The 70,179-nt window shown below is 36.0% G+C and overlaps 7 non-coding genes across 7 annotated transcripts; all 7 read right to left on the bottom strand.

Moving 5' to 3' along the window:
- Window positions 1–240: 240 nt before the first annotated feature.
- On the bottom strand, window positions 241–312 carry Trnag-ucc (transfer RNA glycine (anticodon UCC)). Its single transcript has one exon. It is a non-coding gene; the product is annotated as a tRNA-Gly (tRNA).
- Window positions 313–1,460: 1,148 nt separating this feature from the next.
- On the bottom strand, window positions 1,461–1,532 carry Trnag-ucc (transfer RNA glycine (anticodon UCC)). Its single transcript has one exon. It is a non-coding gene; the product is annotated as a tRNA-Gly (tRNA).
- A 17,727-nt stretch (window positions 1,533–19,259) lies between these two features.
- Trnag-ucc (transfer RNA glycine (anticodon UCC)) lies at window positions 19,260–19,331 on the bottom strand. Its single transcript has one exon. It is a non-coding gene; the product is annotated as a tRNA-Gly (tRNA).
- A 1,158-nt stretch (window positions 19,332–20,489) lies between these two features.
- Trnag-ucc (transfer RNA glycine (anticodon UCC)) lies at window positions 20,490–20,561 on the bottom strand. The gene has a single exon. It is a non-coding gene; the product is annotated as a tRNA-Gly (tRNA).
- A 3,265-nt stretch (window positions 20,562–23,826) lies between these two features.
- On the bottom strand, window positions 23,827–23,898 carry Trnag-ucc (transfer RNA glycine (anticodon UCC)). Its single transcript has one exon. It is a non-coding gene; the product is annotated as a tRNA-Gly (tRNA).
- Window positions 23,899–66,153: 42,255 nt separating this feature from the next.
- On the bottom strand, window positions 66,154–66,225 carry Trnag-ucc (transfer RNA glycine (anticodon UCC)). Its single transcript has one exon. It is a non-coding gene; the product is annotated as a tRNA-Gly (tRNA).
- A 1,158-nt stretch (window positions 66,226–67,383) lies between these two features.
- Window positions 67,384–67,455, bottom strand: Trnag-ucc (transfer RNA glycine (anticodon UCC)). The gene has a single exon. It is a non-coding gene; the product is annotated as a tRNA-Gly (tRNA).
- Between the last annotated feature and the right edge of the window lie 2,724 nt (window positions 67,456–70,179).

Genomic DNA, 70,179 nt, shown 5'->3' with positions numbered 1-70,179 from the left:
CTGAGTGAATATCGAACCGGTCACCCTTGGATAACGAATCGGATACTCTACCAACTAAGCTATCGTGCCTGTCTTCGGAATTAGTGCAATGCTTATGGCCGTCCTACATATGAAATCAAAATCATGCACAGTGAAGAGAAGTATTGAAACTTGTGACCGAGGGTTGCTAAATATCCGAAAGAGAAATAAAACAAAGACGCTGATATGTTCTCTTTTATGCTCGTTATTAACAAAATGACATGCGTCAGCCGGGAATCGAACCCGGATCGGCTGCTTGGAAGGCAACCATGCTAACCTTTACACCACCGACGCGCTGGTTATACTCTATTCTCGTCACTTAGGTGACAGGTCATGTATAATGTTTGTCATTACCGTGACTAATTCAACGTGGCATAGTTTGGATTGATCCATTTATCTTTCCCTTGCAAAATATTCTCAAAGAGAACAGTCAAATAAAAATATTCGCAAAAATATTTGATGTTATTTGTGTCAGTTTTAATATATAGATGTTAGAGTGTCTTCATTGTGTGATCCGTCTGGATTATTTTATTTCTTTATTCATAGTGCTGTTTTGTTTGCTAGAAGAAATTGTATACCATACCAATCGGGAGATCTGAACTAGGAAGACATAGAGAAAAAGAAAGATACAAACAATCGCTTTGAAAAGAGATGGAAAAGTGAGGACATTACTAGCAACAGGAGAACCTCAAGCAAGAAATATAAACATGTATCGTTTGGATCCTATAAGGTTAATGGTTAATGGCAGGTTGACAGTGCATTTTGTATTAAATGTTTAATAAATTCATTGAAAGGTTATGGTCCAGGCATCCATAATTCATTATAAAATTTGACAGCTCAAGAGACAAAATCTTAAATTTTGTAAAATCTTTTGATAATTATTTTTGATAATTATTTGAAAGTAGATGAAAACATGTGGGATTATATGGCTGCTTCTGATAATATTTAAGTAGATATTTGCGTCAATATTTCATTTAACATTGACATTCTAATGCCCCAAAAAATTATACTAGACTCCATAACATTATAACAAAATTTTGGTTTTGTGTGTGATATGATGTTTTTTGCGTAACCCATCTACCTGGATCAACACGAAATGTCTTAAAATGATGCTCGCTATTGTCGTAATGCGTGTCTAATCACAGTACTAAAATAATAATTCTTTTAATACGGAGAAAGGAAATGAAGAGATGAGATACATCCATTTCTTTTTATCTCCATTTGTATTAAATAACACGCTTTGATACCGAATCAGAAACTCTATCAACTAAGTTATCGTGGCTGTCTTCGGAATTAGTGGAATGTTTATGAACGTCCTACATACGAAAACAAAATCATGCACAGTGAAGAGAAGTATTGAAACTTGTGATTGAGGGTTGCTAAATATCCGAAAGAGAAGAAAAACAAAGTTCGCTTTTAAACTCGGTATTGACAAAATGACATGCGTCAGCCGGGAATCGAACCCGGATCGGCTGCTTGGAAGGCAACCATGCTAACCTTTACACCACCGACGCGCTGATGATACTCTATTCTCGTCACTTAGGTAATAGGTCATGCATAACGTTAATCATTCCTGTGTGAGAGATCAGTGAAGTAACAATATTCGCAAATTATCTGGTGTTATTTGTTTCAGTTTGAATTTATAGATGTTAGAATGTCTTCAGTGTGTGACACATCTGGATTATTTTATTCCTTTATTCATAGTGTTGTTTGTTTTGCTAGAAGAAATTGTATACAATACCAATCGGGAGAACTGAAACAGAAAAAATATAGAAAAAAAGAAAGATACAAACCATCGCTTTGAAAAGAGATGGAAAAGCGAGGACATTACCATTAACAGAGGGACCTCAGGCAAGATACGTAAACATGTATAATTAGGATCCAATACGGTTGTTGGTTCATGGCAGTTGGACAGTGCAGTGTGTATTAAATGTTTAGTAAATTCAATGAAAGATTATGGTCCATTCATCCAGAATTCATTATCAAATCGACAGCTCAAGAGACAAAATCTTCAATTTCGTATAATCTTTTGATAATTCTTTTTGATAATTATTTGAAAATAGATGAATAGATGTGGGATTATATGGCTGCTTCTGAGAATATTTAAGTAGGTGTTTGTGTCAATATTCCATTTAACACTGACATTCTTATGACAAAAAATTATACTTGATCTCCATCGCATGATAACAAATTTTTTTGTTGTTGTGTCATTTGATAATGCTTGTTGCGTAGCCCATCTACCTGGACCAACAAGATATCTCTTAAAATGATGGTCGCTATTCTCATAATGCGTGTCTAAACATAGTAATAAATTAATGACTCTTTTAATACGGAGAAACGAAATGAAGACATGAGATACATCCATTTCTTTTCGTCTCCATTTGTATTAAATAACTCCATCTCATTACAAGCAGTCTTAAAAACATCGTGTAGTCATCGCTATAGGTCTATTGATATGTAAAATACATTTTAGTCGTCTTGTGCATATCTGTACTGGATTCAGAGTAAAATACTTCAATGACATGAATATGGGTATTATTTTCTTTTTTCTATCTGCAAACGTAGCATCAACAAACCATATATATAGCAGCAGAGGGGGCGAATCCGACATTTTGTCCAAACGTCATTTGGCTTAATTAGTACTTTCTGCACTCAGCGGATCCGGTGTCGTCAGCGCCTGGTAAAAAAAAAAACGACGTCGTCGTCGAGGGGATCGTCCGGACGTCATTTGGTTTAATTAACACCTTCTGCGCGTCGATCCCCAGCGTCGTCAGCGTCCGGTAAGTACATCGACGACCGCGTCGATGTCATCGCCCCCCCTGCTGCTAAGTGGTTATTTACAATGAAAATTAGTTACAATTTAACCGAATATTTGGTCAAGTCCGATACGATATCGTGTCCGAGGATCATGTAAATTTATCGTTACAAATCCATGTGGGGTCGACTGAGCATGACTAAAAAAGTTTCGAAAAACATTAAAGTCCATGTCACCGCCGCACCATGTCTGCCAAATATTTCGTAGCGTGTGTGTATCAACGCCGTTGAATACAGCAAGAATATTACAGTTGTCTCTGATTACTTTTGGAATCTGAGTGTATCGTTGAGTGACATATATCACGTCAGTGTTTTTATGCCTGCCTCTGGAAAATATCCTAGCTGGGTTTTTTTGATTGTCTAACATAACATCATCGTACACGACTAGATTGTTAACGTCGCCATCAATATCATCAATGCCTGGTGCATCATTGATATCTGTAATAAACTCAATAACATTTTTTTTAGCGATCGCTGATGCATTCTCGTTGAAATCTTTCAACACCTCGTAGCATCGTTGATCATCCACGCTAGGAGCAACCAAATACAACTTATCCCACTTCATCCATCTCATTATTAAATTGAGTAACAATTGCGTCTTGCCGGATCCAGATGGTCCGATGATAATCATCCGGATCGAGTTTGGTAACGCTGCAACATGCTTAACTCGTTCTCTTGTTTTAGTCGCCGAAAAATCAATTATATTCATGTCTCTATACATAAATTATGGATCTATATTGTGTAAAGTGTAGAGTGCGTACTGGCACAAATGATATGACAACCGTTACAACAAGAAATAACAGATCGGCCCTTACTGGCAAGTGTGCACAATGCGGTACAAAGAAATTTAGATTTATTTCTGCTAGACCCGGGGATGTTTTAAAAAAAAGCGAGGAGGTGACATCGCAGCCAAATTGGCAAAACTCCCCGGAACCCCGTGGGCAAAGTATCCAGGAGAAAAACACCTCCCAGGATATAGCTACTGTGGCCCCGGAACGCGATTAGATATTAGACTCGATGATCAAAATCAGCCGCGACCCGGTGAGTATCCAATAAACGCTATCGACGAAGCATGTCGGATACATGATATAGCTTATCGTAGCGGTGATCTGCAACAGCGTCATATCGCGGATGTAAAATTAATTCACGCGTTAAATGCCATTCCTGATAAATCCCTCAAAGAAAAGTTGGCTTCATGGTTGGTAAAATCGGCTATGAAAGGTAAATTAATGATTGGAAGCGGAGCTTCTCGCGCTGGTAATTGAAAACGCTAGCGTTTATAATAACAACATGGAATCCATCTATTATTCTCCGAGAGGATACTGGAAAGGAAAGGCCGCAATTGATAAACTCGCAAGCGCTGCAAAGGTAACAAAGACCACTGCGGCTAATTGGTTATCCAAACAGGCTATATGGCAAATCTATCTACCGCCACCTAAACAAATCAACTTCTCGCGCTTTGATGTTACCGTACCCAATGAAGTTCATCAAGCTGACATATTATTTCTGCCGCATGACAACGGTTACAAATACTCGCTAACTGTAGTTGATGTTGCGAGTCGATACAAACAAGCGGAGCCCTTGAAAACAAAGTCAGCAACTGAAGTAGCCGGTGCGTTTAAGCGGATTTATCGAAGAGGTCCTCTGCGCTGGCCAAATCTATTACAAGTTGATCCTGGCAATGAATTTCGCGGTGCTGTTTTATCAGCGTTGAAACATCATAACGTCGCGGTACGACGAGGTCATACTGCGCTACATCGTGATCAGGCAATTGTTGAACGATTCAATCGGACTCTTGCTGAACGGTTATTTGGGTATCAATACGCGAAGGAATTCATCCAGGAAAAACGATCTCGTGAATGGGTTAAAAGGTTGCCAGGCGTAATTGCAGCGTTAAATAACGAGATTACCCGAGCAATCAACATGAAGCCCAGCGACGCGATTAAATACGAGTACATACCCGGAAGATCAAAAATAGATAGCGTTTCCAAGCCGATTCTCGGCGATGTCACTGTTAGATATCTATATGAACCAGGAGAGCTTGAAGGCGGTAAAAAAAGAGCTACTGATCCTATTTGGAGTGTTACCACGCATAACATATCAACGATAACACGATCAACTGGTAGACCACCGATCTATAGACTGGATTCAACTGCCCCACAGCGGGGGTTTACACGCGAGCAACTACAAGTGATACCTGACGATACTCAATTGCCCCCGCGTGGTCTTAACTAGCGCCGTTGCGTCTATTGCACTCAAGACAGGTCAACCTCACATTGTTTTTGACATGACCGAGACTGTTATCGATCCTATCCACGGTAAATTGGCGAGTGTCTTTATCCGAATAACGCCAACTCATTATACAATTGCAACTCGCGCAGTGATTATTCTGTTGTTGTCGTAGCGAGATTATTAATTCGGCATCAATGTCAAAACGCCGCTGTTTTTTTTTATCCTGTTGGCGGTAACCCGAGAGTTTTCTATTAATGACGCTTGCATCGATGGTGACTTTGTCGCCGGCTTCGTCAGTGACTCCGTCACCGGCTTCGTCAACAACAATTCTTCGAAGCTGATTTATCCTCCGTACTCGGGACACTGCAAGATAGACTAGATTTGACCATTCGATGCGATTATCAACTATCCAAACAATTGTGTCCGTGATGGTTAATCCCTGCGAGGAATGTATTGTTGTTGCGTATCCTAGCGTCCACGGGGATTTATCAGCACGTAGCGCGTCCTCGACGACGCTGATATCAACGAGCACAATATCATTCAGCACGAGAATTTGTTTTTCTGTCCGGCCCGGGATTTCAACTTCAATGTTCTGCCGCCGTGTATCCGCGGGTCTATAACATAACGGCACTGGACGCGTTGGAAACTTTTCCTTATGCAACGCAAACAACTTCCGCTGAAGTGTGTCTCTGACTATCTTTCTACTCGCTACAATCAAATCGTTTGGTCTCCATGTTTCCCAGAATTCATTTAACGGCGTTTCCGGAATCACCTCGCGGATTATTTCACATTGAACTCTATCCGGCTGTAATCTGATTAATTTTTTAACCCCGCGCAGTTGTTCATCAAGTGCCCGGTAATCAGTATCGGTTTCTTCGTAATAGTCCACAAACCCCTTTAACCAATCATGTGGACCCTCGCCGACAAATGGTGGTGGTTGACCATGGTCGCCACACATGATCACCGCTGTATTCGCGAGCAGCAACCAATCAAGAAACATTTGTAAAGTATCTAACGAAACAGTACATATCTCATCCCAAATGATAACCCCAGGAATAAATTTGTCACCCATTCGATCAGGAGTCCACTCACCGCCGCTGTATCGAAAAAAGCTGTGATAAGTAACGGCGTCAACATTTCGTTGTTTTATCTCTCGCGCTAGTCTATGGGTCGGTGTAAGCACGATTATACTTGCCCGCGTTCGAAATAATTCAATTGCCCGAGTCGTCTTTCCCGACCCGCCACAGCCGCTTAAATAAACCGTCTTGTGTCTACAAATTGGATCAGAACACGATGGTGCATTAGACCATTCTGACAATTTATCACCGCGTAAGTAGTTGTTCTCAACGGTGACATCTGCTGACGGGGAATAATCGCGTCGTATTTCTTTTTTAATTCTCCATGTACCCCAACTCTCGTCTGGACTAGTAAACTCGGTTACGTTTTTCTTATACTTCGCGTCTATATAAAACGAATCAACGGCTACTCTAACCGCGGTATCGGGGAATCTATTTATCATCGAGAATAAATTAATAGCGGCGTAACCCAGCATAGACGCCCTCAAATGTGGATACGCCGGGCTGTCTCCGTCGCTGTAGGTAACAACTGTACCCAACCTCGTTCCATTGGACAAGAAAGCTGTTTTGCAGTTCACGTATCTATTTTTTGCCACTGCGTCCTTGATTACGAAATCATATTCTGCGTCATCTATAATCAGCCGTGAGCAATATCGTTTGTAATCGCAGTTTTTTCCACCTTGTGTGAACTTACCAATTATTCTTCTACCGAGATCTTTTGCCTCTCTGTTTCGTTGGTTAAATATCCTCCTGGACCATTCGATGATATATTCCTCGTCGGCATCAATGTTTTTTCTGGACTCGTCAATTATGCTATCTAGACGCTCCGGTTCTGGTAACCAGACTCCAGTCTGCGCCCGGTATGATATAATCGCGTCACTGACAATCAACGAAACTAGCATGCTACAATCAATCATATACCGTAGCAGCGCTATTGGCAACCACTTCTTTTCAGCCATGTGTCTACCGATCCAAATATAGCAACAGCGATGAAGTCCTGCCGCGAATTCAAATGATACTATGCGAGCGAATCCCGTTAAATCAAAATCAGGCAGTGGTCCATTAATAGCAACACGAGTCATTTCATGTCTGGGGTGTCCAAATCGTTTGAAATACTCAGCGGCGGATCCATACCCGAGAAAACTCGCTGGATAACAGGCAACCATATCAACGGAAATCATAGCGTCGCGGTTGTATTCAGTGTTCCATAGTCCACCGTGATAGTATTCCAAACAACTGGATTGTACATCCGGTAGAAATTCCTTGCGCGTTGGTCTCCACGCATTTTTCCTTGCTGCAACATGAGCTACAACCGATGGAATCGTAAAACAATTTGTTAGCAGTTGTTCATCATGCTCCTCAAATTCCATGGCGGTTTTTTTCATCTTGTTGTGAAACGCTTCAGTGCGGTATAATTCACCGTTTGGTCTTACAAACTGATCAAAGGTATCCATGTCGTTTTCAGCGCTGCGAAGTAACCACACTGATACAGGGTCGTTTTTACACAAGTAGGCAATAGCATCAAATAGTTTCCTCTCCGCGAGAAAACCATCCCGGGAGAATTCTTCTCCTAAAAATTCTTCGGGTATATACTTTACTGTTCTATCCCGTGGAAATATTGTGATCGCGGGCGTCCATGCGTGTTCGTTATGATCAATAATTTTGATTGGGGCCCCATTTGATTTGTACTTTGATTCGTATAATACTTCACCGGTTATCGTTGTAACGGTTATTGGAAATCTCAGCGACGTTTCTAATCTCGCTATGTCGCTGATGGTTGCTCCACGCTCTTTTACGGTTAGTTCCCACTGGTTGATTTTGCTACGTCGTAAATCAGTCAATTTGTTTCCTCGACATGCATTTGTAAAATGCTCTATTATTCGTTCTGCTACACAATTTATCCCCGTTGACTGTTTCATCGGTTTCAGTTTTCCGATATCAGGTTTCTTATTTAACGGGTATATTCCATAAACAACTGCTGTTTCAGGATACGCTCGTTCATAGTATGGTCTGTCAATTCCGGTTAACAACCCCGGCTTGGAGTCGCGGCTGACAGTGACTGTTTTCATGTCGCTGAGAACTGGTTCAAATTTATCACGTATGATCCAATCGCCTGATTCCACCCGGACAATGAATTTTACTCTGAAGAAATATCTTTTACCGTCAAGTTGTGATATTATCATTGCTGCGCGGTTGTCGTTCATGGTAGCATCAACAACACCATCAATTCGAAATGTTGACCAACTATGAGATGCGCCATCACGCTTGAATTCATCGATACAATCGCGTATTTTATTCAACAGGGTTCTATCGTTTATTAACGCTTTTGGTGTGTCCTTGAGGACTCTATCGAAATTGAACTTAATATTTTTCCGGGGCTTAATTGCTGCTAATCTCTCGAACTCATCCATATAATTAAAACAAGTATTTAAATGAAAGAATATAGTATAATGAATCACTGCAAATGGTTGATGATTGGGTCGACAACCCCGTGCAATAAATCATGTAGAGGTGAATTCTGCGGGTACCATTTACAAAGCGTTCGTAATGGTTCTCTTGGCCCCCTCCCGTGCTTGGTTTGTCACGTCGGTGTAAGAGGAAAATCGCAGTTGTGTATTAATTGTGGCGGAAAGCGATACAGGGAACTAAAACGCTATTATGACAAGCGAATTAAAAACGCCGTCATTGACCCCACCGCCGATTTCGTCATTAAAACCCCCCAAGACTACGTTGAAAGATTTATAATTAAACCAAACAATAAATTAGACAAATAGTATTATTATACAAATGGACCAAGGATTTCAGCCGCATCCTGTGCTCGTCAATTACGAGGCATCCCGCAACGGCGTTGTTAGAAATTGTAGACTGAAGAAGCCGATTGGTACCGTAAATAATCAGGGGTATTTGCAATTTGGTGCTGGAAAGAAGACGTATTTTGTTCACAGGGTGGTATATGAAGCGTTTAACGGATTGATCAAAGATGGCCTCGTTATTGATCACATTAATTCTAATTGTCAAGATAACAGACTGTGTAATCTGCAAGCTATCTCTCAGAGCGAAATATTAAAAAAGGCCAAACTGGTAAGTGTTCAAAGCAAGCAAGAGGTGTCAAATCGTTTAATACATCAACGCACGAGGAAAAAACATTTCACTCCATGCATGCGGCAGGAAAATATTTCGACATTTGTAGGGCCTCAGTACGATTTGTTGCAGAACGAGTATATCAATCAGCGATCTCAAAAAGGACCGGACACAGAATTCGATTTTCATATGTAAATATCAGCGAGTGACGAAGTCACCGGCGCCTATGGCGCTGACAAGGCCACCGGCGCTGACAATAAATTGTCCGTTCCGGAAGAAAACAAAGTATGAACACCTCGGGATTGATACACGGGTTTTCATTTTTTTTTAATTTAAAAACAAGATGTTCTATAAGAATAATGAATATCGAAGACATCAATAATATATTAGCCGAGATTTCAAAATTAAAAAATCAAGGAATTGAATTATCTGATGGTCTCGACAGTGAAAAAATATTATCCGATTATGAGATTATTAACGAACAATCAAAACGGGGGCGTTTTACCCTGGCCCGCGAGTACTTTTTTATAAAACGATTGCAACATACGATCAATGAAAACTTGTACCACAATGACGCAAATGCATTCATTGGACTATTCACTGCCGTTGAAATAATACGAAAAAAACTCGGACGTGTTTATGAACGACGCCGGGAGATTTCTAGCAAGATCAAAAACATTAGAAGGATTATAGACGAAAACTCCGGCGAGAAATTAGAAATTGCTTCGCAATTGCAATAATGGTAGGCGAATCACTTACTACTCGGCTAACCAGAGAGCGGCTAGCAGCGCTTAAAAAGTTCATACCGTTACGAGACAGGGTCCGAGAACAACTTCAAACGCGACAACAAATGCAAACCGATTTTACTGTTGGAAGCGAACAACTCTTTGCCCCGGTAACTAAAGCGACCAAAGATGTTACGGCGGCAACTGTACCCGTTCTTGGTGCGCTTGAAAAGATAGCGGCTCAGACCGAACAAACAAAAAGGTCTTTAGAAACACTCCCTGCAAAAATAGCGGCTGCTACAACACGGAGGCCACCACCACTCGCTATAACCGAACCACAAGAACCCTATGTTACAATGGCCGATGAAGAAGAACTAGGTGCTACTGCGAAAGAACCGGAAGAAGAAATACCAGAAGAAGAAATACCAGAAGAAGAAATACCGGAAGAAAAAGAGGGGAATATACCCCGTATTGTACTCAAGAAGAGCACAATAGATCAAATTAGAGGCTTCAGCAGCAGGGAAGAATTAATTAATTTTGCTGCCAACAATTTTGCTAAGAGCATACAAGATAAGAAGCATATCAATAGCGGTTACGAGAAAAATATAAAGTCGTTAAAGGACTGGGCAAGAATAGTGTATTTAGCGAGTAAACATAAAGAAGCATTACCACATCGTGGTGATCCCGATTACGACGCATTCCATAAGGAAGTTAAGAGTATAACACCAAAAAAAGGAAAAGGATACTCTGTTGGTAAAGAATCCTACGGCGTTACCTGTCCTGGCAGTGTTCTCAGTGATATATCACGGCTAGAGGTACTAATTGGAGGAAAACGAGCCGGAAATAACTCTCCGGAAATAATCAATGAGGCCGCTGATATTTGCAAGCGGTTATTTGCAGGCGGTATTATGGACATTAATGCATATCGAACGCTCATAGACGAACTCGTGGATGATTAATTGGAAAACTGGTGTTTTTATAATAAAGATGATCATACACTACAACCACGATAAACCAGTACTCGTCTACGTGGTAAACTCGCGATTGCCTGTTTACCGCGCGTACTATGGAGATGGTCTCGGTAGCACCATTGCGGGGTTATTTACAAGAATGGCTCCAAAAGTAGCGCCGTTAGCCAAACAATTAGGAATGAAGGCTATTGATGTTATTCGTGATAAGGGAATTAGTGCTATTGGAGATGTTGCCGGAAGGGCGTTTTCAGCCGCGCGGGACAAACTAATGTCATTGGTGAAATCTAGGGGAAAAAAACAGAAACCACCGGTAATGCCATCAACGACAGTGATGCCTGCAAATGTCAGTAAAGTAATAAATAACGCCGTGGAAGAAAAACTAGAGTCGTTGGTGACGAAGCCATCAATGGCTGAGCCATCAGCCGATGCGGCAACCAACGCACTCATGAACGCGATAGCGGGAAGTGGTTTAAATTCAAAGAATTTACGACGAAAAAATCGCAATTGAAAACATCAACATGATAAATAATAGAATGTTTGCGCGTACCGCTGATCCCGCGTTTGATATGGACGCCCCAGTGCGCAGGGATGATTCTGTCCGTGATTATCAATATTATTCTTATTATGCAGCGCAACCCGACCTACGATCGCGAATTGAACTTCAAGTCCAAGATACCAGTAAATATTTTTTGCCGTGTGAAGCGTTTATCGAAATTGAGGGAGAACTCGTGACAAATGCTGCCGATAATGCACCGTACGCAGATGACCATCGTGTTCGAGTTGGTTTCGTCAACAACGGTATCATGGCGTTATTTGAGAGTGCCAGATATCTTATTGACGGGCGAGAAATTGAATCAATAGAACGCGAGGTTGATGTTGCAACGACGATAATTGGGTTGGCGAGATACTCGGATGATTATACAAGATCGGCGGGCCCATCTATAATGTTCGCAAAGGACACCACCGATAACGCTGACCATCTTCAGTACATCAACGTGCTGACACCACGAAATACCGCAGCTGACCAGGATGAAGCAGCTAACCCAGACCGCAGAGCAAAACCAGGTGACAATTTCACTGTTATAAAAAACACCAACAATGATTTCAATCTAGGATTCGCAACACGAGTAGGAATGTTGCAAGGACCACGCCGAAAGTTTTCATGCGCGATTCCACTCCATCACATATTTGGATTCTGCAGAAATGTCAGGAGGGTTATCTATGGGGCTAAGCATACAATCGCGCTGACGCGAAGGGGTGATGATAACAATGCAATATGGCGTGCTGCTGGCGTCGCTGCCGGTAAAGTCATTTTAACTAAAATGGCATTGTGGATGCCGGTGCTGACTCCATCAGTTACCACGGAAGCACGATTGTTAGCATTTATGGAACAGGGAGGGAAATCGTTGTTGAGTTGGCTAGCGGTAACAACTGATGCTAAAGAGGATAACGTCGCCGATACGTTTACATGGCACCTAGCATCAAAACAGGGTGTTTCAGCCCCGCGTCATATATTCATAGCGCTACAGAATAGGGAACGATTGGGTAATCAAGAACGCAGCCATATGATATTTGATCAATTAGGAGTCAGGGATGTTTCGCTGAGAATAAACGGACAACAGGAACCATCCGAGGATATACAGCTTAATTACGGCGACAACCATATCGCACGTGTGTATCATCGATTGCTGTCGTATATGGGTCGTGATCAAAACGTCGACACTGGTTTGCAAATATCACAACTTGATTTTAAAAACCTGTATCCGATTTATTATTTTTCGCTGGAACATCTTGATTTAACGAGACAATCCGTCGTTGATATACACTTCCGAGCTCGTATAGCCCCGGGTGGTGTTAATTACAGAGCGGTTGCTGTCATTCTCAGCGATAAATCAATGCTGCTAGAAGGTGTTGGTGGACGAATGAGAATCGTTGATGCGCCAGTGGAAAACATGTAATTGAAAACACAAACGCGTTTACAATAAAATGTCGTATAGTGTCGTCAGTGTAGAGTTGACTGATGGTCAAGTCAAGAAATTACGATCAAAGTCGGCTAAACAATGCGGGACCACAATAACGCTGAAGCCGTCACAGATGGCGGGTGGTAATCATAAGATATCGTTGACGGCGCGTCAAATAAAACATTTCAATGATGCGATGAAGAATAAAAAGGGTGTTCAAATAGATTTTTCAGCCGCAGCAATTAAAAACATGGAAAAGACCGGTGGGATATTTCCGCTGTTAGCTGCGATTCCAGCGTTGATTGCCGCGGCCGCACCAGCAGTGGCTAAGGCGGCGGCGTTAGGAGCCGTTGGTACCGCGGCGGGAATGGCATTAAAGAAGGCAACCGGGAAAGGCTACAAAAAAAAACGACCCATGGCCGGAAAGGGTCTAAGACTACCGGGAACCCCGTATTCATGGTACTCGGGAAAGGGTCTAAGACTACCGGGAACCGTTTATTAACTCGGGAGTCAATGACTCCTGAGTTAATGACTCCAATGTCTAATTTTGATTTAATAGATGCCGCAAACGCGTTAGCGATAAAAAACTTCAGAGGTGTTTTCATGAGGGATCAATTACCGGCGGCACCAAGGAATATTGAAACCGGCATAATTAACCTCGATGGATCCTCCGGAGCGGGAACTCATTGGGTTGCATACGCGATTGATCCGCGTGCAATCGTCTATTTTGATTCATACGGGTTAGCCCCGCCGAAAGAGTTCATGCGGTATATCCGGGCGTGTTCATCCCGGGCGTGTTCAGCCCGGGTTTTTTATTCCACGCTGCCAACACAGCAATTGAGTGACCCGCCGATATGTGGCCGTGAGGTATTGAACGTACTCGCGGCGATTTCATCATCGCGAAAACCACCTCATATGGTTGTAAACGAATATACTAGTGGGGTCGTAGAGGCCCGGCGGGTTAATTAGAAACGCTGTTTTTTTTTACAATAACGATGATTGATATCTGGGGACGACCGGTTTCGGCGCTGAAAAAGCCCACGGAAACGCCCGCCACCGATGACATAAAAAAACTAATTGAGGATGAAATCGCTGATACGTTGAACTTAACCAGTGTTGACCCAGATGAAATAGTTGTATTTCAAGACCGCCAGGGTAAATTGAAATCCAGTAATGTGTCGCTGAATGACGTTTTAATACGACAGCGTGATGCCGCCGAGGGCACTATCGCGTTGTATACCGGCGACGGACGACTCAAACCGGGTGAATCCATCTTGACAATAAATGGAAAAATAAGTACACTTGGCGACAATTATATAACCATGTCAAATTCGTTAAAGGGTTTACGTGGTGAATTTAACTTTCATGGAGAACAGTTCAGGTCGATGATAACGCACGTCAGCGAAATGCGAGACATTGTCAATAGTTTTTTTCGGGGACCCCCGACGGCAGACGAACCAAATCTTGTAATAATAAAAAATGCTATTTCGGATCTTATGGAGATGTCGGCCAATTTACCCCCGTTGCGAAAAAATGTTAACAGGATCGATGACAACTTTGATAAATTCTTTGGTAAAAAAAATACCAAGCCGGATGAGATTACAATAACTATAAATGATATCACTGCGTATGGACAGGAAATAAAAACAATCAAAACTGATGTTGCAACAAACAAAAGGAGTGTAGACGCGCATGAACGGGAAATAGAAATAATCGGCGCTAATGTTGCAACGATCATAAATAATGTAGACTCGCATGGACGGAAAATAGAAACAATCAAAACTGATGTTACAACGATCATAAATAATATAGACGCGCATACACAGGAAATAGGAATAATCAAAACTGATATTGAAGCGAACAAAAAGGGTGTGGACGCGCATACACAGGAAATAGGAACAATCAAAACTGATGTTGAAGCGAACAAAAAAAATGTAGACGCGTATTGGCGGGGAATAGGATTAATCAAAACTGATGTTGCAGCGAACAAAAAAGGTATAGACGTGCATACATATGAAATAGGAACAATCAAACTTGATGTTGCAGCAAACAAAAAAAGTATGACCGAGAATACACGGGAAATAGAAACAATCAAAACTAATGTTGCAGCGAACAAGAATAATATAGACGCGCATTGGCAGGAAGTAGGAATAATCAGAACTGATGTTGAAGCGATTAAAGACGGGCTACCGAGAGTAGCAGAGCAATTTGAAAAAATAAAAATCCCTCATGAGAACATCATCAACACAGTATACACAATTCGGCATGGATCATTCGATTGGACTCCTACACAGAATACAGTAAATATCACCGCAACTGTTAAGGGCATTTATCGATTGACACTGATTTCAATGATGCAGTTTAATATATTATCGTCGAGTTCATCCGGGTTTAACAATACAATATCAACAATTATAGACAAGAACGCAACTGAAAAGTTTACAATTTATGCCGTTGATAGAAATCTAGCCGGGGCAAACATTACATGGTATGTGGAATTTGTAGCGAATCTAAGTAATTAAAAACACTAGTTCTTTTAAAATAAAAATGACCACCAAGGAAATTGAATCAGAGGTATCACCGACGTCACATCAATATCGATTCGATACCGCAAAAGAATTCTCCGCGAACTTGAAAACGCTTACCGTGCAAAAATAAAAAAATACCGCCGAAAAATAACCGCCATCGACGCGGTCGTGTACTCGGTGTCGGGTATAGTGGCCGGTACCGGTGTTATTTTATCCACGGTAACCACGACATCCCCGATCGCTGTTCCAATCGCTGTCTCCGCAATGACAACAGTTGCTGGAGTTGCCAACGCAATCACTAGGAAGATATCATCGTGTTTTCAGAAAAAACTCAACGAGTATACAGTAAAACATCAAATAGTATCCGACGCGTACTCGAAATTATCCGGGTTGATCTCGTTATCGATTGATAATTTGTTCGTATCCGATGTTGAATTCTCCACGATGGTCCAGTTGTATAGCTCCGCGATGTCAAAAATCGAGGATTTTCAACTGGAAGCCGGAACCACCTGGTTGTTGAAATTAGACACTAAAGACAACGAATAATAATAATGTCGCTGAACCCCGAAGGGTTTCAATTACTTCAGCGGATCGCGGAGAACACCACTCCGGTACAAACAAATATGATATCAATAACGTCAACGAAACCCGAATTCAGTGTGAACTTCCCGTCGCCGGTTCCAGTGAAGGAAATAGCGCTGGCAAAATTGCGAGTGTATCACAGTTGGCCTAATATTCGAGCGGACGCATTTAACGGACAACAACCTAATAACTCGCTGGTTTTTGCACGGAAAAATAAACCCGATGGGACCCCAGACTGGGAGGAGGTTACAATACCAACTGGGTCATACCAAATAGAGCAAATCAATAAAGAATTTCAACGCAGAATAAAATCGATCACAGGAAAGGAATCAAAAATCGCTATTACGGTTCATGAACCGACGTTATCGTCGACGATTGAAATAAGCACACCGGGGTATATGGTTGATATTTATAACAGTTCAATAAGAACCATACTAGGATGGCCTAAGAATCCACCCGCGGACGCCCCCCCATCAACTATCCTCAGATACGATAACGGAGATGGTGGTAGGCATATTGCTCCATACAACGTAAATATTGCATCGGTGATAGCGATTAATCTGGTGTGTGATGTTATCGAAGGGAGTTACCAGGTGGATACCAAGCAATCAAATCAAGCTCAACAGGGGTATATCCTTTATTCATTTTCACCAACAGCCCCTCCGGGATTTTTGATCATTGAGAGTCCGATTAATCCGGTCTATATGCGATGCCATAATCGGTTTTTAACGAGAATTAATTTTAGAATTACCGATCAGTCAAATAACCTAATTGATCTGCAAGAGGAGGAGTTAGTGATCACTCTGTTTGTAAGATCATAGCAGCAGGGGGGGCGATGACATCGACGCGGTCGTCGATGTGCTTACCGGACGCTGACGACGCTAGGATCGGCGCGCAGAAGGTATTAATTAAACCAAATGACGTCCGGACGATCCTACGACGACGACGTCGTCTTTTTTTTTACCAGGCGCTGACGACACCGGATCCGCTGAGTGCAGAAAGTACTAATTAAGCCAAATGACGTTTGGACAAAATGTCGGATTCGCCCCCTCTGCTGCTTATATGGTTGCTGAAAAAGGACAACAGGTGGCAGAACGGCATCGATTCTCTTGCTTGTTCCAATAAATATGTGGACTCTTTATGAAAAAAGTTCTCTGGTTAGTCAAGTGATTGATTCTCTAAAAAAAATGGCACTGACAGTTGACTAACTGAATTAATTTAAAGTTGGATAGGTTGGTTGATGCAAAAATTATTTGTTGGATTTGATATTACATGGCTTTATGATTAGCAGACTCCTGATCAATGTATCGCATTAGGCTTTTTATTTTCAAAAAGGCATGCCTATCAATGAAGAGATGTGGTTATTTTGTAAGTCCTGCGGCGAGCTGTCAGGATTTAGACAGTGTGATTTACGTGCGAGACTGAAAAGTTGAAATTCATTGTGATTTAGCCGGTTTGCAATTGTTCTTTCTTTTGGACTAATTTGACGAAGCATAATTTTGATTTGAAATGTTTTGTTTCTCATACAAAATGAGAGCAAAGACAACATTCAAATAAAAATATAAGCAAACATTTTGTTTAGTTATTAACTTGAGTTTTTAATATATAGCTATAAAAATGTATAGATTTCCTATTCAACTGATTTTAAAAGTAGAGTCGGTAGATTGTTTTCTTTTGATATGACATATATTATAATGAACTATCTATTTATGTATATAAACGCTTCAAGGACTGGGCAAAACCGGCTGAAATAGATGCGTCAATCAGTTTCCGAAATTAGTTTTCTTATTTTACCCAGGGGAAAAAGTTCATTGATCGGCAAAGAAAAACATGGACGGTCAGCCGGACGGAAACACATGTATCTGTTTTTCCTTGGGTTTGTTCCCATTGATCTATGTTAGGAAATATTTTCCGTAATGTCATTTTCAAAATATTATTGTCTTTACTATGGCGAGGAAAGTGAAAGTTGTTTGGATTTACCACGAGGTAATTAGTTCCCAGAGAGGCCGCCGTTCGGAGCTTGCCTGAGTAAACATCCAACCCGGTACCCTTTTTGATACCGAATCAGAAGCTCTTCCAACTAAGCATCGCGGCCATCTTTGGAATTAGCGGAAGATTTATGAACGTCATACATATGCAAAAAATAATGATGCACAGCGAAGAAAAGTATTGAATCTTGTGACCGAGGGTTGCTCAAAAATCTCCAACAGGATATATGGTCGCTTTAAGTAGGGCAGTGACAAAAAGCGATGTTTCAGCCAGGAATCGAACCCGGATCGACTGCTTGGAATTGCCTTCACTTAGGGGACATGTCATGCATAATGCTTGTCTGTGATGTGTAAGAGACATCCATGTTAGATAGACTGTCTCGTTGTATTCACTACTGACGTTGTTGTTGCAAATTTTGACGCCATTTTCAGCACAAGATAGGCTATACATGGCGGCCAGTATAAATGGTGGAGGAAGAATCCAGGAAAGCCCTGGAAAGAACCACCGACCCACGAGAACCTACCGGCAAGCTTCCTCTCATCCCAACATTGGCCGAACCCGAGACTCGAAACCATGCCGACAGAGGTGAGATGGCAGTGATCCGTAACGGTGAGCGCTTTAGACCACTGGGAAGTTCGGAGGGTGTGGTGTTTGGCCCTTCACTACGGACAGTTTCGTGAATGTTATGTAAAGACGAAATACAAAAAATACAACATTAATTAATAGGAGAACGAATCGATGCATTTACTTTAGGAAAAGAAAGTAAACCAAAGCGTATGTGCATGAAATATGAGGAAAGCTTTTCACATATGTGTCAAAATATGTGAAAATTATTCTCGAATATATGGTAATTACTGTAAAGGACTAAGACACATTATGAAGAAGGAACATAGAAATCAGAAGAAAGAAAGAATATATAAAGACGTGTTTCGAAAAGAGATGTGAAAGTGAAAGCAATTGAGGCAGATAAAGCAACAAGTGTTAAAATATATGATCATCATCTGACAGTTGTTGGTTACATGACCGCCGTCCCGAAGGTGGCCTGAGTGAATATCGAACCGGTCACCCTTGGATAACGAATCGGATACTCTACCAACTAAGCTATCGTGCCTGTCTTCGGAATTAGTGCAATGCTTATGGCCGTCCTACATATGAAATCGAAATCATGCACAGTGAAGAGAAGTATTGAAACTTGTGACTGAAGGTTGCTAGATATCCAAAAGAGAAATAAAACAAAGACGCTGATATGTTCTCTTTTATGCTCGTCATTAACAAAATGACATGCGTCAGCCGGGAATCGAACCCGGATCGGCTGCTTGGAAGGCAACCATGCTAACCTTTACACCACCGACGCGCTGGTTATACTCTATTCTCGTCACTTAGGTGACAGGTCATGTATAATGTTTGTCATTACCGTGACTAATTCAACGTGGCATAGTTTGGATTGATCCATTTATCTTTCCCTTGCAAATATTCTCAAAGAGAACAGTCAAATAAAAATATGCGCAAAAATATTCGATGTTATTTGTGTGAGTTTTAATATATAGATGTTAGAGTGTCTTCATTGTGTGATCCGTCTGGATTATTTTATTTCTTTATTCATAGTGCTGTTTTGTTTGCTAGAAGAAATTGTATACCATACCAATCGGGAGATCTGAACTAGGAAGACATAGAGAAAAAGAAAGATACAAACAATCGCTTTGAAAAGAGATGGAAAAGTGAGGACATTACTAGCAACAGGAGAACCTCAAGCAAGAAATATAAACATGTATCGTTTGGATCCTATAAGGTTAATGGTTAATGGCAGGTTGACAGTGCATTTTGTATTAAATGTTTAATAAATTCATTGAAAGGTTATGGTCCAGGCATCCATAATTCATTATAAAATTTGACAGCTCAAGAGACAAAATCTTAAATTTTGTAAAATCTTTTGATAATTATTTTTGATAATTATTTGAAAGTAGATGAAAACATGTGGGATTATATGGCTGCTTCTGATAATATTAAAGTAGATATTTGCGTCAATATTTCATTTAACATTGACATTCTAATGCCCAAAAAAATTATACTAGACTCCATAACATTATAACAAAATTTTGGTTTTGTGTGTGATATGATGTTTTTTGCGTCGCCCATCTACCTGGATCAACATGAAATGTCTTAAAATGATGCTCGCTATTGTCGTAATGCGTGTCTAATCACAGTACTAAAATAATAATTCTTTTAATACGGAGAAAGGAAATGAAGACATGAGATACATCCATTTCTTTTTATCTCCATTTGTATTAAATAACACGCTTTGATACCGAATCAGAAACTCTATCAACTAAGTTATCGTGGCTGTCTTCGGAATTAGTGGAATGTTTATGAACGTCCTACATATGAAAACAAAATCATGCACAGTGAAGAAAAGTATTGAAACTTGTGACTGAGGGTTGCTAAATATCCGAAAGAGAAGAAAAACAAAGACGCTGATATGTTCGCTTTTAAACTCGGTATTGACAAAATGACATGCGTCAGCCGGGAATCGAACCCGGATCGGCTGCTTGGAAGGCAACCATGCTAACCTTTACACCACCGACGCGCTGATGATACTCTATTCTCGTCACTTAGGTAATAGGTCATGCATAACGTTAATCATTCCTGTGTGAGAGATCAGTGAAGTAACAATATTCGCAAATTATCTGGTGTTATTTGTTTCAGTTTGAATTTATAGATGTTAGAATGTCTTCAGTGTGTGACACATCTGGATTATTTTATTCCTTTATTCATAGTGTTGTTTGTTTTGCTAGAAGAAATTGTATACAATACCAATCGGGAGAACTGAATCAGAAAAAATATAGAAAAAAAGAAAGATACAAACCATCGCTTTGAAAAGAGATGGAAAAGCGAGGACATTACCATTAACAGAGGGACCTCAGGCAAGATACGTAAACATGTATAATTAGGATCCTATACGGTTGTTGGTTCATGGCAGTTGGACAGTGCAGTGTGTATTAAATGTTTAGTAAATTCAATGAAAGATTATGGTCCATTCATCCAGAATTCATTATCAAATCGACAGCTCAAGAGACAAAATCTTCAATTTCGTATAATCTTTTGATAATTATTTGAAAATAGATGAATACATGTGGGATTATATGGCTGCGTCTGAGAATATTTAAGTAGGTGTTTGTGTCAATATTCCATTTAACACTGACATTCTTATGACAAAAAATTATACTTGATCTCCATCGCATGATAACAAATTTTTTTGTTGTTGTGTCATTTGATAATGCTTGTTGCGTAGCCCATCTACCTGGACCAACAAGATATCTCTTAAAATGATGGTCGCTATTCTCATAATGCGTGTCTAAACATAGTAATAAATTAATGACTCTTTTAATACGGAGAAATGAAATGAAGACATGAGATACATCCATTTCTTTTCGTCTCCATTTGTATTAAATAACTCCATCTCATTACAAGCAGTCTTAAAAACATCGTGTAGTCATCGCTATAGGTCTATTGATATGTAAAATACATTTTAGTTGTCTTGTGCATATCTGTACTGGATTCAGAGTAAAATACTTCAATGACATGAATATGGTTATTATTTTCTTTTTTCTATCTGCAAACGTAGCATCAACAAACCATATATATGGTTGCTGAAAAAGGACAACAGGTGTCAGAACGGCATCGATTCTCTTGCTTGTTCCAATAAATATGTGGACTCTTTATGAAAAAAGTTCTCTGGTTAGTCAAGTGATTGATTCTCTAATAAAAATGGCACTGACAGTTGACTAACTGAATTAATTTAAAGTTGGATAGGTTGGTTGATGCAAAAATTATTTGTTGGATTTGATATTACATGGCTTTATGATTAGCAGACTCCAGATCAATGTATCGCATTAGGCTTTTTATTTTCAAAAAGGCATGCCTATCAATGAAGAGATGTGGTTATTTTGTAAGTCCTGCGGCGAGCTGTCAGGATTTAGACAGTGTGATTTACGTGCGAGACTGAAAAGTTGAAATTCATTGTGATTTAGCCGGTTTGCAATTGTTCTTTCTTTTGGACTAATTTGACGAAGCATAATTTTGATTTGAAATGTTTTGTTTCTCATACAAAATGAGAGCAAAGACAACATTCAAATAAAAATATAAGCAAACATTTTGTTTAGTTATTAACTTGAGTTTTTAATATATAGCTATAAAAATGTATAGATTTCCTATTCAACTGATTTTAAAAGTAGAGTCGGTAGATTGCTTTCTTTTGATATGACATATATTATAATGAACTATCTATTTATGTATATAAACGCTTCAAGGACTGGGCAAAACCGGCTGAAATAGATGCGTCAATCAGTTTCCGAAATTAGTTTTCTTATTTTACCCAGGGGAAAAAGTTCATTGATCGGCAAAGAAAAACATGGACGGTCAGCCGGACGGAAACACATGTATCTGTTTTTCCTTGGGTTTGTTCCCATTGATCTATGTTAGGAAATATTTTCTGTAATGTCATTTTCAAAATATTATTGTCTTTACTATGGCGAGGAAAGTGAAAGTTGTTTGGATTTACCACGAGGTAATTAGTTCCCAGAGAGGCCGCCGTTCGGAGCTTGCCTGAGTAAATATCCAACCCGGTACCCTTTTTGATACCGAATCAGAAGCTCTTCCAACTAAGCATCGCGGCTATCTTTGGAATTAGCGGAAGATTTATGAACGTCATACATATGCAAAAAATAATGATGCACAGCGAAGAAAATTATTGAATCTTGTGTCTGAGGGTTGCTCAAAAATCTCCAACAGGAGACATGTTCGCTTTTAAGTAGGGTAGTGACAAAAAGCGATGTTTCAGCCAGGAATCGAACCCGGATCGACTGCTTGGAATTGCCTTCACTTAGGGGACATGTCATGCATAATGCTTGTCTGTGATGTGCAAGAGACATCCATGTTGGATAGACTATCTCGTTGTATTCACTACTGACGTTGTTGTTGCAAAGTTTGACGCCATTTTCAGCACAAGATAGGCTATACATGGCGGCCAGTATAAATGGTGGAGGAAGAATCCAGGAAAGCCCTGGAAAGAACCACCGACCCACGAGAACCTACCGGCAAGCTTCCTCTCATCCCAACATTGGCCGAACCCGAGACTCGAAACCATGCCGACAGAGGTGAGATGGCAGTGATCCGTAACGGTGAGCGCTTTAGACCACTGGGAAGTTCGGAGGGTGTGGTGTTTGGCCCTTCACTACGGACAGTTTCGTGAATGTTATGTAAAGACGAAATACAAAACATACAACATTAATTAATAGGAGAACGAATCGATGTATTTACTTTAGGAAAAGAAAGTAAACCAAAGCGTATGTGCATGAAATATGAGGAAAGCTTTTCACATATGTGTCAAAATATGTGAAAATTATTCTCGAATATATGGTAATTACTGTAAAGGACTAAGACACATTATGAAGAAGGAACATAGAAATCAGAAGAAAGAAAGAATATATAAAGACGTGTTTCGAAAAGAGATGTAAAAGTGAAAGCAATTGAGGCAGATAAAGCAACAAGTGTTAAAATATATGATCATCATCTGACAGTTGTTGGTTACATGACCGCCGTCCCGAAGGTGGCCTGAGTGAATATCGAACCGGTCACCCTTGGATAACGAATCGGATACTCTACCAACTAAGCTATCGTGCCTGTCTTCGGAATTAGTGCAATGCTTATGGCCGTCCTACATATGAAATCAAAATCATGCACAGTGAAGAGAAGTATTGAAACTTGTGACTGAGGGTTGCTAAATATCCGAAAGAGAAATAAAACAAAGACGATGATATGTTCTCTTTTATGCTCGTTATTAAAAAATGACATGCGTCAGCCGGGAATCGAACCCGGATCGGCTGCTTGGAAGGCAACCATGCTAACCTTTACACCACCGACGCGCTGATGATACTCTATTCTCGTCACTTAGGTGACAGGTCATGTATAATGTTTGTCATTACCGTGACTAATTCAACGTGGCATAGTTTGGATTGATCCATTTATCTTTCCCTTGCAAAATATTCTCAAAGAGAACAGTCAAATAAAAATATTCGCAAAAATATTTGATGTTATTTGTGTCAGTTTTAATATATAGATGTTAGAGTGTCTTCATTGTGTGATCCGTCTGGATTATTTTATTTCTTTATTCATAGTGCTGTTTTGTTTGCTAGAAGAAATTATATACCATACCAATCGGGAGATCTGAACTAGGAAGAAACAGAGAAAAAGAAAGATACAAACAATCGCTTTGAAAAGAGATGGAAAAGTGAGGACATTACTAGCAACAGGAGAACCTCAAGCAAGAAACATAAACATGTATCGTTTGGATCCTATAAGGTTAATGGTTAATGGCAGGTTGACAGTGCATTTTGTATTAAATGTTTAATAAATTCATTGAAAGGTCATGGTCCAGGCATCCATAATTCATTATCAAATTTATAGCTCAAGAGATAAAATCTTAAATTTTGTAAAATCTTTTGATAATTAATTTTGATAATTATTTGAAAGTAGATGAATACATGTTGGAATATATGGCTGCTTCTGATAATATTTAAGTAGATATTTGCGTCAATATTTCATTTAACGTTGACATTCTAATGCCAAAAAAATTATACTAGACTCCATAAGATTATAACAAAATTTTGGTTTTGTGTGTGATATGATGTTTTTTGCGTAGCCCATCTACCTGCATCAACACGAAATATCTTAAAATGATGCTCGCTATTGTCGTAATGCGTGTCTAATCACAGTACTAAAATAATAATTCTTTTAATACGGAGAAAGGAAATGAAGACATGAGATACATCCATTTCTTTTTATCTCCATTTGTATTAAATAACACGCTTTGATACCGAATCAGAAACTCTATCAACTAAGTTATCGTGGCTGTCTTCGGAATTAGTGGAAGGTTTATGAACGTCCTACATATGAAAAACAAAATCATGCACAGTGAAGAGAAGTATTGAAACTTGTGACTGAGGATTGCTAAATATCCGAAAGAGAAGAAAAACAAAGACGCTGATATGTTCGCTTTTAAACTCGGTATTGACAAAATGACATGCGCCAGCCGGGAATCAAACCCGGATCGGCTGCTTGGAAGGCAACCATGCTAACCTTTACACCACCGACGCGCTGATGATACTCTATTCTCGTCACTTAGGTAATAGGTCATGCATAACGTTTATCATTCCTGTGTGAGAGATCAGTGAAGTAACAATATTCGCAAATTATCTGGTGTTATTTGTTTCAGTTTGAATTTATAGATGTTAGAATGTCTTCAGTGTGTGACACATCTGGATTATTTTATTCCTTTATTTATTGTGTTGTTTGTTTTGCTAGAAGAAATTGTATACAATACCAATCGGGAGAACTGAAACAGAAAAAAAATAGAAAAAAAGAAAGATACAAACCATCGCTTTGAAAAGAGATGGAAAAGCGAGGACATTACCATTAACAGAGGGACCTCAGGCAAGATACGTAAACATGTATAATTAGGATCCTATACGGTTGTTGGTTCATGGCAGTTGGACAGTGCAGTGTGTATTAAATGTTTAGTAAATTCAATGAAAGATTATGGTCCATTCATCCAGAATTCATTATCAAATCGACAGCTCAAGAGACAAAATCTTCAATTTCGTATAATCTTTTGATAATTCTTTTTGATAATTATTTGAAAATAGATGAATACATGTGGGATTATATGGCTGCGTCTGATAATATGTAAGTAGGTGTCTGTGTCAATATTCCATTTAACACTGACATTCTTATGACAAAAAATTATACTTGATCTCCATCGCATGATAACAAATTTTTTTGTTGTTGTATCATTTGATGATGCTTGTTGCGTAGCCCATCTACCTGGACCAACAAGATATCTCTTAAAATGATGGTCGCTATTCTCATAATGCGTGTCTAAACATAGTAATAAATTAATGACTCTTTTAATACGGAGAAATGAAATGAAGACATGAGATACATCCATTTCTTTTCGTCTCCATTTGTATTAAATAACTCCATCTCATTACAAGCAGTCTTAAAAACATCGTGTAGTCATCGCTATAGGTCTATTGATATGTAAAATACATTTTAGTTGCCTTGTGCATATCTGTACTGGATTCAGAGTAAAATACTTCAATGACATGAATATGGGTATTATTTTCTTTTTTCTATCTGCAAACGTAGCATCAACAAACCATATACATGGTTGCTGAAAAAGGACAACAGGTGGCAGAACGGCATCGATTCTCTTGCTTGTTCCAATAAATATGTGGACTCTTTATGAAAAAAGTTTTCTGGTTAGTCAAGTGATTGATTCTCTAATAAAAATGGCACTGAGAGTTGACTAACTGAATTAATTTAAAGTTGGATAGGTTGGTTGATGCAAAAATTATTTGTTGGATTTGATATTACATGGCTTTGTGATTAGCAGACTCCTGATCAATGTATCGCATTAGGCTTTTAATTTTCAAAAAGGCATGCCTATCAATGAAGAGATGTGGTTATTTTGTAAGTCCTGCGGCGAGCTGTCAGGATTTAGACAGTGTGATTTACGTGCGAGACTGAAAAGTTGAAATTCATTGTGATTTAGCCGGTTTGCAATTGTTCTTTCTTTTGGACTAATTTGACGAAGCATAATTTTGATTTGGAATGTTTTGTTTCTCATACAAAATGAGAGCAAAGACAACATTCAAATAAAAATATAAGCAAACATTTTGTTTAGTTATTAACTTGAGTTTTTAATATATAGCTATAAAAATGTATAGATTTCCTATTCAACTGATTTTAAAAGTAGAGTCGGTAGATTGTTTTCTTTTGACATGACATATATTATAATGAACTATCTATTTATGTATATAAACGCTTCAAGGACTGGGCAAATCCGGCTGAAATAGATGCGTCAATCAGTTTCCGAAATTAGTTTTCTTATTTTACCCAGGGGAAAAAGTTCATTGATCGGCAAAGAAAAACATGGACGGTCAGCCGGACGGAAACACATGTATCTGTTTTTCCTTGGGTTTGTTCCCATTGATCTATGTTAGGAAATATTTTCCGTAATGTCATTTTCAAAATATTATTGTCTTTACTATGGCGAGGAAAGTGAAAGTTGTTTGGATTTACCACGAGGTAATTAGTTCCCAGAGAGGCCGCCGTTCGGAGCTTGCCTGAGTAAACATCCAACCCGGTACCCTTTTTGATACCGAATCAGAAGCTCTTCCAACTAAGCATCGCGGCCATCTTTGGAATTAGCGGAAGATTTATGAACGTCATACATATGCAAAAAATAATGATGCACAGCGAAGAAAAGTATTGAATCTTGTGACCGAGGGTTGCTCAAAAATCTCCAACAGGAGATATGTTCGCTTTAAGTAGGGCAGTGACAAAAAGCGATGTTTCAGCCAGGAATCGAACCCAGATCGACTGCTTGGAATTGCCATCACTTAGGGGACATGTCATGCATAATGCTTGTCTGTGATGTGTAAGAGACATCCATGTTAGATAGACTGTCTCGTTGTATTCACTACTGACGTTGTTGTTGCAAATTTTGACGCCATTTTCAGCACAAGATAGGCTATACATGGCGGCCAGTATAAATGGTGGAGGAAGAATCCAGGAAAGCCCTGGAAAGAACCACCGACCCACGAGAACCTACCGGCAAGCTTCCTCTCATCCCAACATTGGCCGAACCCGAGACTCGAAACCATGCCGACAGAGGTGAGATGGCAGTGATCCGTAACGGTGAGCGCTTTAGACCACTGGGAAGTTCGGAGGGTGTGGTGTTTGGCCCTTCACTACGGACAGTTTCGTGAATGTTATGTAAAGACGAAATACAAAAAATACAACATTAATTAATAGGAGAACGAATCGATGCATTTACTTTAGGAAAAGAAAGTAAACCAAAGCGTATGTGAATGTAATATGAGGAAAGCTTTTCACATATGTGTCAAAATATGTGAAAATTATTCTCGAATATATGGTAATTACTGTAAAGGACTAAGACACATTATGAAGAAGGAACATAGAAATCAGAAGAAAGAAAGAATATATAAAGACGTGTTTCGAAAAGAGATGTAAAAGTGAAAGCAATTGAGGCAGATAAAGCAACAAGTGTTAAAATATATGATCATCATCTGACAGTTGTTGGTTACATGACCGCCGTCCCGAAGGTGGCCTGAGTGAATATCGAACCGGTCACCCTTGGATAACGAATCGGATACTCTACCAACTAAGCTATCGTGCCTGTCTTCGGAATTAGTGCAAATCTTATGGCCGTCCTACATATGAAATCAAAATCATGCACAGTGAAGAGAAGTATTGAAACTTGTGACTGAGGGTTGCTAGATATCCAAAAGAGAAATAAAACAAAGACGCTGATATGTTCTCTTTTATGCTCGTTATAAAAAAATGACATGCGTCAGCCGGGAATCGAACCCGGATCGGCTGCTTGGAAGGCAACCATGCTTTTTTTTTTCTTTCTTTATTTAAAAAACGTTTTGTACAGTATATAAGTTAAAAGTATACAGTCAGTATTTACATAGGAGTTTGTAATTCTATATTACAAAATAATGGTTCTACAATAGTATTTTGTAATGCTATATTACAAAACAATGATTCTACAAAAGTATTTTGTTAAGCTATATTACAGAACAATGATTCTAAAATTATATTTTGTAATGCTATAGTACAAAACAATGATTCTACAATGTAATAAACAGTTTATCCTCTTCCATTCTCATTAAAGGATTATCTTTAACAAAATATTTCGTTATCAAAGTCTGATTTTTGTCTTTGTAATGTTGATACGCATAGAATATATATTTTCTAGTCAAATATTGGAACAATCTTTCGATGTCTATTTGTTTCCCTAATAACGACATAATGTTTCTTCTTTTGTAAATGCACAATCGAGCAATGCTCAGAATGTAGTTCAAAAAATAACTATTTACTGATTTTGTTTCTTTGTTATATCCTATCATGAGCATTTGTTCAAAAGAAGTGCTATTGAGAACACCAACTCTACAGTCTTTAAAAAGAATCTCAACTATATATACAATATAATTCTTAAAAGAGCTTAATTCAGGACATTTCAAAAACATGTGAAATAAATCCTCTGTTTCCAACTGGCACACTGGACATAAGTCATTATCAATTTTGCCATAGTATTTTAGTCTCTCTTTTGTAAATATTCGATTGTGCATTATTCTGTAATCCAAATCTATACAATCTGGGGTCTTGAAAGGTAGATGTATCAATTTCCAGTATTTATGCTTTTCCAAACTAAATATCTTACTCCAAAAGGAAACAGAAGCTGGTTCTTTAAAAATCAACGTACATAAAAGCTTGTAAAATAGTTGTGTTGTACATAAACAGAGGTCATATAATTTTGTATCAACTCTGAGAAACATATTATTTCTCCCATTGGTTACAGTGGGTTTTGACTCTGTTGCAACAATATTTCTCCAGCCTAATGGTATACTTTCTATTATGCAATTATAATCTTTTTTTATCTTATCTGTTTTGATCTCAGAATTTGATTTGTATATCATTTCTTGAATAGCTCTATAAGGTAGTATTCCAGGTACAAATTCATATGTAATATCCTGAACACGAACAATTCCTGCTTCTATAAATTCTGCGAAAAACAACGTTTTACCAGCACATGTAATATTAGGATTTAAAAAGAGAGGTTGTTCAAAAACATTCCTCACATCAATATTTGTATCGATATTATTTCTAAGTTTTTCCCATGCATGAAACATTTCTCTGTAAAATATAGGTAGGGTATTCAATTGTTGCTTATTTAAAGACATGAGAAACAACTCTTTGGTCAACCTCATGTTCAGGACAGTAGATAAAAAGTGATCAAAGGTATTTTTCCACATAGCATGGCAATTCACATCAAAGTATCTTTTTAAAAATTTTAGTCTGAATGCATACATTTTCATCTTTATATCAGTTAACTGTAGTCCGCCATTTCGCTTATCACCAATTATTGTATAATAGTGAACCAAATGGGACTTTCCTGACCAGATAAATCTGAGAAATAATTGCTTCAATTCATCAGCAATCATATCAGGAAGAGGCTGAACTGACACTATGTACAATACTCTAGAAACTAATAAGTTATTAACAACTGTTACTTTTCCTTGTATTGTCAAATATCTCTGTGACCACAGTTGCAATAAGTTTTTAATTTTAGACAATCTATCATTCCAGTTCAGTTGCTCACATAACTTTGCACATTTTCCAACATAAGCTCCCAAAATTACGATGACTTGATCACACATTTGAATTTGTAATTGTTTGCAATAATCATCAGTAAGTTTACCAGATCCAATACACAGAAGTTCTGTCTTTTCCTTGTTCACCTTTGCACCAGATCCTTTACAATACAAGTCAAGTACATTAAAAGATTGATTAATGGATTGTGTGTCCGCTAATGTCAAGGTTGTATCATCTGCATGTTGAAAAACTTTACTTGTATTACTAGACAGTGGGAGTGGAATACCTTTGATAGTGGGATTTGCTTTGATAGCGAGTCCTAAGGGTTCTGCTGCTAATACATATAACATTGCTGATATAGGACAACCTTGTCTGACTGAATTTTTAATTAAAAAGGGTTTCGTTAGATGACCATTGCATTTAACACTACTTTTAATTTCATTATAAAATATCTTTATCCACTGAATAAAATTGTCACCAAAACCGAACTTTCGTAAAACAGAAATCAAATATGAGTGGCAACCTCTGTCAAACGCTTTTTCTTGATCAATTTTTAAGATATATCCCTCAAGATTGTCTCTCTCAACCATATCTATAATATCTCTTACAGTGACTATAGTATCAGCAATATCTCTCCCAACTATACAACATGTCTGAGTTTGAGAAATAATTTTGGGTAATACCATTTTTAAACGTGTAGACAAAATTCTTGCCAAAATTTTATAATCTACATTAAGTAAACTGATAGGACGCCAATTTTGCAATCTTCTATTATCCCCCTTATTTTTATAAATAAGTGATATAACCCCAAATCTCATTGATCTCGACATAATATTGTCATTCTTAACACTCTGAAAGATGTGCAACAGAATATCATATATACAATCATAAAATTTACAATACCACTCTACTGTCAATCCGTCCGGGCCGGGGCTTTTATTTTTAGCCATCCCTTTTATAGCTGTATGTATTTCATCAACTGTTATTATGGCATCACACATATCTTTATCCTCATCAGATACAGAACAATTTACAAAATTTAAAAGTGAATCAGTACAATTATCATCAACAGTTACCGAAGAATATAAATGACTATAAAACTGATGTATTTCATCTAAGATTCCGCTTGTATTTGAAATAATTACACCATGATCATCAATCAATTCATTGATTACATTTTTGTTGTGTCGATATTTCTCAAGATTTAGAAAGTATTTAGTATTTCTATCGCTTTCAATTGCCCATTTCGCCTTAGATCTCAATATAGCACCCCGACAAAAATCGGTTTCATAGTCACTTAGCTGATGTTTTAGTTCTTCATATTTGTTAATGTCATATGATTCTTTATTTGCGACTTTTTCTGAAAATGATTTTAATTTATTTTGCAATGTAAAGTATTCTTGTAATCTTTCCTTATTTCTTCTTGTACAGTATACTTGGGAAAATTTTTTAATTTTGTATTTTACATTATCCCACCAAATGAGTGGTTCACTAAAATACATTTCGTCAGTTTTTCCCTCGGTAAGAATTGATTTCACTCTTTGTACATATTTTTCCTCAAAAAGAACATTGTTATTTAGTATCCATAATCCGGGCCCTGTTTCCACTTTGCAGGTATTTAGTTTAAGGTATACAAAAGAATGATCACTAAAAGATGTATCTGCATAATAAATATTTTGCACATTGGAATGCAATTTTGAGGAAATCAAAAAATAATCTATTCTACTCTGCTTCATTTCGCCTAGTACAACTTGTTTTCTGGAGAAACTACGAGTACTAGGATTTCGTGATCTCCATAAATCGGTAATATTCCTATCATGAATAATTTTATAAAGTTCACGCACTGCTACATCATCAATATGTAAGGCTTTGTTATGTCGATCAATACCTGCTAAAGTTGTATTAAAATCACCAGCCAGGATAGTGCTATCACTAGTACTGTTATGTAAATATGTATTTAGCTTCATGAAAAAGTTAAACCTTTCCTTCACAACATTTGGAGCATAAATATTGATTAAATCAATCACTTTATCATCAATAGCTATTTTAAGATGTAAAATCCTACCCTTTTCAATCATTTCTTGTGTCACCTGATTTCTCAATTCTCTCACTACTAAAACAGCAACACCTGCCCTCCTATTGTCTGCATTACTATAAAATATGTCACCATTCCAAATCTCATTTTCTCTAATACTTTCAGCAAACTCATCATCCCAAAAGGTTTCTTGCAATAATAAAATATGTCCTCTTTTCTCTTTAAATATTTCTAAAACAGACTTTAGTTTATTCAAATTACGCAAGCCATTTACATTTAGAGATACAATATTTAAAGCCATGATTATGATGAGTGTATTGAAAGTATTAAAAAATGTTGAGTGTTTGATCATTTCTTAATAGGTGTTCGTCGCATGCTATTCATTTTCAGGTTAGGTACTGGATTAAACCTTCTCCTTCTCCTTTGTACTACCTTGAAATTTTCGATATTAGTACCGTTTTCTTGACATGTACGTGATTCGTTTGATCTTTCAACAACGTCTGCAGCCATCTTCCTGTCATCATCTGAATCTGTCCCCGATCCATCTCCAATTGTATGATTGTTGTTTACTTCCTCCTCAGATTCTATTTCTACATTGGTCATATCAACTCCACTTCTTTCTTTTTCTTCCCCACTTTCTCCACTCTCGTTATCTTGTTTTGCATTCTCAATTTCTTCTTTATCATCTTCGTCACTCGGTAACTCCAATATGTCTTCCCTCGTATCATCATCAACTTGCGAATGAATCCCTGCAATGGCCTCTCTGTAACACATACATGTTTGCGCCTCTTTGTGGCATTTGTCGCATATCCTGCATGTACACATTAGAGGAAAACTTCCACAACTGTCACATCTTTGCCTTGTGCAATTTTTTGCTACATGACCTTGCTCCCCACACTTGTAGCATACAAAATCAGGGCAGTCTTTCATAACATGTCCCGGATCTAGACATCTAGAACATACCTTAACTTGGTTATCGTGTAATACTCTAAAGTATTGCTGACCATTGACAGTCTGAAATTTCAGACTGTAAGGCAAGGATTTTACCTGCTGTGGAAATTTACATTTGACATAACGAGTCCCATCAGCCACACTAGTCCCAGGATAATATCTGCGTTGAATGGGAGAAAGAAGTTCTACTCCGTATTCACCGAGCTTCATACTTATATCATCATCGGTGATGTATGCTGGTAAATGAAGAATTGACACAATAATAGTGTCTGAATATAAGAGAGTACAATCAAAGTGTTCACTTCCAATATCAATTCCACACAAGGTATTATATGCTACTTCCTTGCTCGGTAGTGTGACCTCATACAAATTTGCACCTTTGGGCACAACTGCATAGACCGACATATCTCCGGTTAATTCTTCTACACTTCTAACAATATCACTTGCCTTTATTTTCTTCACATCCTTTACATCAATCACCACGGTACATTCTTTCCAAAAACGACGAGAAGCTCCTGTCTGTCTATCGATGTTACTCGACATGCCATTCTTATTGTTAGCTATTCCACTGGTGTCATTAGAATTTGAGTCCGCTCCCTGTGCTGCACGTGCAGCACGACCAGGCTTTGAATTCATTGTCACAGAAAATAGTATTTTGTGTGGTGGATAAAGTTATCCACACACACAAAATATATCTAACTTCTATATGAATGCGATCACACGAATCTAATAAACGTACCTGTAACAACTTAAAACAGAAAAAATGTCTATTAAAGGAATAAAACTTGAAAATTCACGGAACGATCATCAAACGTGTTTTCCATCTGATGTCATAACCGGAAGTCCTGGGCCCGACGTTGCTTAACTTCGGTCTGGATCGGTTGCTTGGAAGGCAACCATGCTAACCTTTACACCACCGACGCGCTGGTTATACTCTATTCTCGTCACTTAGGTGACAGGTCATGTATAATGTTTGTCATTACCGTGACTAATTCAACGTGGCATAGTTTGGATTGATCCATTTATCTTTCCCTTGCAAAATATTCTCAAAGAGAACAGTCAAATAAAAATATTCGCAAAAATATTTGATGTTATTTGTGTCAGTTTTAATATATAGATGTTAGAGTGTCTTCATTGTGTGATCCGTCTGGATTATTTTATTTCTTTATTCATAGTGCTGTTTTGTTTGCTAGAAGAAATTGTATACCATACCAATCGGGAGATCTGAACTAGGAAGACATAGAGAAAAAGAAAGATACAAACAATCGCTTTGAAAAGAGATGGAAAAGTGAGGACATTACTAGCAACAGGAGAACCTCAAGCAAGAAATATAAACATGTATCGTTTGGATCCTATAAGGTTAATGGTTAATGGCAGGTTGACAGTGCATTTTGTATTAAATGTTTAATAAATTCATTGAAAGGTTATGGTCCAGGCATCCATAATTCATTATAAAATTTGACAGCTCAAGAGACAAAATCTTAAATTTTGTAAAATCTTTTGATAATTATATTTGATAATTATTTGAAAGTAGATGAAAACATGTGGGATTATATGGCTGCTTCTGATAATATTAAAGTAGATATTTGCGTCAATATTTCATTTAACATTGACATTCTAATGCCCCAAAAAATTATACTAGACTCCATAACATTATAACAAAATTTTGGTTTTGTGTGTGATATGATGTTTTTTGCGTAGCCCATCTACCTGGATCAACACGAAATGTCTTAAAATGATGCTCGCTATTGTCGTAATGCGTGTCTAATCACAGTACTAAAATAATAATTCTTTTAATACGGAGAAAGGAAATGAAGAGATGAGATACATCCATTTCTTTTTATCTCCATTTGTATTAAATAACACGCTTTGATACCGAATCAGAAACTCTATCAACTAAGTTATCGTGGCTGTCTTCGGAATTAGTGGAATGTTTATGAACGTCCTACATACGAAAACAAAATCATGCACAGTGAAGAGAAGTATTGAAACTTGTGACTGAGGGTTGCTAAATATCCGAAAGAGAAGAAAAACAAAGACGCTGATATGTTCGCTTTTAAACTCGGTATTGACAAAATGACATGCGTCAGCTGGGAATCGAACCCGGATCGGCTGCTTGGAAGGCAACCATGCTTTTTATTTTTTTCTTTCTTTATTTAAAAAACGTTTTGTACAGTATATAAGTTAAAAGTATACAGTCAGTATTTACATAGGAGTTTGTAATTCTATATTACAAAATAATGGTTCTACAATAGTATTTTGTAATGCTATATTACAAAACAATGATTCTACAAAAGTATTTTGTTAAGCTATATTACAGAACAATGATTCTAAAATTATATTTTGTAATGCTATAGTACAAAACAATGATTCTACAATGTAATAAACAGTTTATCCTCTTCCATTCTCATTAAAGGATTATCTTTAACAAAATATTTCGTTATCAAAGTCTGATTTTTGTCTTTGTGATGTTGATACGCATAGAATATATATTTTCTAGTCAAATATTGGAACAATCTTTCGATGTCTATTTGTTTCCCTAATAACGACATAATGTTTCTTCTTTTGTAAATGCACAATCGAGCAATGCTCAGAATGTAGTTCAAAAAATAACTATTTACTGATTTTGTTTCTTTGTTATATCCTATCATGAGCATTTGTTCAAAAGAAGTGCTATTGAGAACACCAACTCTACAGTCTTTAAAAAGAATCTCAACTATATATACAATATAATTCTTAAAAGAGCTTAATTCAGGACATTTCAAAAACATGTGAAATAAATCCTCTGTTTCCAACTGGCACACTGGACATAAGTCATTATCAATTTTGCCATAGTATTTTAGTCTCTCTTTTGTAAATATTCGATTGTGCATTATTCTGTAATCCAAATCTATACAATCTGGGGTCTTGAAAGGTAGATGTATCAATTTCCAGTATTTATGCTTTTCCAAACTAAATATCTTACTCCAAAAGGAAACAGAAGCTGGTTCTTTAAAAATCAACGTACATAAAAGCTTGTAAAATAGTTGTGTTGTACATAAACAGAGGTCATATAATTTTGTATCAACTCTGAGAAACATATTATTTCTCCCATTGGTTACAGTGGGTTTTGACTCTGTTGCAACAATATTTCTCCAGCCTAATGGTATACTTTCTATTATGCAATTATAATCTTTTTTTATCTTATCTGTTTTGATCTCAGAATTTGATTTGTATATCATTTCTTGAATAGCTCTATAAGGTAGTATTCCAGGTACAAATTCATATGTAATATCCTGAACACGAACAATTCCTGCTTCTATAAATTCTGCGAAAAACAACGTTTTACCAGCACATGTAATATTAGGATTTAAAAAGAGAGGTTGTTCAAAAACATTCCTCACATCAATATTTGTATCGATATTATTTCTAAGTTTTTCCCATGCATGAAACATTTCTCTGTAAAATATAGGTAGGGTATTCAATTGTTGCTTATTTAAAGACATGAGAAACAACTCTTTGGTCAACCTCATGTTCAGGACAGTAGATAAAAAGTGATCAAAGGTATTTTTCCACATAGCATGGCAATTCACATCAAAGTATCTTTTTAAAAATTTTAGTCTGAATGCATACATTTTCATCTTTATATCAGTTAACTGTAGTCCGCCATTTCGCTTATCACCAATTATTGTATAATAGTGAACCAAATGGGACTTTCCTGACCAGATAAATCTGAGAAATAATTGCTTCAATTCATCAGCAATCATATCAGGAAGAGGCTGAACTGACACTATGTACAATACTCTAGAAACTAATAAGTTATTAACAACTGTTACTTTTCCTTGTATTGTCAAATATCTCTGTGACCACAGTTGCAATAAGTTTTTAATTTTAGACAATCTATCATTCCAGTTCAGTTGCTCACATAACTTTGCACATTTTCCAACATAAGCTCCCAAAATTAAGATGACTTGATCACACATTTGAATTTGTAATTGTTTGCAATAATCATCAGTAAGTTTACCAGATCCAATACACAGAAGTTCTGTCTTTTCCTTGTTCACCTTTGCACCAGATCCTTTACAATACAAGTCAAGTACATTAAAAGATCGATTAATGGATTGTGTGTCCGCTAATGTCAAGGTTGTATCATCTGCATGTTGAAAAACTTTACTTGTATTACTAGACAGTGGGAGTGGAATACCTTTGATAGTGGGATTTGCTTTGATAGCGAGTCCTAAGGGTTCTGCTGCTAATACATATAACATTGCTGATATAGGACAACCTTGTCTGACTGAATTTTTAATTAAAAAGGGTTTCGTTAGATGACCATTGCATTTAACACTACTTTTAATTTCATTATAAAATATCTTTATCCACTGAATAAAATTGTCACCAAAACCGAACTTTCGTAAAACAGAAATCAAATATGAGTGGCAACCTCTGTCAAACGCTTTTTCTTGATCAATTTTTAAGATATATCCCTCAAGATTGTCTCTCTCAACCATATCTATAATATCTCTTACAGTGACTATAGTATCAGCAATATCTCTCCCAACTATACAACATGTCTGAGTTTGAGAAATAATTTTGGGTAATACCATTTTTAAACGTGTAGACAAAATTCTTGCCAAAATTTTATAATCTACATTAAGTAAACTGATAGGACGCCAATTTTGCAATCTTCTATTATCCCCCTTATTTTTATAAATAAGTGATATAACCCCAAATCTCATTGATCTCGACATAATATTGTCATTCTTAACACTCTGAAAGATGTGCAACAGAATATCATATATACAATCATAAAATTTACAATACCACTCTACTGTCAATCCGTCCGGGCCGGGGCTTTTATTTTTAGCCATCCCTTTTATAGCTGTATGTATTTCATCAACTGTTATTATGGCATCACACATATCTTTATCCTCATCAGATACAGAACAATTTACAAAATTTAAAAGTGAATCAGTACAATTATCATCAACAGTTACCGAAGAATATAAATGACTATAAAACTGATGTATTTCATCTAAGATTCCGCTTGTATTTGAAATAATTACACCATGATCATCAATCAATTCATTGATTACATTTTTGTTGTGTCGATATTTCTCAAGATTTAGAAAGTATTTAGTATTTCTATCGCTTTCAATTGCCCATTTCGCCTTAGATCTCAATATAGCACCCCGACAAAAATCGGTTTCATAGTCACTTAGCTGATGTTTTAGTTCTTCATATTTGTTAATGTCATATGATTCTTTATTTGCGACTTTTTCTGAAAATGATTTTAATTTATTTTGCAATGTAAAGTATTCTTGTAATCTTTCCTTATTTCTTCTTGTACAGTATACTTGGGAAAATTTTTTAATTTTGTATTTTACATTATCCCACCAAATGAGTGGTTCACTAAAATACATTTCGTCAGTTTTTCCCTCGGTAAGAATTGATTTCACTCTTTGTACATATTTTTCCTCAAAAAGAACATTGTTATTTAGTATCCATAATCCGGGCCCTGTTTCCACTTTGCAGGTATTTAGTTTAAGGTATACAAAAGAATGATCACTAAAAGATGTATCTGCATAATAAATATTTTGCACATTGGAATGCAATTTTGAGGAAATCAAAAAATAATCTATTCTACTCTGCTTCATTTCGCCTAGTACAACTTGTTTTCTGGAGAAACTACGAGTACTAGGATTTCGTGATCTCCATAAATCGGTAATATTCCTATCATGAATAATTTTATAAAGTTCACGCACTGCTACATCATCAATATGTAAGGCTTTGTTATGTCGATCAATACCTGCTAAAGTTGTATTAAAATCACCAGCCAGGATAGTGCTATCACTAGTACTGTTATGTAAATATGTATTTAGCTTCATGAAAAAGTTAAACCTTTCCTTCACAACATTTGGAGCATAAATATTGATTAAATCAATCACTTTATCATCAATAGCTATTTTAAGATGTAAAATCCTACCCTTTTCAATCATTTCTTGTGTCACCTGATTTCTCAATTCTCTCACTACTAAAACAGCAACACCTGCCCTCCTATTGTCTGCATTACTATAAAATGTCACCATTCCAAATCTCATTTTCTCTAATACTTTCAGCAAACTCATCATCCCAAAAGGTTTCTTGCAATAATAAAATATGTCCTCTTTTCTCTTTAAATATTTCTAAAACAGACTTTAGTTTATTCAAATTACGCAAGCCATTTACATTTAGAGATACAATATTTAAAGCCATGATTATGATGAGTGTATTGAAAGTATTAAAAAATGTTGAGTGTTTGATCATTTCTTAATAGGTGTTCGTCGCATGCTATTCATTTTCAGGTTAGGTACTGGATTAAACCTTCTCCTTCTCCTTTGTACTACCTTGAAATTTTCGATATTAGTACCGTTTTCTTGACATGTACGTGATTCGTTTGATCTTTCAACAACGTCTGCAGCCATCTTCCTGTCATCATCTGAATCTGTCCCCGATCCATCTCCAATTGTATGATTGTTGTTTACTTCCTCCTCAGATTCTATTTCTACATTGGTCATATCAACTCCACTTCTTTCTTTTTCTTCCCCACTTTCTCCACTCTCGTTATCTTGTTTTGCATTCTCAATTTCTTCTTTATCATCTTCGTCACTCGGTAACTCCAATATGTCTTCCCTCGTATCATCATCAACTTGCGAATGAATCCCTGCAATGGCCTCTCTGTAACACATACATGTTTGCGCCTCTTTGTGGCATTTGTCGCATATCCTGCATGTACACATTAGAGGAAAACTTCCACAACTGTCACATCTTTGCCTTGTGCAATTTTTTGCTACATGACCTTGCTCCCCACACTTGTAGCATACAAAATCAGGGCAGTCTTTCATAACATGTCCCGGATCTAGACATCTAGAACATACCTTAACTTGGTTATCGTGTAATACTCTAAAGTATTGCTGACCATTGACAGTCTGAAATTTCAGACTGTAAGGCAAGGATTTTACCTGCTGTGGAAATTTACATTTGACATAACGAGTCCCATCAGCCACACTAGTCCCAGGATAATATCTGCGTTGAATGGGAGAAAGAAGTTCTACTCCGTATTCACCGAGCTTCATACTTATATCATCATCGGTGATGTATGCTGGTAAATGAAGAATTGACACAATAATAGTGTCTGAATATAAGAGAGTACAATCAAAGTGTTCACTTCCAATATCAATTCCACACAAGGTATTATATGCTACTTCCTTGCTCGGTAGTGTGACCTCATACAAATTTGCACCTTTGGGCACAACTGCATAGACCGACATATCTCCGGTTAATTCTTCTACACTTCTAACAATATCACTTGCCTTTATTTTCTTCACATCCTTTACATCAATCACCACGGTACATTCTTTCCAAAAACGACGAGAAGCTCCTGTCTGTCTATCGATGTTACTCGACATGCCATTCTTATTGTTAGCTATTCCACTGGTGTCATTAGAATTTGAGTCCGCTCCCTGTGCTGCACGTGCAGCACGACCAGGCTTTGAATTCATTGTCACAGAAAATAGTATTTTGTGTGGTGGATAAAGTTATCCACACACACAAAATATATCTAACTTCTATATGAATGCGATCACACGAATCTAATAAACGTACCTGTAACAACTTAAAACAGAAAAAATGTCTATTAAAGGAATAAAACTTGAAAATTCACGGAACGATCATCAAACGTGTTTTCCATCTGATGTCATAACCGGAAGTCCTGGGCCCGACGTTGCTTAACTTCGGTCTGGATCGGTTGCTTGGAAGGCAACCATGCTAACCTTTACACCACCGACGCGCTGGTTATACTCTATTCTCGTCACTTAGGTGACAGGTCATGTATAATGTTTGTCATTACCGTGACTAATTCAACGTGGCATAGTTTGGATTGATCCATTTATCTTTCCCTTGCAAAATATTCTCAAAGAGAACAGTCAAATAAAAATATTCGCAAAAATATTTGATGTTATTTGTGTCAGTTTTAATATATAGATGTTAGAGTGTCTTCATTGTGTGATCCGTCTGGATTATTTTATTTCTTTATTCATAGTGCTGTTTTGTTTGCTAGAAGAAATTGTATACCATACCAATCGGGAGATCTGAACTAGGAAGACATAGAGAAAAAGAAAGATACAAACAATCGCTTTGAAAAGAGATGGAAAAGTGAGGACATTACTAGCAACAGGAGAACCTCAAGCAAGAAATATAAACATGTATCGTTTGGATCCTATAAGGTTAATGGTTAATGGCAGGTTGACAGTGCATTTTGTATTAAATGTTTAATAAATTCATTGAAAGGTTATGGTCCAGGCATCCATAATTCATTATAAAATTTGACAGCTCAAGAGACAAAATCTTAAATTTTGTAAAATCTTTTGATAATTATATTTGATAATTATTTGAAAGTAGATGAAAACATGTGGGATTATATGGCTGCTTCTGATAATATTAAAGTAGATATTTGCGTCAATATTTCATTTAACATTGACATTCTAATGCCCCAAAAAATTATACTAGACTCCATAACATTATAACAAAATTTTGGTTTTGTGTGTGATATGATGTTTTTTGCGTAGCCCATCTACCTGGATCAACACGAAATGTCTTAAAATGATGCTCGCTATTGTCGTAATGCGTGTCTAATCACAGTACTAAAATAATAATTCTTTTAATACGGAGAAAGGAAATGAAGAGATGAGATACATCCATTTCTTTTTATCTCCATTTGTATTAAATAACACGCTTTGATACCGAATCAGAAACTCTATCAACTAAGTTATCGTGGCTGTCTTCGGAATTAGTGGAATGTTTATGAACGTCCTACATACGAAAACAAAATCATGCACAGTGAAGAGAAGTATTGAAACTTGTGACTGAGGGTTGCTAAATATCCGAAAGAGAAGAAAAACAAAGACGCTGATATGTTCGCTTTTAAACTCGGTATTGACAAAATGACATGCGTCAGCTGGGAATCGAACCCGGATCGGCTGCTTGGAAGGCAACCATGCTTTTTATTTTTTTCTTTCTTTATTTAAAAAACGTTTTGTACAGTATATAAGTTAAAAGTATACAGTCAGTATTTACATAGGAGTTTGTAATTCTATATTACAAAATAATGGTTCTACAATAGTATTTTGTAATGCTATATTACAAAACAATGATTCTACAAAAGTATTTTGTTAAGCTATATTACAGAACAATGATTCTAAAATTATATTTTGTAATGCTATAGTACAAAACAATGATTCTACAATGTAATAAACAGTTTATCCTCTTCCATTCTCATTAAAGGATTATCTTTAACAAAATATTTCGTTATCAAAGTCTGATTTTTGTCTTTGTGATGTTGATACGCATAGAATATATATTTTCTAGTCAAATATTGGAACAATCTTTCGATGTCTATTTGTTTCCCTAATAACGACATAATGTTTCTTCTTTTGTAAATGCACAATCGAGCAATGCTCAGAATGTAGTTCAAAAAATAACTATTTACTGATTTTGTTTCTTTGTTATATCCTATCATGAGCATTTGTTCAAAAGAAGTGCTATTGAGAACACCAACTCTACAGTCTTTAAAAAGAATCTCAACTATATATACAATATAATTCTTAAAAGAGCTTAATTCAGGACATTTCAAAAACATGTGAAATAAATCCTCTGTTTCCAACTGGCACACTGGACATAAGTCATTATCAATTTTGCCATAGTATTTTAGTCTCTCTTTTGTAAATATTCGATTGTGCATTATTCTGTAATCCAAATCTATACAATCTGGGGTCTTGAAAGGTAGATGTATCAATTTCCAGTATTTATGCTTTTCCAAACTAAATATCTTACTCCAAAAGGAAACAGAAGCTGGTTCTTTAAAAATCAACGTACATAAAAGCTTGTAAAATAGTTGTGTTGTACATAAACAGAGGTCATATAATTTTGTATCAACTCTGAGAAACATATTATTTCTCCCATTGGTTACAGTGGGTTTTGACTCTGTTGCAACAATATTTCTCCAGCCTAATGGTATACTTTCTATTATGCAATTATAATCTTTTTTTATCTTATCTGTTTTGATCTCAGAATTTGATTTGTATATCATTTCTTGAATAGCTCTATAAGGTAGTATTCCAGGTACAAATTCATATGTAATATCCTGAACACGAACAATTCCTGCTTCTATAAATTCTGCGAAAAACAACGTTTTACCAGCACATGTAATATTAGGATTTAAAAAGAGAGGTTGTTCAAAAACATTCCTCACATCAATATTTGTATCGATATTATTTCTAAGTTTTTCCCATGCATGAAACATTTCTCTGTAAAATATAGGTAGGGTATTCAATTGTTGCTTATTTAAAGACATGAGAAACAACTCTTTGGTCAACCTCATGTTCAGGACAGTAGATAAAAAGTGATCAAAGGTATTTTTCCACATAGCATGGCAATTCACATCAAAGTATCTTTTTAAAAATTTTAGTCTGAATGCATACATTTTCATCTTTATATCAGTTAACTGTAGTCCGCCATTTCGCTTATCACCAATTATTGTATAATAGTGAACCAAATGGGACTTTCCTGACCAGATAAATCTGAGAAATAATTGCTTCAATTCATCAGCAATCATATCAGGAAGAGGCTGAACTGACACTATGTACAATACTCTAGAAACTAATAAGTTATTAACAACTGTTACTTTTCCTTGTATTGTCAAATATCTCTGTGACCACAGTTGCAATAAGTTTTTAATTTTAGACAATCTATCATTCCAGTTCAGTTGCTCACATAACTTTGCACATTTTCCAACATAAGCTCCCAAAATTAAGATGACTTGATCACACATTTGAATTTGTAATTGTTTGCAATAATCATCAGTAAGTTTACCAGATCCAATACACAGAAGTTCTGTCTTTTCCTTGTTCACCTTTGCACCAGATCCTTTACAATACAAGTCAAGTACATTAAAAGATCGATTAATGGATTGTGTGTCCGCTAATGTCAAGGTTGTATCATCTGCATGTTGAAAAACTTTACTTGTATTACTAGACAGTGGGAGTGGAATACCTTTGATAGTGGGATTTGCTTTGATAGCGAGTCCTAAGGGTTCTGCTGCTAATACATATAACATTGCTGATATAGGACAACCTTGTCTGACTGAATTTTTAATTAAAAAGGGTTTCGTTAGATGACCATTGCATTTAACACTACTTTTAATTTCATTATAAAATATCTTTATCCACTGAATAAAATTGTCACCAAAACCGAACTTTCGTAAAACAGAAATCAAATATGAGTGGCAACCTCTGTCAAACGCTTTTTCTTGATCAATTTTTAAGATATATCCCTCAAGATTGTCTCTCTCAACCATATCTATAATATCTCTTACAGTGACTATAGTATCAGCAATATCTCTCCCAACTATACAACATGTCTGAGTTTGAGAAATAATTTTGGGTAATACCATTTTTAAACGTGTAGACAAAATTCTTGCCAAAATTTTATAATCTACATTAAGTAAACTGATAGGACGCCAATTTTGCAATCTTCTATTATCCCCCTTATTTTTATAAATAAGTGATATAACCCCAAATCTCATTGATCTCGACATAATATTGTCATTCTTAACACTCTGAAAGATGTGCAACAGAATATCATATATACAATCATAAAATTTACAATACCACTCTACTGTCAATCCGTCCGGGCCGGGGCTTTTATTTTTAGCCATCCCTTTTATAGCTGTATGTATTTCATCAACTGTTATTATGGCATCACACATATCTTTATCCTCATCAGATACAGAACAATTTACAAAATTTAAAAGTGAATCAGTACAATTATCATCAACAGTTACCGAAGAATATAAATGACTATAAAACTGATGTATTTCATCTAAGATTCCGCTTGTATTTGAAATAATTACACCATGATCATCAATCAATTCATTGATTACATTTTTGTTGTGTCGATATTTCTCAAGATTTAGAAAGTATTTAGTATTTCTATCGCTTTCAATTGCCCATTTCGCCTTAGATCTCAATATAGCACCCCGACAAAAATCGGTTTCATAGTCACTTAGCTGATGTTTTAGTTCTTCATATTTGTTAATGTCATATGATTCTTTATTTGCGACTTTTTCTGAAAATGATTTTAATTTATTTTGCAATGTAAAGTATTCTTGTAATCTTTCCTTATTTCTTCTTGTACAGTATACTTGGGAAAATTTTTTAATTTTGTATTTTACATTATCCCACCAAATGAGTGGTTCACTAAAATACATTTCGTCAGTTTTTCCCTCGGTAAGAATTGATTTCACTCTTTGTACATATTTTTCCTCAAAAAGAACATTGTTATTTAGTATCCATAATCCGGGCCATGTTTCCACTTTGCAGGTATTTAGTTTAAGGTATACAAAAGAATGATCACTAAAAGATGTATCTGCATAATAAATATTTTGCACATTGGAATGCAATTTTGAGGAAATCAAAAAATAATCTATTCTACTCTGCTTCATTTCGCCTAGTACAACTTGTTTTCTGGAGAAACTACGAGTACTAGGATTTCGTGATCTCCATAAATCGGTAATATTCCTATCATGAATAATTTTATAAAGTTCACGCACTGCTACATCATCAATATGTAAGGCTTTGTTATGTCGATCAATACCTGCTAAAGTTGTATTAAAATCACCAGCCAGGATAGTGCTATCACTAGTACTGTTATGTAAATATGTATTTAGCTTCATGAAAAAGTTAAACCTTTCCTTCACAACATTTGGAGCATAAATATTGATTAAATCAATCACTTTATCATCAATAGCTATTTTAAGATGTAAAATCCTACCCTTTTCAATCATTTCTTGTGTCACCTGATTTCTCAATTCTCTCACTACTAAAACAGCAACACCTGCCCTCCTATTGTCTGCATTACTATAAAATGTCACCATTCCAAATCTCATTTTCTCTAATACTTTCAGCAAACTCATCATCCCAAAAGGTTTCTTGCAATAATAAAATATGTCCTCTTTTCTCTTTAAATATTTCTAAAACAGACTTTAGTTTATTCAAATTACGCAAGCCATTTACATTTAGAGATACAATATTTAAAGCCATGATTATGATGAGTGTATTGAAAGTATTAAAAAATGTTGAGTGTTTGATCATTTCTTAATAGGTGTTCGTCGCATGCTATTCATTTTCAGGTTAGGTACTGGATTAAACCTTCTCCTTCTCCTTTGTACTACCTTGAAATTTTCGATATTAGTACCGTTTTCTTGACATGTACGTGATTCGTTTGATCTTTCAACAACGTCTGCAGCCATCTTCCTGTCATCATCTGAATCTGTCCCCGATCCATCTCCAATTGTATGATTGTTGTTTACTTCCTCCTCAGATTCTATTTCTACATTGGTCATATCAACTCCACTTCTTTCTTTTTCTTCCCCACTTTCTCCACTCTCGTTATCTTGTTTTGCATTCTCAATTTCTTCTTTATCATCTTCGTCACTCGGTAACTCCAATATGTCTTCCCTCGTATCATCATCAACTTGCGAATGAATCCCTGCAATGGCCTCTCTGTAACACATACATGTTTGCGCCTCTTTGTGGCATTTGTCGCATATCCTGCATGTACACATTAGAGGAAAACTTCCACAACTGTCACATCTTTGCCTTGTGCAATTTTTTGCTACATGACCTTGCTCCCCACACTTGTAGCATACAAAATCAGGGCAGTCTTTCATAACATGTCCCGGATCTAGACATCTAGAACATACCTTAACTTGGTTATCGTGTAATACTCTAAAGTATTGCTGACCATTGACAGTCTGAAATTTCAGACTGTAAGGCAAGGATTTTACCTGCTGTGGAAATTTACATTTGACATAACGAGTCCCATCAGCCACACTAGTCCCAGGATAATATCTGCGTTGAATGGGAGAAAGAAGTTCTACTCCGTATTCACCGAGCTTCATACTTATATCATCATCGGTGATGTATGCTGGTAAATGAAGAATTGACACAATAATAGTGTCTGAATATAAGAGAGTACAATCAAAGTGTTCACTTCCAATATCAATTCCACACAAGGTATTATATGCTACTTCCTTGCTCGGTAGTGTGACCTCATACAAATTTGCACCTTTGGGCACAACTGCATAGACCGACATATCTCCGGTTAATTCTTCTACACTTCTAACAATATCACTTGCCTTTATTTTCTTCACATCCTTTACATCAATCACCACGGTACATTCTTTCCAAAAACGACGAGAAGCTCCTGTCTGTCTATCGATGTTACTCGACATGCCATTCTTATTGTTAGCTATTCCACTGGTGTCATTAGAATTTGAGTCCGCTCCCTGTGCTGCACGTGCAGCACGACCAGGCTTTGAATTCATTGTCACAGAAAATAGTATTTTGTGTGGTGGATAAAGTTATCCACACACACAAAATATATCTAACTTCTATATGAATGCGATCACACGAATCTAATAAACGTACCTGTAACAACTTAAAACAGAAAAAATGTCTATTAAAGGAATAAAACTTGAAAATTCACGGAACGATCATCAAACGTGTTTTCCATCTGATGTCATAACCGGAAGTCCTGGGCCCGACGTTGCTTAACTTCGGTCTGGATCGGTTGCTTGGAAGGCAACCATGCTAACCTTTACACCACCGACGCGCTGGTTATACTCTATTCTCGTCACTTAGGTGACAGGTCATGTATAATGTTTGTCATTACCGTGACTAATTCAACGTGGCATAGTTTGGATTGATCCATTTATCTTTCCCTTGCAAAATATTCTCAAAGAGAACAGTCAAATAAAAATATTCGCAAAAATATTTGATGTTATTTGTGTCAGTTTTAATATATAGATGTTAGAGTGTCTTCATTGTGTGATCCGTCTGGATTATTTTATTTCTTTATTCATAGTGCTGTTTTGTTTGCTAGAAGAAATTGTATACCATACCAATCGGGAGATCTGAACTAGGAAGACATAGAGAAAAAGAAAGATACAAACAATCGCTTTGAAAAGAGATGGAAAAGTGAGGACATTACTAGCAACAGGAGAACCTCAAGCAAGAAATATAAACATGTATCGTTTGGATCCTATAAGGTTAATGGTTAATGGCAGGTTGACAGTGCATTTTGTATTAAATGTTTAATAAATTCATTGAAAGGTTATGGTCCAGGCATCCATAATTCATTATAAAATTTGACAGCTCAAGAGACAAAATCTTAAATTTTGTAAAATCTTTTGATAATTATATTTGATAATTATTTGAAAGTAGATGAAAACATGTGGGATTATATGGCTGCTTCTGATAATATTAAAGTAGATATTTGCGTCAATATTTCATTTAACATTGACATTCTAATGCCCCAAAAAATTATACTAGACTCCATAACATTATAACAAAATTTTGGTTTTGTGTGTGATATGATGTTTTTTGCGTAGCCCATCTACCTGGATCAACACGAAATGTCTTAAAATGATGCTCGCTATTGTCGTAATGCGTGTCTAATCACAGTACTAAAATAATAATTCTTTTAATACGGAGAAAGGAAATGAAGAGATGAGATACATCCATTTCTTTTTATCTCCATTTGTATTAAATAACACGCTTTGATACCGAATCAGAAACTCTATCAACTAAGTTATCGTGGCTGTCTTCGGAATTAGTGGAATGTTTATGAACGTCCTACATACGAAAACAAAATCATGCACAGTGAAGAGAAGTATTGAAACTTGTGACTGAGGGTTGCTAAATATCCGAAAGAGAAGAAAAACAAAGACGCTGATATGTTCGCTTTTAAACTCGGTATTGACAAAATGACATGCGTCAGCTGGGAATCGAACCCGGATCGGCTGCTTGGAAGGCAACCATGCTTTTTATTTTTTTCTTTCTTTATTTAAAAAACGTTTTGTACAGTATATAAGTTAAAAGTATACAGTCAGTATTTACATAGGAGTTTGTAATTCTATATTACAAAATAATGGTTCTACAATAGTATTTTGTAATGCTATATTACAAAACAATGATTCTACAAAAGTATTTTGTTAAGCTATATTACAGAACAATGATTCTAAAATTATATTTTGTAATGCTATAGTACAAAACAATGATTCTACAATGTAATAAACAGTTTATCCTCTTCCATTCTCATTAAAGGATTATCTTTAACAAAATATTTCGTTATCAAAGTCTGATTTTTGTCTTTGTGATGTTGATACGCATAGAATATATATTTTCTAGTCAAATATTGGAACAATCTTTCGATGTCTATTTGTTTCCCTAATAACGACATAATGTTTCTTCTTTTGTAAATGCACAATCGAGCAATGCTCAGAATGTAGTTCAAAAAATAACTATTTACTGATTTTGTTTCTTTGTTATATCCTATCATGAGCATTTGTTCAAAAGAAGTGCTATTGAGAACACCAACTCTACAGTCTTTAAAAAGAATCTCAACTATATATACAATATAATTCTTAAAAGAGCTTAATTCAGGACATTTCAAAAACATGTGAAATAAATCCTCTGTTTCCAACTGGCACACTGGACATAAGTCATTATCAATTTTGCCATAGTATTTTAGTCTCTCTTTTGTAAATATTCGATTGTGCATTATTCTGTAATCCAAATCTATACAATCTGGGGTCTTGAAAGGTAGATGTATCAATTTCCAGTATTTATGCTTTTCCAAACTAAATATCTTACTCCAAAAGGAAACAGAAGCTGGTTCTTTAAAAATCAACGTACATAAAAGCTTGTAAAATAGTTGTGTTGTACATAAACAGAGGTCATATAATTTTGTATCAACTCTGAGAAACATATTATTTCTCCCATTGGTTACAGTGGGTTTTGACTCTGTTGCAACAATATTTCTCCAGCCTAATGGTATACTTTCTATTATGCAATTATAATCTTTTTTTATCTTATCTGTTTTGATCTCAGAATTTGATTTGTATATCATTTCTTGAATAGCTCTATAAGGTAGTATTCCAGGTACAAATTCATATGTAATATCCTGAACACGAACAATTCCTGCTTCTATAAATTCTGCGAAAAACAACGTTTTACCAGCACATGTAATATTAGGATTTAAAAAGAGAGGTTGTTCAAAAACATTCCTCACATCAATATTTGTATCGATATTATTTCTAAGTTTTTCCCATGCATGAAACATTTCTCTGTAAAATATAGGTAGGGTATTCAATTGTTGCTTATTTAAAGACATGAGAAACAACTCTTTGGTCAACCTCATGTTCAGGACAGTAGATAAAAAGTGATCAAAGGTATTTTTCCACATAGCATGGCAATTCACATCAAAGTATCTTTTTAAAAATTTTAGTCTGAATGCATACATTTTCATCTTTATATCAGTTAACTGTAGTCCGCCATTTCGCTTATCACCAATTATTGTATAATAGTGAACCAAATGGGACTTTCCTGACCAGATAAATCTGAGAAATAATTGCTTCAATTCATCAGCAATCATATCAGGAAGAGGCTGAACTGACACTATGTACAATACTCTAGAAACTAATAAGTTATTAACAACTGTTACTTTTCCTTGTATTGTCAAATATCTCTGTGACCACAGTTGCAATAAGTTTTTAATTTTAGACAATCTATCATTCCAGTTCAGTTGCTCACATAACTTTGCACATTTTCCAACATAAGCTCCCAAAATTACGATGACTTGATCACACATTTGAATTTGTAATTGTTTGCAATAATCATCAGTAAGTTTACCAGATCCAATACACAGAAGTTCTGTCTTTTCCTTGTTCACCTTTGCACCAGATCCTTTACAATACAAGTCAAGTACATTAAAAGATTGATTAATGGATTGTGTGTCCGCTAATGTCAAGGTTGTATCATCTGCATGTTGAAAAACTTTACTTGTATTACTAGACAGTGGGAGTGGAATACCTTTGATAGTGGGATTTGCTTTGATAGCGAGTCCTAAGGGTTCTGCTGCTAATACATATAACATTGCTGATATAGGACAACCTTGTCTGACTGAATTTTTAATTAAAAAGGGTTTCGTTAGATGACCATTGCATTTAACACTACTTTTAATTTCATTATAAAATATCTTTATCCACTGAATAAAATTGTCACCAAAACCGAACTTTCGTAAAACAGAAATCAAATATGAGTGGCAACCTCTGTCAAACGCTTTTTCTTGATCAATTTTTAAGATATATCCCTCAAGATTGTCTCTCTCAACCATATCTATAATATCTCTTACAGTGACTATAGTATCAGCAATATCTCTCCCAACTATACAACATGTCTGAGTTTGAGAAATAATTTTGGGTAATACCATTTTTAAACGTGTAGACAAAATTCTTGCCAAAATTTTATAATCTACATTAAGTAAACTGATAGGACGCCAATTTTGCAATCTTCTATTATCCCCCTTATTTTTATAAATAAGTGATATAACCCCAAATCTCATTGATCTCGACATAATATTGTCATTCTTAACACTCTGAAAGATGTGCAACAGAATATCATATATACAATCATAAAATTTACAATACCACTCTACTGTCAATCCGTCCGGGCCGGGGCTTTTATTTTTAGCCATCCCTTTTATAGCTGTATGTATTTCATCAACTGTTATTATGGCATCACACATATCTTTATCCTCATCAGATACAGAACAATTTACAAAATTTAAAAGTGAATCAGTACAATTATCATCAACAGTTACCGAAGAATATAAATGACTATAAAACTGATGTATTTCATCTAAGATTCCGCTTGTATTTGAAATAATTACACCATGATCATCAATCAATTCATTGATTACATTTTTGTTGTGTCGATATTTCTCAAGATTTAGAAAGTATTTAGTATTTCTATCGCTTTCAATTGCCCATTTCGCCTTAGATCTCAATATAGCACCCCGACAAAAATCGGTTTCATAGTCACTTAGCTGATGTTTTAGTTCTTCATATTTGTTAATGTCATATGATTCTTTATTTGCGACTTTTTCTGAAAATGATTTTAATTTATTTTGCAATGTAAAGTATTCTTGTAATCTTTCCTTATTTCTTCTTGTACAGTATACTTGGGAAAACTTTTTAATTTTGTATTTTACATTATCCCACCAAATGAGTGGTTCACTAAAATACATTTCGTCAGTTTTTCCCTCGGTAAGAATTGATTTCACTCTTTGTACATATTTTTCCTCAAAAAGAACATTGTTATTTAGTATCCATAATCCGGGCCCTGTTTCCACTTTGCAGGTATTTAGTTTAAGGTATACAAAAGAATGATCACTAAAAGATGTATCTGCATAATAAATATTTTGCACATTGGAATGCAATTTTGAGGAAATCAAAAAATAATCTATTCTACTCTGCTTCATTTCGCCTAGTACAACTTGTTTTCTGGAGAAACTACGAGTACTAGGATTTCGTGATCTCCATAAATCGGTAATATTCCTATCATGAATAATTTTATAAAGTTCACGCACTGCTACATCATCAATATGTAAGGCTTTGTTATGTCGATCAATACCTGCTAAAGTTGTATTAAAATCACCAGCCAGGATAGTGCTATCACTAGTACTGTTATGTAAATATGTCTTTAGCTTCATGAAAAAGTTAAACCTTTCCTTCACAACATTTGGAGCATAAATATTGATTAAATCAATCACTTTATCATCAATAGCTATTTTAAGATGTAAAATCCTACCCTTTTCAATCATTTCTTGTGTCACCTGATTTCTCAATTCTCTCACTACTAAAACAGCAACACCTGCCCTCCTATTGTCTGCATTACTATAAAATGTCACCATTCCAAATCTCATTTTCTCTAATACTTTCAGCAAACTCATCATCCCAAAAGGTTTCTTGCAATAATAAAATATGTCCTCTTTTCTCTTTAAATATTTCTAAAACAGACTTTAGTTTATTCAAATTACGCAAGCCATTTACATTTAGAGATACAATATTTAAAGCCATGATTATGATGAGTGTATTGAAAGTATTAAAAAATGTTGAGTGTTTGATCATTTCTTAATAGGTGTTCGTCGCATGCTATTCATTTTCAGGTTAGGTACTGGATTAAACCTTCTCCTTCTCCTTTGTACTACCTTGAAATTTTCGATATTAGTACCGTTTTCTTGACATGTACGTGATTCGTTTGATCTTTCAACAACGTCTGCAGCCATCTTCCTGTCATCATCTGAATCTGTCCCCGATCCATCTCCAATTGTATGATTGTTGTTTACTTCCTCCTCAGATTCTATTTCTACATTGGTCATATTAACTCCACTTCTTTCTTTTTCTTCCCCACTTTCTCCACTCTCGTTATCTTGTTTTGCATTCTCAATTTCTTCTTTATCATCTTCGTCACTCGGTAACTCCAATATGTCTTCCCTCGTATCATCATCAACTTGCGAATGAATGCCTGCAATGGCCTCTCTGTAACACATACATGTTTGCGCCTCTTTGTGGCATTTGTCGCATATCCTGCATGTACACATTAGAGGAAAACTTCCACAACTGTCACATCTTTGCCTTGTGCAATTTTTTGCTACATGACCTTGCTCCCCACACTTGTAGCATACAAAATCAGGGCAGTCTTTCATAACATGTCCCGGATCTAGACATCTAGAACATACCTTAACTTGGTTATCGTGTAATACTCTTAAGTATTGCTGACCATTGACAGTCTGAAATTTCAGACTGTAAGGCAAGGATTTTACCTGCTGTGGAAATTTACATTTGACATAACGAGTCCCATCAGCCACACTAGTCCCAGGATAATATCTGCGTTGAATGGGAGAAAGAAGTTCTACTCCGTATTCACCGAGCTTCATACTTATATCATCATCGGTGATGTATGCTGGTAAATGAAGAATTGACACAATAATAGTGTCTGAATATAAGAGAGTACAATCAAAGTGTTCACTTCCAATATCAATTCCACACAAGGTATTATATGCTACTTCCTTGCTCGGTAGTGTGACCTCATACAAATTTGCACCTTTGGGCACAACTGCATAGACCGACATATCTCCGGTTAATTCTTCTACACTTCTAACAATATCACTTGCCTTTATTTTCTTCACATCCTTTACATCAATCACCACGGTACATTCTTTCCCAAAACGACGAGAAGCTCCTGTCTGTCTATCGATGTTACTCGACATGCCATTCTTATTGTTAGCTATTCCACTGGTGTCATTAGAATTTGAGTCCGCTCCCTGTGCTGCACGTGCAGCACGACCAGGCTTTGAATTCATTGTCACAGAAAATAGTATTTTGTGTGGTGGATAAAGTTATCCACACACACAAAATATATCTAACTTCTATATGAATGCGATCACACGAATCTAATAAACGTACCTGTAACAACTTAAAACAGAAAAAATGTCTATTAAAGGAATAAAACTTGAAAATTCACGGAACGATCATCAAACGTGTTTTCCATCTGATGTCATAACCGGAAGTCCTGGGCCCGACGTTGCTTAACTTCGGTCTGGATCGGTTGCTTGGAAGGCAACCATGCTAACCTTTACACCACCGACGCGCTGGTTATACTCTATTCTCGTCACTTAGGTGACAGGTCATGTATAATGTTTGTCATTACCGTGACTAATTCAACGTGGCATAGTTTGGATTGATCCATTTATCTTTCCCTTGCAAAATATTCTCAAAGAGAACAGTCAAATAAAAATATTCGCAAAAATATTTGATGTTATTTGTGTCAGTTTTAATATATAGATGTTAGAGTGTCTTCATTGTGTGATCCGTCTGGATTATTTTATTTCTTTATTCATAGTGCTGTTTTGTTTGCTAGAAGAAATTGTATACCATACCAATCGGGAGATCTGAACTAGGAAGACATAGAGAAAAAGAAAGATACAAACAATCGCTTTGAAAAGAGATGGAAAAGTGAGGACATTACTAGCAACAGGAGAACCTCAAGCAAGAAATATAAACATGTATCGTTTGGATCCTATAAGGTTAATGGTTAATGGCAGGTTGACAGTGCATTTTGTATTAAATGTTTAATAAATTCATTGAAAGGTTATGGTCCAGGCATCCATAATTCATTATAAAATTTGACAGCTCAAGAGACAAAATCTTAAATTTTGTAAAATCTTTTGATAATTATTTTTGATAATTATTTGAAAGTAGATGAAAACATGTGGGATTATATGGCTGCTTCTGATAATATTAAAGTAGATATTTGCGTCAATATTTCATTTAACATTGACATTCTAATGCCCCAAAAAATTATACTAGACTCCATAACATTATAACAAAATTTTGGTTTTGTGTGTGATATGATGTTTTTTGCGTAGCCCATCTACCTGGATCAACACGAAATGTCTTAAAATGATGCTCGCTATTGTCGTAATGCGTGTCTAATCACAGTACTAAAATAATAATTCTTTTAATACGGAGAAAGGAAATGAAGAGATGAGATACATCCATTTCTTTTTATCTCCATTTGTATTAAATAACACGCTTTGATACCGAATCAGAAACTCTATCAACTAAGTTATCGTGGCTGTCTTCGGAATTAGTGGAATGTTTATGAACGTCCTACATACGAAAACAAAATCATGCACAGTGAAGAGAAGTATTGAAACTTGTGACTGAGGGTTGCTAAATATCCGAAAGAGAAGAAAAACAAAGACGCTGATATGTTCGCTTTTAAACTCGGTATTGACAAAATGACATGCGTCAGCTGGGAATCGAACCCGGATCGGCTGCTTGGAAGGCAACCATGCTTTTTATTTTTTTCTTTCTTTATTTAAAAAACGTTTTGTACAGTATATAAGTTAAAAGTATACAGTCAGTATTTACATAGGAGTTTGTAATTCTATATTACAAAATAATGGTTCTACAATAGTATTTTGTAATGCTATATTACAAAACAATGATTCTACAAAAGTATTTTGTTAAGCTATATTACAGAACAATGATTCTAAAATTATATTTTGTAATGCTATAGTACAAAACAATGATTCTACAATGTAATAAACAGTTTATCCTCTTCCATTCTCATTAAAGGATTATCTTTAACAAAATATTTCGTTATCAAAGTCTGATTTTTGTCTTTGTGATGTTGATACGCATAGAATATATATTTTCTAGTCAAATATTGGAACAATCTTTCGATGTCTATTTGTTTCCCTAATAACGACATAATGTTTCTTCTTTTGTAAATGCACAATCGAGCAATGCTCAGAATGTAGTTCAAAAAATAACTATTTACTGATTTTGTTTCTTTGTTATATCCTATCATGAGCATTTGTTCAAAAGAAGTGCTATTGAGAACACCAACTCTACAGTCTTTAAAAAGAATCTCAACTATATATACAATATAATTCTTAAAAGAGCTTAATTCAGGACATTTCAAAAACATGTGAAATAAATCCTCTGTTTCCAACTGGCACACTGGACATAAGTCATTATCAATTTTGCCATAGTATTTTAGTCTCTCTTTTGTAAATATTCGATTGTGCATTATTCTGTAATCCAAATCTATACAATCTGGGGTCTTGAAAGGTAGATGTATCAATTTCCAGTATTTATGCTTTTCCAAACTAAATATCTTACTCCAAAAGGAAACAGAAGCTGGTTCTTTAAAAATCAACGTACATAAAAGCTTGTAAAATAGTTGTGTTGTACATAAACAGAGGTCATATAATTTTGTATCAACTCTGAGAAACATATTATTTCTCCCATTGGTTACAGTGGGTTTTGACTCTGTTGCAACAATATTTCTCCAGCCTAATGGTATACTTTCTATTATGCAATTATAATCTTTTTTTATCTTATCTGTTTTGATCTCAGAATTTGATTTGTATATCATTTCTTGAATAGCTCTATAAGGTAGTATTCCAGGTACAAATTCATATGTAATATCCTGAACACGAACAATTCCTGCTTCTATAAATTCTGCGAAAAACAACGTTTTACCAGCACATGTAATATTAGGATTTAAAAAGAGAGGTTGTTCAAAAACATTCCTCACATCAATATTTGTATCGATATTATTTCTAAGTTTTTCCCATGCATGAAACATTTCTCTGTAAAATATAGGTAGGGTATTCAATTGTTGCTTATTTAAAGACATGAGAAACAACTCTTTGGTCAACCTCATGTTCAGGACAGTAGATAAAAAGTGATCAAAGGTATTTTTCCACATAGCATGGCAATTCACATCAAAGTATCTTTTTAAAAATTTTAGTCTGAATGCATACATTTTCATCTTTATATCAGTTAACTGTAGTCCGCCATTTCGCTTATCACCAATTATTGTATAATAGTGAACCAAATGGGACTTTCCTGACCAGATAAATCTGAGAAATAATTGCTTCAATTCATCAGCAATCATATCAGGAAGAGGCTGAACTGACACTATGTACAATACTCTAGAAACTAATAAGTTATTAACAACTGTTACTTTTCCTTGTATTGTCAAATATCTCTGTGACCACAGTTGCAATAAGTTTTTAATTTTAGACAATCTATCATTCCAGTTCAGTTGCTCACATAACTTTGCACATTTTCCAACATAAGCTCCCAAAATTAAGATGACTTGATCACACATTTGAATTTGTAATTGTTTGCAATAATCATCAGTAAGTTTACCAGATCCAATACACAGAAGTTCTGTCTTTTCCTTGTTCACCTTTGCACCAGATCCTTTACAATACAAGTCAAGTACATTAAAAGATTGATTAATGGATTGTGTGTCCGCTAATGTCAAGGTTGTATCATCTGCATGTTGAAAAACCTTACTTGTATTACTAGACAGTGGGAGTGGAATACCTTTGATAGTGGGATTTGCTTTGATAGCGAGTCCTAAGGGTTCTGCTGCTAATACATATAACATTGCTGATATAGGACAACCTTGTCTGACTGAATTTTTAATTAAAAAGGGTTTCGTTAGATGACCATTGCATTTAACACTACTTTTAATTTCATTATAAAATATCTTTATCCACTGAATAAAATTGTCACCAAAACCGAACTTTCGTAAAACAGAAATCAAATATGAGTGGCAACCTCTGTCAAACGCTTTTTCTTGATCAATTTTTAAGATATATCCCTCAAGATTGTCTCTCTCAACCATATCTATAATATCTCTTACAGTGACTATAGTATCAGAAATATCTCTCCCAACTATACAACATGTCTGAGTTTGAGAAATAATTTTGGGTAATACCATTTTTAAACGTGTAGACAAAATTCTTGCCAAAATTTTATAATCTACATTAAGTAAACTGATAGGACTCCAATTTTGCAATCTTCTATTATCCCCCTTATTTTTATAAATAAGTGATATAACCCCAAATCTCATTGATCTCGACATAATATTGTCATTCTTAACACTCTGAAAGATGTGCAACAGAATATCATATATACAATCATAAAATTTACAATACCACTCTACTGTCAATCCGTCCGGGCCGGGGCTTTTATTTTTAGCCATCCCTTTTATAGCTGTATGTATTTCATCAACTGTTATTATGGCATCACACATATCTTTATCCTCATCAGATACAGAACAATTTACAAAATTTAAAAGTGAATCAGTACAATTATCATCAACAGTTACCGAAGAATATAAATGACTATAAAACTGATGTATTTCATCTAAGATTCCGCTTGTATTTGAAATAATTACACCATGATCATCAATCAATTCATTGATTACATTTTTGTTGTGTCGATATTTCTCAAGATTTAGAAAGTATTTAGTATTTCTATCGCTTTCAATTGCCCATTTCGCCTTAGATCTCAATATAGCACCCCGACAAAAATCGGTTTCATAGTCACTTAGCTGATGTTTTAGTTCTTCATATTTGTTAATGTCATATGATTCTTTATTTGCGACTTTTTCTGAAAATGATTTTAATTTATTTTGCAATGTAAAGTATTCTTGTAATCTTTCCTTATTTCTTCTTGTACAGTATACTTGGGAAAATTTTTTAATTTTGTATTTTACATTATCCCACCAAATGAGTGGTTCACTAAAATACATTTCGTCAGTTTTTCCCTCGGTAAGAATTGATTTCACTCTTTGTACATATTTTTCCTCAAAAAGAACATTGTTATTTAGTATCCATAATCCGGGCCCTGTTTCCACTTTGCAGGTATTTAGTTTAAGGTATACAAAAGAATGATCACTAAAAGATGTATCTGCATAATAAATATTTTGCACATTGGAATGCAATTTTGAGGAAATCAAAAAATAATCTATTCTACTCTGCTTCATTTCGCCTAGTACAACTTGTTTTCTGGAGAAACTACGAGTACTAGGATTTCGTGATCTCCATAAATCGGTAATATTCCTATCATGAATAATTTTATAAAGTTCACGCACTGCTACATCATCAATATGTAAGGCTTTGTTATGTCGATCAATACCTGCTAAAGTTGTATTAAAATCACCAGCCAGGATAGTGCTATCACTAGTACTGTTATGTAAATATGTATTTAGCTTCATGAAAAAGTTAAACCTTTCCTTCACAACATTTGGAGCATAAATATTGATTAAATCAATCACTTTATCATCAATAGCTATTTTAAGATGTAAAATCCTACCCTTTTCAATCATTTCTTGTGTCACCTGATTTCTCAATTCTCTCACTACTAAAACAGCAACACCTGCCCTCCTATTGTCTGCATTACTATAAAATATGTCACCATTCCAAATCTCATTTTCTCTAATACTTTCAGCAAACTCATCATCCCAAAAGGTTTCTTGCAATAATAAAATATGTCCTCTTTTCTCTTTAAATATTTCTAAAACAGACTTTAGTTTATTCAAATTACGCAAGCCATTTACATTTAGAGATACAATATTTAAAGCCATGATTATGATGAGTGTATTGAAAGTATTAAAAAATGTTGAGTGTTTGATCATTTCTTAATAGGTGTTCGTCGCATGCTATTCATTTTCAGGTTAGGTACTGGATTAAACCTTCTCCTTCTCCTTTGTACTACCTTGAAATTTTCGATATTAGTACCGTTTTCTTGACATGTACGTGATTCGTTTGATCTTTCAACAACGTCTGCAGCCATCTTCCTGTCATCATCTGAATCTGTCCCCGATCCATCTCCAATTGTATGATTGTTGTTTACTTCCTCCTCAGATTCTATTTCTACATTGGTCATATCAACTCCACTTCTTTCTTTTTCTTCCCCACTTTCTCCACTCTCGTTATCTTGTTTTGCATTCTCAATTTCTTCTTTATCATCTTCGTCACTCGGTAACTCCAATATGTCTTCCCTCGTATCATCATCAACTTGCGAATGAATCCCTGCAATGGCCTCTCTGTAACACATACATGTTTGCGCGTCTTTGTGGCATTTGTCGCATATCCTGCATGTACACATAAGAGGAAAACTTCCACAACTGTCACATCTTTGCCTTGTGCAATTTTTTGCTACATGACCTTGCTCCCCACACTTGTAGCATACAAAATCAGGGCAGTCTTTTATAACATGTCCCGGATCTAGACATCTAGAACATACCTTAACTTGGTTATCGTGTAATACTCTAAAGTATTGCTGACCATTGACAGTCTGAAATTTCAGACTGTAAGGCAAGGATTTTACCTGCTGTGGAAATTTACATTTGACATAACGAGTCCCATCAGCCACACTAGTCCCAGGATAATATCTGCTTTGAATGGGAGAAAGAAGTTCTACTCCGTATTCACCGAGCTTCATACTTATATCATCATCGGTGATGTATGCTGGTAAATGAAGAATTGACACAATAATAGTGTCTGAATATAAGAGAGTACAATCAAAGTGTTCACTTCCAATATCAATTCCACACAAGGTATTATATGCTACTTCCTTGCTCGGTAGTGTGACCTCATACAAATTTGCACCTTTGGGCACAACTGCATAGACCAACATATCTCCGGTTAATTCTTCTACACTTCTAACAATATCACTTGCCTTTATTTTCTTCACATCCTTTACATCAATCACCACGGTACATTCTTTCCCAAAACGACGAGAAGCTCCTGTCTGTCTATCGATGTTACTCGACATGCCATTCTTATTGTTAGCTATTCCACTGGTGTCATTAGAATTTGAGTCCGCTCCCTGTGCTGCACGTGCAGCACGACCAGGCTTTGAATTCATTGTCACAGAAAATAGTATTTTGTGTGGTGGATAAAGTTATCCACACACACAAAATATATCTAACTTCTATATGAATGCGATCACACGAATCTAATAAACGTACCTGTAACAACTTAAAACAGAAAAAATGTCTATTAAAGGAATAAAACTTGAAAATTCACGGAACGATCATCAAACGTGTTTTCCATCTGATGTCATAACCGGAAGTCCTGGGCCCGACGTTGCTTAACTTCGGTCTGGATCGGTTGCTTGGAAGGCAACCATGCTAACCTTTACACCACCGACGCGCTGGTTATACTCTATTCTCGTCACTTAGGTGACAGGTCATGTATAATGTTTGTCATTACCGTGACTAATTCAACGTGGCATAGTTTGGATTGATCCATTTATCTTTCCCTTGCAAAATATTCTCAAAGAGAACAGTCAAATAAAAATATTCGCAAAAATATTTGATGTTATTTGTGTCAGTTTTAATATATAGATGTTAGAGTGTCTTCATTGTGTGATCCGTCTGGATTATTTTATTTCTTTATTCATAGTGCTGTTTTGTTTGCTAGAAGAAATTGTATACCATACCAATCGGGAGATCTGAACTAGGAAGACATAGAGAAAAAGAAAGATACAAACAATCGCTTTGAAAAGAGATGGAAAAGTGAGGACATTACTAGCAACAGGAGAACCTCAAGCAAGAAATATAAACATGTATCGTTTGGATCCTATAAGGTTAATGGTTAATGGCAGGTTGACAGTGCATTTTGTATTAAATGTTTAATAAATTCATTGAAAGGTTATGGTCCAGGCATCCATAATTCATTATAAAATTTGACAGCTCAAGAGACAAAATCTTAAATTTTGTAAAATCTTTTGATAATTATTTTTGATAATTATTTGAAAGTAGATGAAAACATGTGGGATTATATGGCTGCTTCTGATAATATTAAAGTAGATATTTGCGTCAATATTTCATTTAACATTGACATTCTAATGCCCCAAAAAATTATACTAGACTCCATAACATTATAACAAAATTTTGCTTTTTGTGTGTGATATGATGTTTTTTGCGTAGCCCATCTACCTGGATCAACACGAAATGTCTTAAAATGATGCTCGCTATTGTCGTAATGCGTGTCTAATCACAGTACTAAAATAATAATTCTTTTAATACGGAGAAAGGAAATGAAGACATGAGATACATCCATTTCTTTTTATCTCCATTTGTATTAAATAACACGCTTTGATACCGAATCAGAAACTCTATCAACTAAGTTATCGAGGCTGTCTTCGGAATTAGTGGAATGTTTATGAACGTCCTACATATGAAAACAAAATCATGCACAGTGAAGAGAAGTATTGAAACTTGTGACTGAGGGTTGCTAAATATCCGAAAGAGAAGAAAAACAAAGACGCTGATATGTTCGCTTTTAAACTCGGTATTGACAAAATGACATGCGTCAGCCGGGAATCGAACCCGGATCGGCTGCTTGGAAGGCTAACCTTTACACCACCGACGCGCTGATGATACTCTATTCTCGTCACTTAGGTAATAGGTCATGCATAACGTTAATCATTCCTGTGTGAGAGATCAGTGAAGTAACAATATTCGCAAATTATCTGGTGTTATTTGTTTCAGTTTGAATTTATAGATGTTAGAATGTCTTCAGTGTGTTACACATCTTTATTATTTTATTCCTTTATTCATAGTGTTGTTTGTTTTGCTAGAAGAAATTGTATACAATACCAATCGGGAGAACTGAAACAGAAAAAATATAGAAAAAAAGAAAGATACAAACCATCGCTTTGAAAAGAGATGGAAAAGCGAGGACATTACCATTAACAGAGGGACCTCAGGCAAGATACGTAAACATGTATAATTAGGATCCTATACGGTTGTTGGTTCATGGCAGTTGGACAGTGCAGTTTGTATTAAATGTTTAGTAAATTCAATGAAAGATTATGGTCCATTCATCCAGAATTCATTATCAAATCGACAGCTCAAGAGACAAAATCTTCAATTTCGTATAATCTTTTGATAATTCTTTTTGATAATTATTTGAAAATAGATGAATACATGTGGGATTATATGGCTGCTTCTGAGAATATTTAAGTAGGTGTTTGTGTCAATATTCCATTTAACACTGACATTCTTATGACAAAAAATTATACTTGATCTCCATCGCATGATAACAAATTTTTTTGTTGTTGTGTCATTTGATAATGTTTGTTGCGTAGCCCATCTACCTGGACCAACAAGATATCTCTTAAAATGATGGTCGCTATTCTCATAATGCGTGTCTAAACATAGTAATAAATTAATGACTCTTTTAATACGGAGAAATGAAATGAAGACATGAGATACATCCATTTCTTTTCGTCTCCATTTGTATTAAATAACTCCATCTCATTACAAGCAGTCTTAAAAACATCGTGTAGTCATCGCTATAGGTCTATTGATATGTAAAATACATTTTAGTTGCCTTGTGCATATCTGTACTGGATTCAGAGTAAAATACTTCAATGACATGAATATGGGTATTATTTTCTTTTTTCTATCTGCAAACGTAGCATCAACAAACCATATACATGGTTGCTGAAAAAGGACAACAGGTGGCAGAACGGCGTCGATTCTCTTGCTTGTTCCAATAAATATGTGGACTCTTTATGAAAAAAGTTCTCTGGTTAGTCAAGTGATTGATTCTCTAATAAAAATGGCACTGACAGTTGACTAACTGAATTAATTTAAAGTTGGATAGGTTGGTTGATGCAAAAATTATTTGTTGGATTTGATATTACATGGCTTTATGATTAGCAGACTCCTGATCAATGTATCGCATTAGTCTTTTTATTTTCAAAAAGGCATGCCTATCAATGAAGAGATGTGGTTTTTTTGTAAGTCTTGCGGCGAGCTGTCAGGATTTGGACAGTGTGATTTACGTGCGAGACTGAAAAGTTGAAATTCATTGTGATTTAGCCGGTTTGCAATTGTACTTTCTTTTGGACTAATTTGACCAAGCATAATTTTGATTTGGAATGTTTTGTTTCTCATACAAAATGAGAGCAAAGACAACATTCAAATAAAAATATAAGCAAACATTTTGTTTAGTTATTAAGTTGAGTTTTTAATATATAGCTATAAAAATGTATAGATTTCCTATTCAACTGATTTTAAAAGTAGAGTCGGTAGATTGTTTTCTTTTGACATGACATATATTATAATGAACTATCTATTTATGTATATAAACGCTTCAAGGACTGGGCAAATCCGGCCGAAATAGATGCGTCAATCAGTTTCCGAAATTAGTTTTCTTATTTTACCCAGGGGAAAAAGTTCATTGATCGGCAAAGAAAAACATGGACGGTCAGCCGGACGGAAACACATGTATCTGTTTTTCCTTGGGTTTGTTCCCATTGATCTATGTTAGGAAATATTTTCCGTAATGTCATTTTCAAAATATTATTGTCTTTACTATGGCGAGGAAAGTGAAAGTTGTTTGGATTTACCACGAGGTAATTAGTTCCCAGAGAGGCCGCCGTTCGGAGCTTGCCTGAGTAAACATCCAACCCGGTACCCTTTTTGATACCGAATCAGAAGCTCTTCCAACTAAGCATCGCGGCCATCTTTGGAATTAGCGGAAGATTTATGAACGTCATACATATGCAAAAAATAATGATGCACAGCGAAGAAAAGTATTGAATCTTGTGACCGAGGGTTGCTCAAAAATCTCCAACAGGAGATATGTTCGCTTTAAGTAGGGCAGTGACAAAAAGCGATGTTTCAGCCAGGAATCGAACCCGGATCGACTGCTTGGAATTGCCATCACTTAGGGGACATGTCATGCATAATGCTTGTCTGTGATGTGTAAGAGACATCCATGTTAGATAGACTGTCTCGTTGTATTCACTACTGACGTTGTTGTTGCAAATTTTGACGCCATTTTCAGCACAAGATAGGCTATACATGGCGGCCAGTATAAATGGTGGAGGAAGAATCCAGGAAAGCCCTGGAAAGAACCACCGACCCACGAGAACCTACCGGCAAGCTTCCTCTCATCCCAACATTGGCCGAACCCGAGACTCGAAACCATGCCGACAGAGGTGAGATGGCAGTGATCCGTAACGGTGAGCGCTTTAGACCACTGGGAAGTTCGGAGGGTGTGGTGTTTGGACCTTCACTACGGACAGTTTCGTGAATGTTATGTAAAGACGAAATACAAAAAATACAACATTAATTAATAGGAGAACGAATCGATGCATTTACTTTAGGAAAAGAAAGTAAACCAAAGCGTATGTGCATGTAATATGAGGAAAGCTTTTCACATATGTGTCAAAATATGTGAAAATTATTCTCGAATATATGGTAATTACTGTAAAGGACTAAGACACATTATGAAGAAGGAACATAGAAATCAGAAGAAAGAAAGAATATATAAAGACGTGTTTCGAAAAGAGATGTAAAAGTGAAAGCAATTGAGGCAGATAAAGCAACAAGTGTTAAAATATATGATCATCATCTGACAGTTGTTGGTTACATGACCGCCGTCCCGAAGGTGGCCTGAGTGAATATCGAACCGGTCACCCTTGGATAACGAATCGGATACTCTACCAACTAAGCTATCGTGCCTGTCTTCGGAATTAGTGCAATGCTTATGGCCGTCCTACATATGAAATCAAAATCATGCACAGTGAAGAGAAGTATTGAAACTTGTGACTGAGGGTTGCTAGATATCCAAAAGAGAAATAAAACAAAGACGCTGATATGTTCTCTTTTATGCTCGTTATAAAAAAATGACATGCGTCAGCCGGGAATCGAACCCGGATCGGCTGCTTGGAAGGCAACCATGCTAACCTTTACACCACCGACGCGCTGGTTATACTCTATTCTCGTCACTTAGGTGACAGGTCATGTATAATGTTTGTCATTACAGTGACTAATTCAACGTGGCATAGTTTGGATTGATCCATTTATCTTTCCCTTGCAAATATTCTCAAAGAGAACAGTCAAATAAAAATATTTGCAAAAATATTTTGATGTCATTTGTGTCAGTTTTAATATATAGATGTTAGAGTGTCTTCATTGTGTGATCCGTCTGGAGTATTTTATTTCTTTATTCATAGTGCTGTTTTGTTTGCTAGAAGAAATTGTATACCATACCAATCGGGAGATCTGAACTAGGAAGAAATAGAGAAAAAGAAAGATACAAACAATCGCTTTGAAAAGAGATGGAAAAGTGAGGACATTACTAGCAACAGGAGAACCTCAAGCAAGAAACATAAACATGTATCGTTTGGATCCTATAAGGCTGTTGGTTCATGGCAGGTTGACAGTGCATTTTGTATTAAATGTTTAATAAATTCATTGAAAGGTTATGGTCCAGGCATCCATAATTCATTATCAAATTTATAGCTCAAGAGACAAAATCTTAAATTTTGTAAAATCTTTTGATAATTAGTTTAGATTATTATTTGAAAGTAGATGAATACATGTGGGATTATATGGCTGCTTCTGATAATATTTAAGTAGATATTTGCGTCAATATTTCATTTAACGTTGACATTCTAATGCCAAAAAAATTATACTAGACTCCATAACATTATAACAAAATTTTGGTTTTGTGTGTGATATGATGTTTGTTGCGTAGCCCATCTACCTGGATCAACACGAAATATCTTAAAATGATGCTCGCTATTGTCGTAATGCGTGTCTAATCACAGTACTAAAATAATAATTCTTTTAATACGGAGAAAGGAAATGAAGAGATGAGATACAGCCATTTCTTTTTATCTCCATTTGTATTAAATAACACGCTTTGATACCGAATCAGAAACTCTATCAACTAAGTTATCGTGGCTGTCTTCGGAATTAGTGGAAGGTTTATGAACGTCCTACATATGAAAAACAAAATCATGCACAGTGAAGAGAAGTATTGAAACTTGTGACTGAGGGTTGCTAAATATCCGAAAGAGAAGAAAAACAAAGACGCTGATATGTTCGCTTTTAAACTCGGTATTGACAAAATGACATGCGTCAGCCGGGAATCGAACCCGGATCGGCTGCTTGGAAGGCAACCATGCTAACCTTTACACCACCGACGCGCTGATGATACTCTATTCTCGTCACTTAGGTAATAGGTCATGCATAACGTTAATCATTCCTGTGTGAGAGATCAGTGAAGTAACAATATTCGCAAATTATCTGGTGTTATTTGTTTCAGTTTGAATTTATAGATGTTAGAATGTCTTCAGTGTGTTACACATCTTTATTATTTTATTCCTTTATTCATAGTGTTGTTTGTTTTGCTAGAAGAAATTGTATACAATACCAATCGGGAGAACTGAAACAGAAAAAATATAGAAAAAAAGAAAGATACAAACCATCGCTTTGAAAAGAGATGGAAAAGCGAGGACATTACCATTAACAGAGGGACCTCAGGCAAGATACGTAAACATGTATAATTAGGATCCTATACGGTTGTTGGTTCATGGCAGTTGGACAGTGCAGTTTGTATTAAATGTTTAGTAAATTCAATGAAAGATTATGGTCCATTCATCCAGAATTCATTATCAAATCGACAGCTCAAGAGACAAAATCTTCAATTTCGTATAATCTTTTGATAATTCGTTTTGATAATTATTTGAAAATAGATGAATAGATGTGGGATTATATGGCTGCTTCTGAGAATATTTAAGTAGGTGTTTGTGTCAATATTCCATTTAACACTGACATTCTTATGACAAAAAATTATACTTGATCTCCATCGCATGATAACAAATTTTTTTGTTGTTGTGTCATTTGATAATGTTTGTTGCGTAGCCCATCTACCTGGACCAACAAGATATCTCTTAAAATGATGGTCGCTATTCTCATAATGCGTGTCTAAACATAGTAATAAATTAATGACTCTTTTAATACGGAGAAATGAAATGAAGACATGAGATACATCCATTTCTTTTCGTCTCCATTTGTATTAAATAACTCCATCTCATTACAAGCAGTCTTAAAAACATCGTGTAGTCATCGCTATAGGTCTATTGATATGTAAAATACATTTTAGTTGCCTTGTGCATATCTGTACTGGATTCAGAGTAAAATACTTCAATGACATGAATATGGGTATTATTTTCTTTTTTCTATCTGCAAACGTAGCATCAACAAACCATATACATGGTTGCTGAAAAAGGACAACAGGTGGCAGAACGGCGTCGATTCTCTTGCTTGTTCCAATAAATATGTGGACTCTTTATGAAAAAAGTTCTCTGGTTAGTCAAGTGATTGATTCTCTAATAAAAATGGCACTGACAGTTGACTAACTGAATTAATTTAAAGTTGGATAGGTTGGTTGATGCAAAAATTATTTGTTGGATTTGATATTACATGGCTTTATGATTAGCAGACTCCTGATCAATGTATCGCATTAGTCTTTTTATTTTCAAAAAGGCATGCCTATCAATGAAGAGATGTGGTTTTTTTGTAAGTCTTGCGGCGAGCTGTCAGGATTTGGACAGTGTGATTTACGTGCGAGACTGAAAAGTTGAAATTCATTGTGATTTAGCCGGTTTGCAATTGTACTTTCTTTTGGACTAATTTGACCAAGCATAATTTTGATTTGGAATGTTTTGTTTCTCATACAAAATGAGAGCAAAGACAACATTCAAATAAAAATATAAGCAAACATTTTGTTTAGTTATTAAGTTGAGTTTTTAATATATAGCTATAAAAATGTATAGATTTCCTATTCAACTGATTTTAAAAGTAGAGTCGGTAGATTGTTTTCTTTTGACATGACATATATTATAATGAACTATCTATTTATGTATATAAACGCTTCAAGGACTGGGCAAATCCGGCCGAAATAGATGCGTCAATCAGTTTCCGAAATTAGTTTTCTTATTTTACCCAGGGGAAAAAGTTCATTGATCGGCAAAGAAAAACATGGACGGTCAGCCGGACGGAAACACATGTATCTGTTTTTCCTTGGGTTTGTTCCCATTGATCTATGTTAGGAAATATTTTCCGTAATGTCATTTTCAAAATATTATTGTCTTTACTATGGCGAGGAAAGTGAAAGTTGTTTGGATTTACCACGAGGTAATTAGTTCCCAGAGAGGCCGCCGTTCGGAGCTTGCCTGAGTAAACATCCAACCCGGTACCCTTTTTGATACCGAATCAGAAGCTCTTCCAACTAAGCATCGCGGCCATCTTTGGAATTAGCGGAAGATTTATGAACGTCATACATATGCAAAAAATAATGATGCACAGCGAAGAAAAGTATTGAATCTTGTGACCGAGGGTTGCTCAAAAATCTCCAACAGGAGATATGTTCGCTTTAAGTAGGGCAGTGACAAAAAGCGATGTTTCAGCCAGGAATCGAACCCGGATCGACTGCTTGGAATTGCCATCACTTAGGGGACATGTCATGCATAATGCTTGTCTGTGATGTGTAAGAGACATCCATGTTAGATAGACTGTCTCGTTGTATTCACTACTGACGTTGTTGTTGCAAATTTTGACGCCATTTTCAGCACAAGATAGGCTATACATGGCGGCCAGTATAAATGGTGGAGGAAGAATCCAGGAAAGCCCTGGAAAGAACCACCGACCCACGAGAACCTACCGGCAAGCTTCCTCTCATCCCAACATTGGCCGAACCCGAGACTCGAAACCATGCCGACAGAGGTGAGATGGCAGTGATCCGTAACGGTGAGCGCTTTAGACCACTGGGAAGTTCGGAGGGTGTGGTGTTTGGACCTTCACTACGGACAGTTTCGTGAATGTTATGTAAAGACGAAATACAAAAAATACAACATTAATTAATAGGA

Source organism: Sinohyriopsis cumingii, chromosome 9 (assembly GCF_028554795.1).
Source record: "Sinohyriopsis cumingii isolate HCF-2022 chromosome 9, ASM2855479v2, whole genome shotgun sequence".
NCBI lineage: Eukaryota > Metazoa > Mollusca > Bivalvia > Unionida > Unionidae > Sinohyriopsis > Sinohyriopsis cumingii.
Note: the sequence above shows the minus strand (reverse complement) of the source record. Positions and strands in the feature narration are given on the sequence as shown.